Here is a 70,555-nt window from a genome sequence, read left to right on the forward strand (position 1 = left end):
TACACATATCCCCCACCAAAAGGTGGGTTTGCAGCACAGCTGTTGCACTGTTCCACTTTTGTTTTCAGACATTGGTGTTCCAGTGGAGGGAGGTGTTATTGAGGGTGTACAATAACACAAGGAACCTAGAGTGGAACAGTTTAGCTTTAGTGTTAAAAACATATTTGACACTGCAGCAGAACTGGCTTTCATTCCAAAATCCCTCTTCCCCCTCCCTTTGGGGAACATTTAAAACACATTTAAAAGACAAAGGTTCTGCTGCAAGGACCTCACCTCCCCCTTTCCCTCCCTCTTTAACAAAAGACTTCTCAAGTAAGAGACTGCCTCAAGGCTAAATTGACTCTCTTCCTCTGATCAAAAAAGCCTGGCTGATCAACACAACAAACATCAAAGGTAACCAGTAGAGGCAAGGAGACAGGCAGGTGGGAAAGGTGTGAAATACAGCTACTAAAAACAAAGGACACCTGCTGGCTGCCCCAGACAAATCTTATCACAGAAATCCAAGCAGGGAAAACCCTGCACTACAATAAACCATCTGTCAGTAAAATCCAGACAGCAAGTCTTGTGATGTCATAAGACATGAGACCAAGATACCACAATGCTTTGCAAATGCCCAAGGGTCGTGTGCAAACCAGGAAACCAGGACAGAGATACACATGGCAGCTTGCAAGAGTATAAAAGATAGAAGCTGTTCCAGACAAGCAGATGCTTCCCTTCAACTGCAACACAGATTCTTCTCTTCCTGGGACCTGTAGCCCACCTGCCTGCTATGAGGACCTCTTCTGCAAACATGTGCTTACCTTATGCTGTTCATACTATGTAACAAGGACTTGTAAGTAACATAACTTTTGATCTAGACCTGCTACTTTACTTTACTTAAGCACAGATTATCTGTAAAGATCTGTAAGACCTACCTCTCGTTTGGTTTACATGATTTGTATATTAAATCAACCTTTTTGAAGCTAAAAATACAGTCTCTTTGTGTTCTGAGTATATGGTATCTTTTATATATACTTAATTTATTTAATTTATTGCAATTATCACCTTTGGTGATTGGTGGAGAAATTAATATCCTAAAACTTATAAATACAGTGCCTGCTCTTAAATTATAAACAGTAGCGAGTGCTTTAGAGCTCTTTCCTCCAAGATAAATCATTTCTTGTAACAGTCCCTCTTCACAAAAGTGGTGATAGGGAAGAAGCTGGAAACTACAGGCCGGTAAGCCTCACTTCGCTTATTAGAAAAGTAATGGAAGCGCTGCTGAAGGAAAGGATAGTGAGTTTCCTGGAAGTCAATAAGTTGCAAAATCCGAGACAACATGGTTTTACCACAGGGAAATCGTGACAAACGAATCTCATTGAATTCTTTGACCGGGTGACCAGAAAATTGAATCAAGGACGTGCTGTAGACGTAATCTACTTAGATTTCAGCAAAGCTTTTGACACGGTTCTCCACAGGAGGCTCTCAGATAAACTGGACAGGCTGAAGATAGGACCTGACGTGTTGAACTGGATTAGGAACTGGTTGACGGACAGACGCCAGTGGTTAATGGAATTCGCTCGGATGAGGTAAAGGTGAGTAGTGGAGTGCCTCAGGGATCGGTGCTGGGGCCGATTCTGCTCAATATATTGTGAGTGACACTGCCGAAGGGTTAGAAGGTAAACTTTGCCTTTTTGCGGACGATACTAAGATTTGTAATACGGTGGACACCCGGGAGGGAGTGGAAAACGTGAAAAAGATTCTGCGGAAGCTAGAAGAATGGTCTAAGGTTTGGCAATTAAAATTCAATGAGAAGAAATGGGGTGATAGTATCTGAGGATCTGAAGGCGACTAAACAGTATGACAAGGCGGTGGCCGTAGCTAGAAGGTTGCTAAGCTGTATAGAGAGAGGTGTGACCGGCAGAAGAAAAGAGGTGTTGATACCCCTGTATAAGTCATTGGTGAGGCCCCACCTGGTGTATTGTGTTCAGTTTTGGAGGCCGTATCTTGCTAAGGATGTAAAAAGAATTGAAGCGGTGCAAAGAAAAGCTACGAGAATGGTATGGGATTTGCGTTACAAGATGTATGAAGAGAGACCTGCTGACCTGAACATGTCTACAAAGAAACAGGGGTGATATGATACAGACGTTCAAATACTTGAAAGCAGTGGCGTAGCCAGACTGCCAATTTTGGATGGGCCTGAACCTAAAGTGGTGGGCACAAAATTTTCTCTCTATTCCCCCTTCCCCAGCAAAATTTAGTCACACTAATCAGATGCATTTGTCACATAGGGGTTAAAGTGCTGCTTTTCAGTGCATCAGGTTTCAGAAAATTTATTTAAAAGCCTAACACCCTTTTCAATGAGCTTTCAGAGGCCAAAACCTCCTGCCTCAGGTCAGCATAACGCTGTTATGGTATCCTCTCCTGACCTAAGGAAGGAAGTATTGGTCTCTGAAACTTTATTAACACAGGTACCATATTACTTTATCCTAAATTAAAATAAAATTATTTTCTTTACCTTTGTTGTATGGCCATTTACTTTTTCTCATTGTGTTGCTCCCAGTCTCTAGATTCTGCTTTCCTTCGTCTTTCTCTTGCCAGGGTTTCCTGTCCATTCACCACCTATGGCTTTTCATCTTTTCCTCACCATTGTTCTCCACATGCCCCTTCCTCTTATTCTCCAGTCTTTCCCTACTCTGTCCTCTCCCTCTTTCCATCCAGCAGCTCCCCTCTTTCTTTTGCATCCAGCGTCTCCTTTTTCTCCCTACCCTTCCATCCAGTGTCTTCCCTCTTTCTCTCCTCATCCTTCCACCCATCTACCCTCTCTCCTGATCCTTCCATCTAGTGTCTCTATCTCTCTACCCTTTTCTGTTCAGTCACCCCTCTCTCTCTCTCCACATCCTTCCAGTCTCTCCCCTTTCTCTCTGCATCCTTCCATCCATCTCCCCTCTTTCTCTCCCTATCCTCCCATGTCCAGCGGCTCTCTCCCTTCCCTCCTGTCCCTTCTTCCTCTCCCTCCCATGTCCCAGCGGCTCTCTCCCTTCCCTCCAGTCCCTTCTTCCTCTCCCTCCCATGTCCCAGCGGCTCTCTCCCTTCCCTCCAGCCCCTTCCTCCTCTCCCTCCCATTTTTCCTCCAGGTCCGCCCACCCGCATCCTTCGCGCTGTCTCTATCCCTTTTGTCCCACGGAGGCAGCGCTTCCTTCCTGCCCTGTCTTCTCCCGAAGCTCCGCTGCATCGGTCCCTCCCTGCAAGTAGAATCCTCCTTCGCCGGTTGCGCTGCGCTGCCATGCATATGGAGCTTCGCTCCTCCCCCTGCTGCGTTCATCCGGCCCTAAACAGGAAGTGCATCACAGAGGGCCAGATAGACGCGGCAGGGGGAGGAGCGTAGCTGCGTGTTCAATTGCATGGCAGCGCAGCACGACCGGCGAAGGAGGATTCTACTTGCAGGGAGGGATCGATGCAGCGGAGCTTCGGGAGAAGACAGGGCAGGAAGGAAGCGCTGCCTCCGTGGGACAAAAGGGATAGAGACAACAATGCGGATGGGCGGACCTGGAGGGAAAATGCTTGAAAGTTATTAATCCGCAAGCGAACATTTTCCGTAGATGGGAAGGTGGTAGAATGAGAGGACATGAAATGAGATTGAAGGGGGGCAGACTGAAGAAAAATGTCAGGAAGTATTTTTCACGGAGAGAGTGGTGGATGCTTGGAATGCCCTCCCGCGGGAGGTGGTGGAGATGAAAACGGTAACGGAATTCAAAAATGCGTGGGATAAACATAAAGGAATCCTGTTCGGAAGGAACGGATCCTCAGAAGCTTAGCGGAGATTGGGTGGCAGAGCCGGTGGGGGAGGCGGGGCCAGTGCTGGGCAGACTTCTATGGTCTGTGCCCTGAAAATGGCAGATACAAATCAAGGTCAGGTATACACAAAAAGTAGCACATATGAGTTTATCTTGTTGGGCAGACTGGATGGACCGTACAGGTCTTTCTCTGCCTGTCATCTACTATGTTACTAGGTAATGTGGGCAAATCCTGGTATGTAGATTTGGCTCCTGGGATCAAATTACCTGCTTTTCAAATGTAAGTTTTCTGATCTGCTCCACATATGCCACATTTTTTAATCCCTTGATCAGTGTAATTAGGCAATTCTGCATCCAGTTTGAAATGTCATCACATGCTTATGTGAGAATCCAGGGAACGAATGTACATCTATGATGTATCGTTCAAGCTGGCATCACCTTTAAATAGCTGCTGTTTAATAGATGCAGTGAACACCGTGGTGAGGTTTGAAAAGCCCGCCCTGTGCATGGATTGGTCAGATAAATCTTTCCCGGTCAAGACCTTAAAACTGCTACTGGGAGAAAGAGAGGACCTTTCCAAAAGCTGTTTCTCTGTGTTATGGGCTTTTTATTTCACATTTTCTGTCAACACTGGTCGTTTCAGAACTCCCGGCATAACTCATTTTTTTTAAAACTCTATGTATTCTAAAATAATTGCTTCACATAAAGCGCTAAAATTCCAATTTCTTGCTGTACCAATAGGGCTGGCCCAAAAGTAGCAATACTTTTTACTTTATCTCAGGGAAGGGAGATCAAATCTTTTCATATTTCCCTCGTCATCACACAAACATTCTCTTTGGGGTTACCCATGACCCTCACCACATTCTCTTTTTGGGCTCTCAGAATTGGGGTTACCCATGAAAGCGTAGATACGCACGCACGCACTTCTTCAACACATACAACAGGCAAAAAGAAATCAAAGCTCTGTTACTGAAAGTGTGGGTGGCTCTGAAAAGAGCCTTTGGGTAGCCTGGATAGATAAAGCAAGGATCGGGTCCTTTAACCTCCGAAACCATACAGAGTACGGCCCTGCCGTTTTAAGGCATACACCACGTCCATAGCTGTTACCGTCTTTCTCTTGGCGTGCTCAGTGTAGGTGACAGCGTCTCGGATAACATTCTCCAAGAAAACCTTCAGCACCCCGCGAGTCTCTTCATAGATGAGACCGGATATACGCTTAACTCCGCCTCGGCGAGCCAGGCGCCGGATCGCAGGCTTTGTAATTCCCTGGATGTTATCGCGTAACACCTTCCTATGCCGCTTAGCGCCTCCTTTCCCCAAGCCCTTGCCGCCTTTACCACGTCCAGACATGTTTAACTTAGAAAGTGAAAAGCACTACACCAACAAAGATTGATTGACGAAGAAAGCTGTAGGCTGCCGCTGATATAGCAGTGAAGCGGACCTTATGGAGAACTGGTAGCTGTGCTAAAAGGCGGGACAGCTAAATCCTCCCCTCCCCCACACTTCTTGCCTCCGACTTCTTTCTCCAACTGCTCTACGATTTCATGTGAGAGGAAAAGAAAGGAACTTAACTGATCCTATGCTCTCTTTTACAATGTTGCTATATTCGAAACGTTGTGAAGGATGTTTACATGGAATATAAGGACGAGTAGGGACATAAAGTACCATCTAACCCACCTCCCCCCCCCCCACCCCCCGTCTCCACTGATTCCATACTAAAACTTCTTTTGTTGGTCTCTGCTTGTTTTTACCATTGCTGCTTTAAACGGATTTATTTTTACAGTATTCTCAATGCGGTATCAGCACTTCAGCAGACCATGATCTGCTTTCAGGAAAAATATGCAACAAAATATTGATAATACTACTACTACTACTATAATACCAATCAAATCAAATTTGCCGAACAAAGAAAGACACCCTAGAGAGCAGGGAGGCCAAGATTTAAGATTTCATGCCAAAAAGGGTAGGAGGACTGTGCAACTGGGAATGCAGTAATCCAAGAAAGTGAATCTCTAATGTCAGGTCCCGATTGAGTGCAATTGGTGAATTACGTGCAGTAGTGAGCATTTTAGTAACATACTATACAGGCCTTAATCCTCACCTATTTTCAAAACTGGATTAGGGTAATATTGCCTAGGCCGGTCCCCCAGATTATGCAACAAAACGGAGATATGATTGAGTGGTGTAGATCGAGTAGAGGTAAAATCGATTTTTTTTTTTTTTTTACTCTTTCATCCAGTACAAAGACTAGGGGACACTCAGTGAAATTACATGGAAATTCTTTTAAAATAAATAGAAGGAAATCTTTTCTCACTCCATGAATAGTTAAAGCTCTGGACCTCCTTGTTGGAGGATGTAGTAACAGCGGTTAGGGTATCTGGGTTAAAAAAAAAAAAAAAGGTTTGGACAGACATGGGGAAGCCCCTGCTTGCCCTGGGATTTATAGCTTGGAATGTTGCTACTATTTGGATCTCTGCCAGATACTCCTGACCTGGATTGCCTACTGCTTTAAAATAGGATAGTGGGCTAGATGGACCATGGGCCTCATCCAGAATGGCTGACTATTCTGATCTGTGAGAGTTACAAGAGCTGACAAGGGTGTCCATATAGGCTGGGGCCTCACCATAGAGAATTTTATGCACCAGTGCGCAAATTTTAAATGTTATTCGGTCCTTGACAGGGAACCAATGCAGTTTCTCACACAGCGGTCTTGAGCTTTCAAACCTTGATTTACCATAAATAAGCCTATCAGCTGTGTTCTGGGCAGTTTGTAATTTTTTCAGAAGCATGTCCTTGCACCCTCCATATAACCTATTACAGTAATCAAGGCGGCTAAGGATGAAAGACTGAATTAAACTTAAAAATATTTCCCTAGGGAAATATGGCTTTATGCGTTTTAGTTTTCCAAAGAGAGAAGAACATTTGTCTGGTAGTAGAGTTCGTTTGCTGCTCCAGAGTGAAGTGCCTGTCAACAATTACACCTAATATTTTTAGAGACTCAGAGATCTGTAAGACAAGCTCAGGCTATGTGGAGGTCATAAACTTGTTATAGGGAGTGGAGAGGTTGAGGCAATGTGTTTTCTCAGCATTGAATTTGAATTTAAAAGTGTTGGCCCAATCCAGTATTGTGCGCAACCCAAGCTGTATTTCACCGGCTATTTCGGTCAAGTCTGTTTTAAAAGGAATAGAGATAGTGATGTAATCCACATAAATAAATGGGTTGAGACTTAGTTTGGAAAGGGCTGTGGCCAGAGGAACCAACATTAGGTCGACCATCGTCGGCAAGGCTTGCTACTCCACAGCAGAGTGTGTTTAATTTCCTGGCACCGCTATTCTGGAACCTGCTCCTTAAGCCTCTACCTGAAGACAAACCCTTTATCACATTTAAGTCTTTCTTTAAAAACTCGCCTTTTTTCTTTTGGCTTATGTGAATTTGGAGTCACGATCCTGATAGTAGTTACAAGTACCTGATGCTCTTTTTATCTCATCTCTTTCTGGTGTGACTGTGACTCTTTCCTTTCAAATATTCTAGTTCATTTCTTACCTTTTTTAAAATTTAGCATAGTCAAGAAGGAGACTTTGATAAAATGAGAAGAACGGTGAAAAAAAAAACGTAGAGGAGCAGCTGTGAAGGTCAAAAATGTACATCAGGCGTGGATGCTGTTTAAAACTACCACCCTGGAAGCCCAGGCCAAATATATTCCGTGTATTAGAAAATGAGGAAGGAAGACCAAACGGCAGCCGGCATGGTTAAAGAGTGAGGTGAAGGAAGCTATTAAAGCTAAAACAAAATCTTTCAGAAAATAGAAGAAGGATCCGACTGATTATAATAAGAAACAGCATAAGGAATGTCAAATCAAATGAAAAGCGCTGATAAGGAAGGCTTTGAGACTTTGAGAAAAAGATCGCGCTGGAGGCAAAATCACATAATAATTTTTTTTCTTCGGAATATTAAAAGCAAGAAGCCGGCAAAATAATCAGTTGGGCCGCTAGATGACCGAGGGGTAAAAGCGGCACTCAGTGAAGACAAAGCTATAGCGGAGAGAATAAATGAATCCTTTGCTTCTGTCTTCACCGAGGAAGATTTGGGAGAGATACCGCTGCCAGAAATAGTATTCAAAGCTGACGAGTCAGAGAAACTGAGTGAAATCTCTATAAATCTAGAGGATGTAATGGCACAACTTGACAAATTGAAGAGCAGCAAATCGCCTGGACCAGATGATATTCATTCAGGAGTACTGACAGAATTGAAAAATAAACTTGCAGAACTGTTGTTAGTAATATGTAATTTATCTTTAAAATCAAACGCGGTACCCGTGAAATTACAGACCGGTGAGCCTGACGTCGGTGCCAGGCAAAATGGTAGAAACTATGATAAAGAACAAAATTACAGAACAGAGCATATTCAAAAGCATGGATTAATGAGACAAAGCCAACACGGATTTAGTGAAGGGAAATCTTGCCTCGCCAATCTATCACATTCCTTCGAAGGGGTGAACAAACATGTGGCTAAGGGTGAGTCGGTCAGTATTGTGTATCTGGATTTTCAAAAGGCATTTGACAAAGTACCTCATGAAAGACTCCAGAGGAAATTGGAGAGTCATGGGATAGGAGGGAGTGTTCTATTGTGGATTATAAATTGGTTAAAGATAGAAAACAGAGTAGAGTTAAATGGGCAGAATTCTCAATGGAGAAGGGTAGATAGCGGGGTTCCCCAGGGGTCTGTGCTGGGACTTCAGAGCATAGGCCTAACATTGACCACCTGGTGAATGTTAAGGCCTCCTTTGAAGGTGCTCCTATCTTAAAACTGACAACACTAGCCAGCTCCCTTTTCCAGGGTGGGCAGGCAATCAGGATGCCTCCAAGGAGCAAGAATGATCCACCTCTGAAGAGGCTGCCCTCCTTTTATGCCCTCTGTTCTGGTCCCACTCCCATTTATGAAATCTTCCTGCCACACGGTCGTTTTAAAAAAAATCTTCCGATCAGATGCATTTTCTTCCCGCTGTTAGTGCAGCATCCCCCCGCCCCCTCCACACACACACACATACATACACACTCACTCCTCTTCCAGCGTTCCAGTTGTTAAATCGCAAGGGGATTGTGAAAAATTACAAGAGTACCTTACGAGACTGGGCATCTAAATGGCAGATGCCGTTTAACATGTCCAAGTGCAAAGTGATACATGTGGGAAAGAAGAATCCAAATTCTAGCTACGTGATGCAAGGTTCCACGTTAGGATTCACCGACCAGGAAAGGGATCTAGACGTCATCGTCAATGATACGTTAAAACCCTCTGCTCAGCGTGCGGCGGTGGCTTAGAAAGCAAATAGAATGTTTATTTATTTATTTCTGGCATTTATATCCCGCTCTTTCCCGCTCGATAGCAGGTTCAGTGCGGCTTACAATGTATGGGTGCAAGTATCACATAGATAACACAATGTATGGTACAAAGTATCATAAAGGTAATACAATGTATGGGTAAACAGTATCACAAAGATAATGCAGTTGTATAAGGAAGGACAAGAGGAAGAGATGTTGGGAGGAGGCATGTTTAATGTTAATGCTGTGGATTAGGGTCGCAAATTAAGTTGGGTCGTTTGGATAGACTTGTTTGAAGAGGTATGTTTTCAGCAGCTTTCGGAAGCATAGATGTTCGTTTGTTGTTCGGATGAATCTTGAAATGGCATTCCAAAGTTAGCTGCCTATAACGGAGAAGTTGGATGCATAGTAGTGAGGCAGTGGGCAAAGAAAGTGTTAACTCTGAGAAATGATATTAAAAGCTTGAAGTTAGAATTCTAACTTTTTACTTTGCAACTAAAGTGAAGGTATGCCAGATGGTTCATATTATCTCAATGTCTGGCTTGGCTGAGCCAAAGGTTAAAAAGGTCAGAGAAAGGAATTTCTTTCACCCTTGTGAATAATGAATGCTAGCTCAACATTTGTATACTGTTAGACATATTGTAGTTTAAGAATAGGCTGAAATACTATTTAGAAGTGCTTAATATGTAGATATTCCTGATATTTAGAATATGTCTTATAAGAAATACTGATTCTGTGTATTCTGTGTAGTTAATAGGTAGGAAACCTTTTTAAATTCTGTATCAATTCTTTGTCTGATGTTTCTAAGCAAAGACTGTAGTGAAGAGGCCAACATGTGGTTTGACTTAGCCATAGTTCTGGCTGGTTCAATGTATAAGCTGATAGGTGAAAAAGGTCAGGAAAAGTCTTGATTAATTATAGCTAAGTGTAGGACTGGCCTCCTGAAAGTAATAACAGACCATAGCCGTATGCTATTAAGTAAGACTGACTTTTGACCTCTTTAATGAATGCCAGAGTTTAGTTAGCAGTTAGTATGAACCAGACTAGGAATATGAGAATAACCAATCTCACTAGGGCCTCTTGGTCTCTAAGGGAACCCAGTTTAAGCTATAGATGAGACATTAATCATAAGGAAAATATAAGAGTTCTGGAGACCAAATGTCTGGCTTAAGGGGCCCCAGGTTAGAGGTCAGTTTGAGGAATACCAAACCTATGTAACTGATATTTCAAAAGTAATGATTGGTTGAGGCAAAGTGACCAATCTATTCCTTAACCAATTGGAGAGTAAGGGGGCTGGGCTAGGCTAGGCTGGATAGAACAGTATTTAAGTAGGAGCAGAAGCAGTTTACGTCAGAAGGAGCTCAGAAGAAAGAGAAGGACAGAAGGAACAGACAGAAGAAGGAGAAGACAGCATAAGAAGAGAAGCAGCTGAGACAAAGACACAGAGAGCTGAGAGAAAGACACAAAGAGAAGAAGAGACTTAATGCTGATGTCCTGCTTTGTTTGCTGGCAAATAAAGAAGATTACTTTCTCATTCTGGTGTGTGCTGTCTGACTCCTGAAGTATCACAAATTCATGCATCCATTCCTGCAACAATTCTTGGTGGCAGCGGTGGGATGAATCCTGCATTAATCCCAGCACCCAACTGACTGGAGAACATTCGCCGGGTATGTATTTTGTATTCTGTATTGTAATTCTAGCTAGAAAATTGTAAATCAGCCCCTCAAACAAATTGAGGAAGGAGAGCCTGATCAACTCTCAGCGAAGGCCCTAGTACCTTCTAGTCGCGGGGACTAGAAGCGAAAACGCTTGAGCTTATCTGTATTTGAGAAATCTGAAATTGTTGGGTGGGATTTTCTGTATGGAATGTGTGATGCGTGAATGATTATTGAGTGCGGACTTCTTATAGCTGCATTTCCAATTAACGCGAGTTCAATTGGTCAGCAACGGAAGGAAGCGATTGCTGTCTGTCTACCTAGTGTCTCGAGAGTGCAGACCCCTTACTGCACTTTCAAAAAAAAAATTCCCTCCCTTTTTGTGTGTTGTAACTGTAAGCATTATGGGTGGGACATCATCTAGACAAATTGATACCCCCCTAGATTGTATGCTTAAGAACTTCAAGAAAGGATTTTTAATTAATGACTATGGACAGACTTTAAGCTCAAGTACTCTAAGAACCTTGTGTGAAGTTGAGTGGCCATCTATGGGAGTGGGGTGGCCCCCTAGTGGCAGCTTAGATATTGAAGTAATCCGGAAGTTCTACAGCATAGTTGTAGGAGAACCAGAATATTCTGAACAACTCCCTTATATAGATTCCTGGGACAGCCTTGTGACTGACCCTCCCTCGTGGTTGAAAACTTATATGGGATCCCCAGTAAAATTCATGTTAGGCCGTGTTCAAAGAAAGATTAGAAAATCTAAACTAGAAGAGGGAAAGAGCCCTAGGAAGCCTACCACCCAATCGGTGGCTTCCGCCCCTACCCTGTCTGAGAAACCCATACTCTCTGATGACCCCTCAGACCTTGAGCCACCATCTTATGGCCCATTGTTGGGGTTCCGTGCTACCCCCAGAGATCCACGCCGTCCAGCCCAAGCTTCTCCAGCACAGGCTTCTCCGGATAGTTCTTCCCCTCCTGTGCCAAACCTGCCACACCCTAGGTTGGACTTTTCACCCAGTCTCTACCCTTCTGTGCCACATCCTCTCCTGTTAACCTCTGAAGACCCGTTTTGGGTTCCACTCCCTGACTCCTCAACTCCTGACAGCCCAGCCTCTCCCTCTAATACCCCTACCCACTCATCAGGGGCCCGGCATCCCTTTCAATGGACTGACTCACCTGTGACCACCTCTCAGTCTATGAGTACCCCTCCCCATCCCTCAGGGGTTCAACACACCTCCACTGAATGGGTTAGACCCGCTGCAATCACCTTTGAGCATGATAGGAGGGTAGCTCCTAGCTCTACCTCAGGTTCTATTCCCACCTCCTCGAGAGTTCTGCCCCTCCGCCAGGTAACTACCACTCGACCGGATCCTAATAATCAGGGTCAGGTTATACAGGCACAGGCCTACCAGTATGTACCCTTCACAACCCTACATGCTCATGGAGCTTTGTATAAGGAAAAGGGACTCATAAATGCTGCAGGCCAACCTGTTAAGTATGGACCTGAAATACTTCAGCTGCTAGAGGCTGTGTGGGCCCCTAAGAAGGTAGCTGTCATTCATTGCAGGGGACACCAAAGGGTAGATACTCCAGTGGCCCGAGGGAACCGCCATGCTGATCGGGTGGCCAAGGAAGCTGCTCGAGGACCCCCAGCAAGTACTGTGACTCCCCTGTTCCAAATCCGATTGCAAGAATGGACGCCTATGTATACCCAAATGGAAGAGAAATGGGCTCAAGAGGAAGGTGCAGTAAGGAGACCTGATGGCTGGTTACATCTCCCTGATACCAGAGTTCTGGTGCCACGCCACCTAGCTTGGCCTGTAGTGTCTCAAGCTCATGACCTATCACACTTAGGGAAAACAGCACTAGCCCGTCTACTCAATCGAGTAGTGGTGCTGGAAGGATTGGATAGTCTGGTTGCCACTGCCTCTGCCCGATGTACTCTCTGTGCCCAGAATAATGCTCGTCAGGGACCCCGTATTCCACCAGGAGTTCAGTCTAGAGGACTAACACCCTTTGAGTCTTTAGTTATAGACTTCACAGAAATGCCCAGGAGCGGTAGGCTCCGATACCTCTTGGTCATGGTCTGTACCTTTTCTGGGTGGGTGGAAGCATATCCTACAGTCACTGAGAAAGCCACAGAAGTAGCTCGAGCCCTCCTTAGGGATGTCATCCCCAGGTATGGATTGCCCCTTGCCATAGGTTCAGATAATGGTCCCGCCTTTGTTGAAGCTACACTTCAGGCCCTGTCCCGCGCATTGCGCATTACCTGGAAATTGCATTGTGCCTATCGTCCCCAGAGTTCAGGGCAGGTTGAGCGGGCAAACAGAACCTTGAAAAATAGCCTAGCAAGATTTGTCAGGAAACCCAATTGAAATGGCCACAGGCATTGCCACTAGCCCTCTTTCGCCTCCGATGCACCCCAACTAAAGGAACAGCCCTCTCTCCCTTTGAAATTGTGTATGGGAAGCCCCCAGCCATTTTACAGGGAATTAAGGGAGACATAGGGATTTTAGGGTCTGCCCAGGTGCAGGAGCAGGTAGCCCTCTTGGGAAAGATAATTTCTGAGCTTCAGTCTTATGTGAGAGAAATAAACCCTGTCCCCTTCCAGGCTCAGGTACATTCCTTCCTGCCAGGGGATAGAGTTTGGGTGAAAGACTGGAAGCTCCAGCCTTTGGGGCCCCGGTGGAAAGGACCTTTTACTGTTTTGCTTTCTACCCCTGCAGCTGTGAAGGTCGCAGGGATTACTCCATGGGTCCATTGGTCTCGAATTAAGTCTGCTGACCAGACTGAGCCCAGCACGGATCAGACGGAGCCTAGACAGTGGAGAGCAGAAAGTGATCCAGCGGAGCCATTGAAGTTGCGCTTGACCCGAACCAAAGAATCTACTAGCTGAAAAGAAGGGTCAACTGCATGCTGCAGGAGCTGCTGAACTTCGGCTTCATACTGAGACTCTTTCTGTCCAGATTCTGGCTTTCTTGGAATTTGAGAGTTTGATCCTTATCAGTTGAGGGTCTATCCCAACTGGTATAAGAACTCAAAGACTGAGAACACTATATGAGAGTAATCTGTGATTAGCACAGACTGTTGAAATATTATTGCTTAATTAGTTTGCTGTATTTGTTTTAGATTAAGAAGAAAGAAAATGTTAGTAGTTTGGATGCTTTTGTTGTTTTCTACTCCTTGCCTCCTTGTTCCTAATACCCCAACTCGCTCCAACCTTTGGTTACACTCAGTCCAGGAATTAATTAGCCAGGCAAAGATTACTTCCCCTTGTATTGTGTGTTCCCGATTTTCTCCTTATACTACAGATGTCCCAGCTGTACCTGTCCCTGTGCAACTCCCAGCTCTTATACCTCCCTACTTTTCGAGTTCAGGTCCTTGGAGCCAGGATTATACTTGGTGGTCCTTTTATAATGCTACTTCCCCCTCTGACTCTTCTCTAAGGCCAGTTTTTACGTCTCCCTATCCAGCCTCTGGAGTGTTTTGTTTAACAAGAAGCATCTCAACTGTTCTTCCCATTCCCTGTAACTATACTAATGTTCTCCCAGAAAAAGGAGAATCTGTGTGGGTAGTTTCTCCAGGTACTCCTATGTGCCCTGCTACCATACCTGTAGATTATGACCCAGGTGATTATCTGGCTCCTAAGCGTACCACTGAGAAGACTATAGTGTCCAAGCTTATTTTCTACTTTCATAAGTCCCCGGGGTATGAAGAGTTACTAACAAATGAGCAGCCTGTCACAATTGGGGATTGGCGCCTATGGTGTGCAAAGTCTCCATTTCGTCTTCGTTCCCCCTGGGATAGGGGCTCGCATTATGGGCACCCTAAGTACCCTGTCCAGCCTGAGCCAACATTTATTGGGAACTTTCCTCACCCTCTTCTTGGTCATTACTGGCTCTGTGATAATGTCCTCCACATGATTCTTCCCTCCACATATGATTTTTGTGTATTGGTAACCTTGAATTATTTTCCTAAAGTTATTCCTCTCAAGCCACTATCCCCGCACCGCTCTAAGCGAGAGGCTTTGTCCTTACCCTCCTCCGTTGCCACAGAGGATGAGGCGATTGAATTAGCCCTCCAGTATATTAATTCTACTTATCCTCTGACTAAAAAGAGACTTGTAGCCCTTTCTGCCACGGCCTGGATTCCAATTGGAGGCCCGGTAGCGGGTATTACTGAACTAGGTATGGCTACCCGGAGACTTCAATCCCTACTCCATGTTTTAGTTCATGAGCTGAACGTGGTAGTCAATGCATTGCAGGATCAAATTAATGAATTAAGTATAGTTTCTCGGTATAATCGTATGGGCCTTGACTATCTCTTTGCTGCCCAGGGTGGTCTCTGCACAGTGCTAAATTCTTCAGAGTGCTGTACTATTGTCATAAATAGGACGCATGTGGTTAGGCATGCCATGGATAAAGTCCTACAGTTGGCCAGCCTTAATGTGGAGGATTACCGAGGAGGATTAGACCTTACCTCCTGGTGGTGGTCATTGACCTCCTGGATACGTCCCTTGTTCATTTCCCTAATAGTCTTAGTTTTAGCAGGGTTGTTGTTTTGTTTCCTGGCCTCATGTGCTTCGGCAGTATGCCGTCGGACCTTAACAAGTAGGGTAATGGTGGTTCATAAGTCTATTCCCAGTTAGGATCACTATAATCTCCAGAGTTTGAGTTGTGAGACTTATCTCTGCATAAGCTGATTTTAGTCTCAAAGGGGGGAATGAGGCAGTGGGCAAAGAAAGTGTTAACTCTGAGAAATGATATTAAAAGCTTGAAGTTAGAATTCTAACTTTTTACTTTGCAACTAAAGTGAAGGTATGCCAGATGGTTCATATTATCTCAATGTCTGGCTTGGCTGAGCCAAAGGTTAAAAAGGTCAGAGAAAGGAATTTCTTTCACCCTTGTGAATAATGAATGCTAGCTCAACATTTGTATACTGTTAGACATATTGTAGTTTAAGAATAGGCTGAAATACTATTTAGAAGTGCTTAATATGTAGATATTCCTGATATTTAGAATATGTCTTATAAGAAATACTGATTCTGTGTATTCTGTGTAGTTAATAGGTAGGAAACCTTTTTAAATTCTGTATCAATTCTTTGTCTGATGTTTCTAAGCAAAGACTGTAGTGAAGAGGCCAACATGTGGTTTGACTTAGCCATAGTTCTGGCTGGTTCAATGTATAAGCTGATAGGTGAAAAAGGTCAGGAAAAGTCTTGATTAATTATAGCTAAGTGTAGGACTGGCCTCCTGAAAGTAATAACAGACCATAGCCGTATGCTATTAAGTAAGACTGACTTTTGACCTCTTTAATGAATGCCAGAGTTTAGTTAGCAGTTAGTATGAACCAGACTAGGAATATGAGAATAACCAATCTCACTAGGGCCTCTTGGTCTGGCCTCCTGAAAGTAATAACAGACCATAGCCGTATGCTATTAAGTAAGACTGACTTTTGACCTCTTTAATGAATGCCAGAGTTTAGTTAGCAGTTAGTATGAACCAGACTAGGAATATGAGAATAACCAATCTCACTAGGGCCTCTTGGTCTCTAAGGGAACCCAGTTTAAGCTATAGATGAGACATTAATCATAAGGAAAATATAAGAGTTCTGGAGACCAAATGTCTGGCTTAAGGGGCCCCAGGTTAGAGGTCAGTTTGAGGAATACCAAACCTATGTAACTGATATTTCAAAAGTAATGATTGGTTGAGGCAAAGTGACCAATCTATTCCTTAACCAATTGGAGAGTAAGGGGGCTGGGCTAGGCTAGGCTGGATAGAACAGTATTTAAGTAGGAGCAGAAGCAGTTTACGTCAGAAGGAACTCAGAAGAAAGAGAAGGACAGAAGGAACAGACAGAAGAAGGAGAAGACAGCATAAGAAGAGAAGCAGCTGAGACAAAGACACAGAGAGCTGAGAGAAAGACACAAAGAGAAGAAGAGACTTAATGCTGATGTCCTGCTTTGTTTGCTGGCAAATAAAGAAGATTACTTTCTCATTCTGGTGTGTGCTGTCTGACTCCTGAAGTATCACAAATTCATGCATCCATTCCTGCAACAGTAGGTTTTGTATTTGAAACCTTTGCAATTAGGCAGGTGAAGGTTGAGATATGTTCGAGAAGATTTGGACCTGTTCCTGGCTGAAAGGTCGGTTAGACTGGTCATGTAGCTTGGAGATTCTCCGTGGAGGATCTTGTGGATCAGTGTGTGGACTTTGAAGTTTATTCGTTCCTTGATGGGTAGCCAGTGGAGTTTTTTCCGGAGAGGTGTTGCACTTTCGAACCGTAATTTACCAAAAATTAGTCTGGCTGCCGTGTTTTGGGCGGTATGGAGTTCTTTTAGGATTTGGGCTTTGCAACCAATGAACATACTGTTGCAGTAATCAGCGTGGGTGAGTACTGTGGATTGAACCAGATTGCGGAATGATTTTTGGGGGAGGAATGGTTTTACTCTTTTCAATACCCACATCATGTTGAACATCTTCTTCATCATGGCTTTTGCGTGAGTTTCTAGAGTTAGATGGTTGTCTAATGTTACTCCTAGGATTTTTAAGTTGTCAGATATTGGAATTGTAATGTTGGGGGTGATTAGGGTGGTTGGGTGGTTGGGAGTAGAGTGGACTGTCTTGAAGAGAGGATTAAGCATTGAGTTTTTTCTTTTTTCAGTTTCATTTTGAAGGCGTTGGCCCAGGAGGCTAGGATGTTCACGCCAGTGATTACTTTTTCAGAGATTTCTGCAAGGTTGGATTGAAAAGGGATGAATATGGTGACGTAGTCAGCATAGATGAAGGGGTTTAGACCAGCTTTGGATAGGGACTTTAGCCAAAGGAATCATCATATGGTTGAAGAGGATTGGGGATAGAGGCAATCCTTGGGGGACTCCGCATTGTGAGGACCACGCAGATGATACCGATGAGGTTGATTTGACTTGCTAGGTACTATTAAGAGGAAAGGCTGAAGCGGCTAGGGATCTTCAGCTTGGAGAAAAGATGGTTGAGGGGAGATATAATAGAGGTCTATAAAATAATGAGTGGAGTGGAACGGGTAGACGTGAATCGTTTGTTTACTCCTTCCAAAAATACTAGGACTAGGGGGCATACGATGAAGCTACAAAGTAGTACATTTAAAACGAATCAGAGAAAATGTTTCTTCACTCAACGTGTAATTAAACTCTAGAAGGTTTGGACGGCTTTCTAAAAGAGAAGTCCATAGACCAATGTTAAAATGACTTGGGGAAAATCCACTGCTTATTTCTGGGATAAGCAGCATAAAATGTATTGAACCTTTATGGGACCTTGCCAAGTATTTGTGACCTGGATTGGCCACTGTTGGAAACAGGACGCTGGGCTTGATGGACCTTTGGTCTGTCCCGGTGTGGCAATGCTTATAAAAATGAGAACGTTATAATGCCTTTGTATCGCTCCATGGTGCGAACGCACCTCGAATATTGTGCGCTAGTGATTCCGGTGCGGAAATGTGACGAAGCCCATTCAATTCCTATGGGATTCTTCGCCTTTGCCACACCAGAATCGCTAGCATGGCTTTGTGTAAAGGAGTCTTAATTTGCAGGTTTGGGATAAGCTCCTTTGGATTTAACTTCTCTGTGGAGTTATGATATAGGCTCTTACTTTGAATGGAATGCAAACGCAGCTACTATCCAGCAGAAAGCCCATTTGTGTGAATCTTTTGCTTGTAGAGCCTGCCCAGTCTGTCTTAGAGCTGAGCCCAGAAAAGAGGGGTATCTCAGGGGAAGACAAGGCAGGCTGGCTTCTGCTGGTCCAGAGGCTAGAGATGCTTTAGTCTTCGCCGAAAGCTAAACGGGGCCAGTGCAAATAAGTAGGATGAATGCCAAGTGCACTTGGTGAAAACACAGTTTTGCAGATTTAAATGGACAGTTCCCTCTTTTAACACTGTTATAGCAAATATGATCGTTCTTTGTTTTTACTGTTTACGTCCAGATGCAGGCATCTTCCCCCCCCCCCCCCCCCCCCCCAAATCCCTCCCATATCTCTGGCCTTAAATGGGTCCACACCCTACGGAACAAAACATGTTTAGTATAGCAGTAATAGCAGCCTGTACATCAAAATCCCAAGACAATTGAGAATTTGTTGGAGCCCGCGCTTTAAGTTTGCTGCCGTTAACTGGAAGAATATCTTTCCAATCACTGCAGAGGGCGGGAATTTCAAACCTAGGTTTCAGTTTACTAATAGTTTACGAGATTGCAAAAGGGCTAATTTATCCTAAGAAAGCGGAGAATACGAAACAAACAAACATTCAAATAAATAAAGAGCTAGGTAACACACAATTTATACCAGACTGACTAAGAACCAAAATTATGCAAACGTTAACCCTGTCTGAGCTGCGTACGCCGATACTCGAGCTGCCCAGCAGGCTAGCCTTCTGATGCGCGCGAGCAAGACATGCATTTCTGACCAATCCGGCCACGGCCTCACCACCAGAGCGAGCTTTTTTTTTCATGCCTTCTTTAACGGTTCTGAGAGCCTATCAGCTGACTAGGAGCAGCCTATAAAAGAGCAGTGTGCCGAGACGACGTGCTTTTATTCCATCAGTATCTTTTGAAAGCACGAAGGAAGTGAGAAGTGTGTGTCCAGCATGGCCCGTACTAAGCAGACTGCCCGTAAGTCTACTGGAGGAAAAGCTCCTCGAAAGCAGCTGGCGACTAAGGCAGCTCGCAAAAGCGCCCCGGCCACAGGCGGTGTGAAGAAGCCTCATCGTTATCGACCGGGCACTGTAGCGTTGAGGGAAATCCGCCGCTATCAGAAGTCTACCGAGCTGCTTATTCGTAAGCTGCCTTTCCAACGCCTGGTGCGAGAGATCGCGCAAGACTTTAAGACCGACTTGCGCTTCCAGAGCTCGGCTGTCATGGCCCTGCAAGAGGCTAGCGAGGCTTACCTGGTGGGACTCTTCGAGGATACCAATCTTTGCGCCATCCACGCCAAGAGAGTCACCATCATGCCCAAAGATATCCAGTTGGCTCGCCGTATTCGTGGTGAGAGGGCTTAGAAAGCCATTATGCTCCAGCTACACAACCAAAAGGCTCTTTTAAGAGCCACCCAATCCCTCTATTCAGAAGAGTTGACGAGTCAGTCTACCTTGCAGCCTTCCCCGAACCCTCTATGCTGAAACACATGCTCCCTTGGCCTTTTCTTTCCGAACACTTCCAGTATTTTAGCATTCATTTTTTTTTCGCATGGAGAAAAGGCCAAAAGGAGTCTGAGCATGTCTGCTTCTGTGGAATTAAACCAACTTGCTGGCAGCTTCGCCTGTGCCGAAGCTCCAGAGTTTATGTGCTAGCGCGCACACCCACATAATACACCTGTGCAGAAGCAGCCTTTTAAAGGCATTGAATAAGAACTAAAGTCATCTTGCTCTTTCTTTGATCTGTGTGGTGGTGGCTCTGAAAAGAGCCTTTGGGTTTATAAGAGAATCGAGCAAGGCGCACAGCTTCACTTTTTCTTAGGGGCCCCCTTTGCGGCCTTTTTGGCTTTGGGTTTGGCAGCCTTTGCTGGGCTTTTCTTCACCTTCGGTTTCACTGCTTTAGCTTTAGCCGGGCTCTTAGCTACTTTCTTGGCTTTAACCGCTTTGGGCTTTTTGGGGCTCTTGGCTACTTTCTTGGTAGCGGCTGCTGACGGTTTCTTGGCTCTCTTCGGACTCTTTTTCACTCCCGCCGATGCCGCCTTTTTCGGCTTCTTCACGGCCGGCTTCTTGCTTTTGGGAGCGCTCTTCTTGCCCTCCGGCTGCTTCTTGTTCAGTTTGAAGGAGCCCGAAGCTCCGCTGCCCTTGGTCTGCAACAAGCTGCCCTTGCTCACCAGGCTCTTGACGGCCAGCTTCAAGCGGCTGTTGTTCTTCTCCACGTCGTAGCCAGATGCCGCTAGAGCCTTCTTCAGGGCAGCCAGAGACATGCCGCTGCGCTCCTTTGAGGCTGACACGGCCTTCACGATCAGCTCGGATACGCTGGGGCCCGATGACTTACGCGCTTTCGCCGCTCCAGTCGGCTTCTTGGCCTTTTTCTTGGCCGCGCCTGGAGCCGGAGGAGGTGCAGCGGCTGATGCTGCTGCTGGAGCGGTTTCTGCCATTCTCGTAAGTAAGTAAGCCTAACAAACAGAAGGGAAAAAAAATTTACAAAACTCCTTTTCCCCTCTCGGTTAGGTACAAACTTGCATCGCCGCAGCCAGCGCTCTTCCTCTTATTTATAGTAGCAGCCGCCTTCTGATTGGCTGCACACTCAATGCCTGCATGCTACAGACCCCTGGCCTACGGCTCTGCTAGCCTTACGGTTTCTTCAGCACCCGAAATGATCTTTTTTTTTTTTTTTTTTATAACAAAGTGGCTTTTAGTTCCACAAACATTTTTTTTTTTTGTTACATTTGTACCCCGCACTTTCCCAGTCATGGCAGGCTCTATTCGGCGGGCAATGGAGGGTTAAGTGACTTGCCCAGAGTCACAAGGAGCTGCCTGTGCCGGGAATCAACTCAGTTCCTCAGGACCAAGGTCCACCACCCTAACCACTAGGCCAGTCCTCCACTCATTCTCATTCAGATCTCTAAAAAAAGTTTTTAGAGTGTGCAGAAACGGTGCTCTACATGTGGGATTAATAAAGTTTAAAAGAACCCACCAACTGCTTCCTTCAGTCTTCTTCAGCTCCCAAAGCTATAAAACAATCATTTTTATTTGTGAAAATTAAAACAATCTCTGGCTCTGCATTCTTATAAATTCAATGGGACAATTAAGGTGTAAAACCACACTGGTCCTCATCAGCTTCTTCTATGGAAAATGATCTTAAAAAAAAAAAAAGAACCTGACCTAACTGAAGACAACTAGCACATACCATTCTGCATTGTCCTAGTATTGAATCTATTAAAAGTTTGTCTTAATCATCAAACCTTTGTTTAGGTGTTAAAAAAGTGATTAACTTTTTATTATAACCACTCAAGTGATGCCTGGGGTGCATTCTTTTTTTTTTTATTAATTTGTTGAAAACATTTAAGCAACACACAAAACAAAAAGAGAAAAAAAATAATCTCCACAAGAAAAGCATACATCACATCCTTTCAGAGCACAAAAAGGAAGGGAGAGTAACAAACAGACAACCAAATGTAAAAGTAACTAAAATGGCACAAGGCCTTAGCATGAATTTAAACCCTCAATCTAATTGCTTGAGTCCTAATTAGATATCTCCTGTTGTGATCTTCTTTAAGTCCAGGAAAGTTATTAATTGCTCTGGCAGAAACTATGTATGTTTTACTATCAGGTATTTTAACATATATTTACAAGCATATGCCGGCAAAAAGGACCCCACCACCACCACCAAAAGACAGGTGATGTGAGACATCTCCTATACCTGAAAATGATTAAACAATTGTAGCAGACCAGACAACTTCCTTAAGTTTAACAAATATGTATTGGTATAAAACAAAAGGCTGCAGCTTCATTGTATAGGTGGTTACAATATGTCATTCGAGCAATGAAATATTAAACAAGGATTATCCAAAAATAATGTGACCCACCACACCAGCAAGAAAAAAAACAAAGAATTTACCCAAACTAAACCAAAATGCCTTGCCCCAGCACAATAGCTAGAGCAAAAAAAAAAAAGAAGACCTGGACCTCCAGGTCTCTACTTCACAGCATAAGCCTAACATTGACCACCTGGTGAATGCTAAGGCCTTCTTTAAAGGGCCTCATTTGAAGGCGCTCCTATCTTGGGTATCACTCCCACCCAACAAAAAACTGGCAACAATAGCCAGCTCCCTTCTCTAGGGTGGGCAGTCAATCAGGATGCCATCCAAGAGGCAGCCCTCCTTTTATGCCCTCTGTTCTGGTCCCACCCCCATTTGTGAAATCTTCCCACACACGGTCGTTTTTAAAAAGTCTTCCAATCAAATGCATTCTTCTTCCGCTGCTAGTGCAGCATCCCCCCCCCCCCCCCCACACACACACACAAACACTCACTCCTCTTCCAGCGGCCGGGGCAAGCGAGGACTTTAGCTGGATGCCTCCACAGCAGCCCTGCAGACATTGGAGATAAGGAGCTGCTCACCGACCCCCCCCCCCCACCCCACACCCATTAATTGCAAGCTCCGGTTTAGCCAATCACCCTTATCAGTTTCTCCGCTCTTGTGTTTGTTTATCTACATCAGGAAATATCCAAACTTATTTCCCACAAAATAAAGATTGAAAAGTAGAGCCATTTCTCGACATAGTAACATAGTAGATGACGGCAGAAAAAGACCTGCATGGTCCATCCAGTCTGCCCAACAAGACTGGATGGACCATGACATATCGCCTACATCAGCCTTACTGCCCCACTTAAGGCACTTCTTGGTATTTCATCTAAAGTGTATTACAAAGGTCGACCTCTGAAGCAGCCGAAACATGGTTGGTGTCCTGTCCTTCAATAGAGATTTGATGCCTTCGTGCCCCATTTAGGGCACTTCTTGGTATTTCATCTAAAAGTGTATTGCTAAGGCTGAGCCCCTGAAGCAGGTGTTAGCCGAAACATGGCCCGTGTCGGGTCCTTCAGTAGAGATTTCATACTTGCCTGTTCTTATAGACCTTTGGTGCTTTTTTAAAAACATTTTTTTATTCATTTCTACGTTATACAACTAAAAAAAGATTAAGAAATTTAGAAAATAACGTAACTCATTTATCCATATTATCAATTAAGTGGAAATTAAAATTTTATTTCGACCCTTATTCTTAAGCAATTTTGATCCAAAAGAAGAGAAAATTCAAAAAATTAGTAAATAGTTACTACTACCCATCATGCCTCCTGAAGCCTATCATACAGTGTGCTATCTGTTAGTTAACAGTTACATTAACATCCTCTTTTGCTAACAAACATTCCTCTGACTGTTTAGGATGAAAGAGTTGAAATTGCTTAGATTGAAACAATATTCGACAGATGCAAGGAAATTTTAGTACAAAATTAGCCCCGAGGGCTAAAGTCCTCGGTGCATGGCCAAAAAAGCCCTGTGCCTTTTCTGAGTTTCTATAGAGAGATGAGGGTAAGTTCTTATTTTAGATCCTAAAACATGAAGTTCAAATGCCTAAAGGAAAGTTTTAGGACAGCATCTCGGTCCATCTCCAAGGCAAAAGAGACCACTACAGTAGTTCTCTGAGTGGTAACTTGCAATGAGGATTGAAGTTAGATTCATACCGTCTCCTATTTGTGGTTGAAAAGTTGCACCATCCAATTTTGTATTGCTTTGTAAATATTGTGCCTGAACTATAGGAGGCAGTAAGTCACTTGAAATCCCTAAGATTTCAACCAAATATTTCTTTACCATGTCAATTGGTGATATTAGGGGAGATCTGGGAAAATTATGATTTTCTTTCTTTCTAAGGCTGCTGTAGGTGAAGTCTAAATTACAATATACTTTCATAAGTGTCTATATTCTTAGATTGGATGGCCTCAGAGCAGAGCCGTAGCGAGGGGAGCTGACACCCGGGGCGGGTCGCCGCTGCGCACCCCCCCCCCCCCCGGGTGCAGCACGGCACACCCTCCTCCCGCTGGAGCGCACCACCGCCCCTGGAGCGCATACCTCCCCCCCGGAGCGCATACCTGCGGCGAGGGACGGGCGGGAGGGCCGATCCGCCCTGACCGCACGTTGCTGGGGTGTGTCGGCTCCACGCTGGTTCACTGCTCTCTCTGTCCCGGAACAGGAAGTAACCTGTTCCGGGGCAGAGAGGGCAGTGCACCAGCGCGGAGCCGACACCCCCCAGTGGCGTGCATCTGGAGCGGACCGCCCCCCCCTCTCCCCCCTTCCTACGCCACTGCCTCAGAGGATCACTTATCCATTTAATGGATACAGAATTCTTTTGCTCTACTACAGCACTGTGATGTTCCTGAAAATAGAACTGAGGCGCAAGGAAGAAAAAAAGCAATGAAGGTGGAACAAAAAGATACGAAGGTACCCAAAAAGAAAAGACACCCCCAAATCAGTACATTTGAAACACATACTAGGAAATGTAGATGGAAAGCTATGACCACAAATGCTCACAGTCTAAGCAATAAAGTTCATGACCTTCAAGCCCTGATGTTGGAGGCAGACTTAGACGTTGTTGCAATCACGGAGACGTGGCTCAATGGTTCCCATGAATGGGATGCAAACGTACCAGGCTATAATCTATTTAGGAAGGATAGAGATGGTCGTAAAGGTGGAGGAGTAGCTCTGTATGTGAGAAATGATATCCCAGCGACTGAAATGACATGGAACTGGGGAAAGGAAGAAGCGATATGGATCACCTTAAAAAGAGATGATAGAACCTCTCTCCATGTGGGTGTTGTCTACAGACCCCCCCGACACAATTGAAGGAACTAGATAAAGATCTGATCTCAGATATTCAAAAGTTGGGAAAGAAGAGAGAGGTGCTGTTGCTGGGAGATTTCAATCTGCTGGATGTAGATTGGAAGGTTCCATCTGCACAATTGGAAAGAAGTAGAGTGATCGTGGATGCTTTTCAAAGTGCTCTGCTCAGACAAATGGTGACGGAACCCACGAGGGAGGGAGTGACGCTGGATCTGGGCTCACAAATGGGGATAGTGTGTCAAATGTCCGAGTGGGTGCCCACCTGGGCAGCAGTGACCATCAAACGGTTTGGTTTGATATGACAGCTAAAGTGGAGGGCAGCCACTCAAAACTCAAAGTCCTGGATTTCAAGCAGGATATTGAGGGAGCTCAGAGAGGTTCTGGCGGGTCCTCTTAAAGATTTGTTTAATAAATCCTTGGAGACGGGAGAGGCTCCGTTGGATTGGAGAACGGCAGAGGTGGTCCCTCTTCACAAAAGTGGTGATAGGGAAGAAAATGGAAACTACAGGCCGGTAAGCCTCACTTCGGTTATTGGAAAAGTAATGGAAGTGATGCTGAAGGAAAGGATAGTGAATTTCCTGGAAGTCAATAAGTTGCAAAATCCGAGACAACATGGTTTTACCAGGTGACCGGAGAATTGAATCAAGGACGTGCTGTAGACGTAATCTACTTAGATTTCAGCAAAGCTTTTGACACGGTTCTCCACAGGAGGCTCTCAGATAAACTGGACAGGCTGAAGATAGGACCTGACGTGGTGAACTGGATTAGGAACTGGTTGACGGACAGACGCCAGTGGTTAATGGAATTCGCTCGGATGAGGTAAAGGTGAGTAGTGGAGTGCCTCAGGGATCGGTGCTGGGGCCAGTTCTGCTCAATATATTTGTGAGTGACACTGCCGAAGGGTTAGAAGGTAAACTTTGCCTTTTTGCGGACGATACTAAGATTTGTAATACGGTGGACACCCGGGAGGGAGTGGAAAACGTGAAAAAGGATCTGCGGAAGCTAGAAGAATGGTCTAAGGTTTGGCAATTAAAATTTAATGCGAAGAAATGGGGTGATAGTATCTGAGGATCTGAAGGCGACTAAACAGTATGACAAGGCGGTGGCCGTAGCTAGAAGGTTGCTAAGCTGTATAGAGAGAGGTGTGACCGGCAGAAGAAAAGAGGTTTTGATGCCCCTGTATAAGTCGTTGGTGAGGCCCCACCTGGTGTATTGTGTTCAGTTTTGGAGGCCCTATCTTGCTAAGGATGTAAAAAGAATTGAAGCGGTGCAAAGAAAAGCTACGAGAATGGTATGGGATTTGCGTTACAAGATGTATGACGAGAGACCTGCTGACCTGAACATGTCTACAAAGAAACAGGGGTGATATGATACAGACGTTCAAATACTTGAAAGTTATTAATCCGCAAGCGAAACTTTTCCGTAGATGGGAAGGTGGTAGAACGAGAGGATATGAAATGAGATTGAAGGGGGGCAGACTGAAGAAAAATGTCAGGAAGTATTTTTCACGGAGAGAGTGGTGGATGCTTGGAATGCCCTCCCGCGGGAGGTGATGGAGATGAAAACGGTAACGGAATTCAAAAATGCGTGGGATAAACATAAAAGAATCCTGTTCGGAAGGAATGGATCCTAAGGAGCTTAGCGGAGATTGGGTGGCAGAGCCGGTGAGGGAGGCGGGGCTAGTGCTGGGCAGACTTCTATGGTCTGTGCCCTGAAAATGGTAGATACAAATCAAGGTCAGGTATACACAAAAAGTAGCACATATGAGTTTATCTTGTTGGGCAGACTGGATGGACCGAACAGGTCTTTCTCTGCCGTCATCTACTATGTTACTAGGTAATGTGGGCAAATTCTGGTATGTAGATTTGGCTCCTGGGATCAAATTACCTGCTTTTCAAATGTAAGTTTTCTGATCTGCTCCACATATGCTACATCTTTTAATCCCTTGATCAGTGTAATTAGGCAATTCTGCATCCAGTTTGAAATGTCATCACTTGCTTATGTGAGAATCCAGGGAACGAATGCACATCTATGATGTATCGTTCAAGCTGGCATCACCTTTAAAAAGCGGCTGTTTAATAGATGCAGTGAACACCGTGGTTAGGTTTGAAAAGCCCGCCCAGTGCATGGATTGATCAGATAAATCTTTCCCGGTCAAGACCTTAAAACTGCTACTGGGAGAAAGAGAGGACCTTTCCAAAAGCTGTTTCTCTGTGTTATGGGCTTTTTATTTCAAATTTTCTGTCAACACTGGTTGTTTCAGAACTCCTGGCATAACTCTTTTTAAAAACTCTGTATTCTAAAATCATTGATTCCCCCCTCCCCCCCGCAATTACTCTGGCTATTAATGTCATTTCCCTCCGCTTCCGCCTATTCGGTTTAGCTGTCCTAGTAAGATTGTATCATAGAAACTGGCCAGTCAGGTATTCTGGGCTATTACCATGGAGTGCTCTCGCCATCCTTCAGCAGCCTCTAAAGGGAAATATCTAACTTGGGAAAACTTTTTTTTTTTTTTAAGATGATACTCATGCAGCAAACTGGCTCTTTACAAGACAACGTGGGTGGCTCTGAAAAGAGCCTTTGGGTTTCTGGTTTCCGACCTCTCCGCGCGACAAAGCTTTACTTGCCCTTGGCCGCCTTGTGACTCTCGGTCTTCTTAGGCAGTAGTACCGCCTGGATGTTAGGCAGCACGCCGCCCTGCGCGATGGTGACTCTCCCCAGCAGTTTGTTCAGCTCTTCGTCGTTGCGGATGGCCAGCTGCAAGTGCCTGGGGATGATGCGGGTCTTCTTGTTATCGCGCGCGGCATTGCCAGCCAGCTCCAGGATCTCGGCGGTCAGATACTCCAGCACCGCTGCCAGATAGACTGGGGCGCCGGCACCTACCCTCTCAGCGTAGTTGCCCTTCCGCAGCAACCTGTGTACGCGCCCCACGGGAAACTGCAGCCCCGCCCGGGACGAGCGAGTCTTAGCCTTAGCCCGAGCTTTACCCCCTTGCTTGCCACGTCCAGACATTTCGAAGAGCTTCAATAAGAAATAGCTGAAAGAACTGGAAAGTGGAAACATCCGCCACCCGGCCATTTTTTATACTCCTTAAGTGCTTCTGACACTCCTTGGCGATTGGTTAAGGACCTCAATCCGGCCTGTCTCAACTATTATCATAATAGGCTGACAAATAGGCCAATCCGAGGGCTGCCAGGCTGTCTGATGACGTGTCACTAGCCTAGACCAAATAGCAGGAGAGAGGCTGAGGGCTAGTAATTTGCATGTGTAAAGCCTATAAATAGCAATCGAAGGCTTTTGTGTGTTTGAAATTTTCGTTCAGCTTGTTACCTCGCCATGCCTGAACCAGCCAAATCCGCTCCCGCGCCCAAGAAGGGCTCCAAGAAAGCTGTGAGCAAGACTCAGAAGAAGGATGGCAAAAAGCGCAAGAGAAGCAGGAAGGAGAGCTACGCCATCTACGTGTATAAAGTGCTGAAGCAGGTTCATCCGGACACTGGCATTTCCTCCAAAGCCATGAACATCATGAATTCCTTCGTGAATGACATCTTTGAGCGCATCGCTGGAGAAGCCTCCCGGCTCGCTCACTATAACAAGCGCTCCACCATCACTTCCAGGGAAATCCAGACCGCAGTTCGTCTGCTGCTGCCGGGTGAGCTGGCCAAGCACGCGGTGTCCGAGGGCACCAAGGCTGTCACCAAGTACACCAGCTCCAAGTAATGGCGGCCTCAGCCTACAGCTTCGGCACACAGAAAGAACCCAAAGGCTCTTTTCAGAGCCACCCACTTGCTTCACATAAAGCGCTTTTAACTTCTTGCTAAACTTCTTTTTTAACTTCTTGCTGTACCAGTAGGGCTGGCCCAAAAGTAGCAATACTTTTTACTTTATCTCAGGGAAGGGAAATCAAGTCTTTTCATGGTTCCCTCATCACACAAACATTCTCTGTTTCCCTCATCACACAAATTCTTCCTCCGGGCTTTCTATTTTCCCACCTATTTGCAGGCTCAATGTGGCTTACAGAGTATGGGCTCCGAGACTTGGGGTTACCCATGTTTCCCTCATCACACCAACATTCTCTTTGGGGTTACCCATGACCCTCACCATGCATTCTTTTTGGGTTCTCACAATTGGGGCTACCCATGAAAGCGTAAATAGGCACTTCTAACATTCTTCAACACATACAACAGGCAAAAAGAAATCAAAGCTCTGTTACTGACAGTGTGGGTGGCTCTGAAAAGAGCCTTTGGGTTGCTTGGATAGATACAAGCAAGGATCAGGTCCTTTAGCCTCCGAAACCATACAGAGTACGGCCCTGGCGTTTTAGAGCATACACCACGTCCATAGCTGTTACCGTCTTTCTCTTGGCGTGCTCAGTGTAGGTGACAGCGTCTCGGATAACGTTCTCCAAGAAAACCTTCAGCACCCCGCGAGTCTCTTCATAGATGAGACCGGAGATACGCTTGACTCCGCCTCGGCGAGCCAGGCGCCGGATCGCAGGCTTTGTAATTCCCTGGATGTTATCGCGTAACACCTTCCTATGCCGCTTAGCGCCTCCTTTCCCCAAGCCCTTGCCGCCTTTACCACGTCCAGACATGTTTGACTTACAAAGTAAAACGCACTACACCAACAAGGATTGATATTGTTGATTGACGAAGAAAGCTGAAGGCTGCCGCTGATATAGCAGTGAGGAGGACCTTATGGAGAACTGGACTCTGTGCTAAAAGGCGGGACAACTAAATCCTTCCCTCTCCCCACACTTCATGCCTGGAGACCATTTTTTCTCTAACTGCTCTACGTTTTCATGTGAGAGGAAAAGAAAGGAACTTAACTGATCCTATGCTCTCTTTTACAATGTTGCTATATTCGAAGCGTTGTGAAGGATGTTTACATGGAATATGAGGACGAGTAGGGACATAAAGTACCATCTAACCCCCCCCCCCCACCCCCTCTCAGTCTCCACTCATTCCATACTAAAACTTCTTTTGCTGGTCTCTGCTTCTTTTTACCATTGCTGCTTTAAACGGATTTATTCTTCCAGTATTCTCAATATGGTATCAGCACTTCAGCAGACCATGATCTGCTTTCAGGAAAAATAAAATTGATAATACCAATCAAATCAAATTTGCCTCACAAAGGACACCCTAGAGAGCAGGGAGGCCAAGATTTAAGATTTCATGCCAAAAAGGGTAGGACTGTGCAAGGGAATGCAGTAATCCAAGAAATCTCTTATGTCAGGTCCCGATTGAGTGCAATTGGTGAACTGCGTGCAGTAGTGAGCATTTAGTAACATACTATACAGGCCTTAATCCTCATCTATTTTCAAAACTGGATTAGGGTAATATTGCCTAGGCCTGTCCCCCAGATTATCCAATAAAAGGGAGATATGATTGAGTGGTGTAGATCGAGTAGAGGTAAAATCGATTTTTTACTCTTTCATACAGTACAAAGACTACGGGACACTCAATGAACTTACATGGAAATCCTTTTAAAACAAATAGAAGGACCTCTTTTCTCACTCCATGAATAGTTAAACTCTGGACCTCTTTGTTGGAGGATGTAGTAACAGCGGTTAGAGTATCTGGGTTTAAAAAAAAAGGTTTGGACAGACATGGGGAAGCCCCTGCTTGTCCTGGGATTGATAGCTTGGAATGTTGCTACTATTTGGGTCTCTGCCAGATACTCATGACCTGGATTGCCTACTGCTTTAAAATAAGATACTGGACTAGATGGACCGTGGGCCTCACCCGGTATGACTGAATATTCTTATGTTTCTTACGACATGCCTGTAAATTTGAGTACATCTCTACCCTGTTCGTTGGTCAGCATTGGTTACCCGTTGCTTTTCGATTTCAGTACAAGCTGCTGCTTCTGAATTTCAGGGCTTTTCATGATCACTCCCCCAGTTATTAAGCTTGCTTAGTATATTCTCTCTCCAGCATTGCGCTCTCTTTATTTATATATAGCGTTTATATCCCACATATTCCCACCCAAGGGCAGGCCCAATGTGGCTTACAGGAATTTACAGAAAGCATACATCAAGTCTACAACAAACAGTCAATGGCATTGTAGTGAAAGAGGCTAATAAGTAATAGCAGAGGTGGGGGAATGTGGAAAGAGAAATGGAATTCAATAGACAGCGGTGCAGGGTCGGTCAGGAGCGTAAGCTTTCCCGAATAAGAAGGTCTTAAGGTATTTTTTAAAGGTCGGATGATCAGGGGTGATTTTCACAAATTTAGGTAGACCATTCCACAGTTGTGCGCTAATGTAGGAAAAGGTGGAAGCGTAGATGGTTTTATACTTGAGGCTTCTGTGGATTGGGTAATGCAGATTTAGGTACAAGCGAGCTGATCTGTGAGAGTTACGAGGTGGTAAGCTGACAAGGGTGTCCATATAGGCTGGGGCCTCACCATAGAGAATTTTATGCACCAGTGCGCAAATTTTAAATGTTATTCGGTCCTTGACAGGGAGCCAGTGCAGTTTCTCACACAGCGGTCTTGAGCTTTCAAACCTGGATTTACCATAAATAAGCCTAGCAGCTGTGTTCTGAGCAGTTTGTAATTTTTTCAGAAGCATGTCCTTGCACCCTGCATATATCCCATTACAGTAATCAAGGTGGCTAAGGACGAAAGACTGAATTAAACTTAAAAAATACTTCCCTAGGGAAATATGGCTTTATGCGTTTTAGTTTTCCAAAGAGAGAAGAACATTTGTCTGGTAGTAGAGTTCGTTTGCTGCTCCAGAGTGAAGTGCCTGTCAACAATTACACCTAATATTTTTAGAGACTCAGAGATCTGTAAGACAAGCTCAGGCGTGACTAATGTGGAGGTCATAAACTTGTTATAGGGAGTGGAGAGGTTGAGGCAATGTGTTTTCTCAGCATTGAATTTGAATTTAAAAGTGTTGGCCCAATCCAGCATTGTGCGCAACCCAAGCTGTATTTCACTGGCTATTTCGGTCAAGTCTCTTTTAAAAGGAATAGAGGAGTGTGGTAGCCGTGTTAGTCCACTCTTAAGGTTATCAATAGAAATCAAACAAAATAAAACATGGAAAAGAAAATAAGATGATACCTTTTTTATTGGACATAACTTAATACATTAATACAAAAGGAATAGAGATAGCGATATCATCCGAATAAATAAATGGGTTGAGACCTAGTTTGGAAAGGGCTGTGACCAGAGGAACCAACATTAGGTCGACCATCGTCGGCACAGCTTGCTACTCCACAGCAGAGTGTGTTTAATTTCCTGGCACCGCTATTCTGGAACCTGCTCCTTAAGCCTCTACCTGAAGACAAACCCTTTATCACATTTAAGTCTTTCTTTAAAAACTCGCCTTTTTTCTTTTGGCTTATGTGAATTTGGAGTCACGATCCTGATAGTAGTTACAAGTACCTGATGCTCTTTTTATCTCATCTCTTCCTGGTGTGACTGTGACTCTTTCCTTTCAAATATTCTAGTTCATTTCTTACCTTTTTTAAAATTTAGCATAGTCAAAAAGGAGACTATGATAAAATGAGAAGAACAGTGAAAAAAAAAAACGTAGAGGAGCAGCTGTGAAGGTCAAAAATGTACATCAGGCGTGGATGCTGTTTAAAACTACCACCCTGGAAGCCCAGGCCAAATATATTCCGTGTATTAGAAAATGAGGAAGGAAGACCAAACAGCAGCCGGCATGGTTAAAGAGTGAGGTGAAGGAAGCTATTAAAGCTAAAACAAAATCTTTCAGAAAATGGAAGAAGGATCCGACTGATTATAATAAGAAACAGCATAAGGAATGGCAAATCAAATGCAAAGCGCTGATAAGGAAGGCTAAGAGAGACTTTGAGAAAAAGATCGCGCTGGAGGCTAAATCACATAATAATTTTTTTTCTTCGGTATATTAAAAGCAAGAAGCCGGCAAAAGAATCAGTTGGACCGCTAGATGACCGAGGGGTAAAAGGGGCACTCAGTGAAGACAAAGCTATAGCGGAGAGAATAAATGAATCCTTTGCTTCTGTCTTCACCAAGGAAGATTTGGGAGAGATACCGGTGCCAGAAATAGTATTCAAAGCTGACGAGTCAGAGAAACTGAGTGAAATCTCTATAAATCTAGAGAATGTAATGGCACAACTTGACAAATTGAAGAGCAGCAAATCGCCTGGACCAGATGGTATTCATTCAGGAGTACTGACAGAATTGAAAAATAAACTTGCAGAACTGTTGTTAGTAATATGTAATTTATCTTTAAAATCAAACGCGGTACCCGTAAAATTACAGATCGGTGAGCCTGACGTCGGTGCCAGGCAAAATGGTAGAAACTATGATAAAGAACAAAATTACAGAACAGAGCATATTCAAAAGCATGGATTAACGAGACAAAGCCAGCACGGATTTAGTGAAGGGAAATCTTGCCTCGCCAATCTATCACATTCCTTCGAAGGGGTGAACAAACATGTGGCTAAGGGTGAGTCGGTCAGTATTGTGTATCTGGATTTTCAAAAGGCATTTGACAAAGTACCTCATGAAAGACTCCAGAGGAAATTGGAGAGTCATGGGATAGGAGGGAGTGTTCTATTGTGGATTATAAATTGGTTAAAGATAGAAAACAGAGAGTAGAGTTAAATGGGCAAAATTCTCAATGGAGAAGGGTAGATAGCGGGGTTCCCCAGGGGTCTGTGCTGGGACTTCAGAGCATAGGCCTAACATTGACCACCTGGTGAATGTTAAGGCCTCCTTTGAAGGTGCTCCTATCTTAAAACTGACAACACTAGCCAGCTCCCTTTTCCAGGATGGGCAGGCAATCAGGATGCCTCCAAGGAGCAAGAATGATCCACCTCTGAAGAGGCTGCCCTCCTTTTATGCCCTCTGTTCTGGTCCCACTCCCATTTATGAAATCTTCCCGCCACACGGTCGTTTTAAAAAAATCTTCCGATCAGATGCATTTTTCTTCCCGCTGTTAGTGCAGCATCCCCCCGCCCCCTCCACACACACACACATACATACACACTCACTCCTCTTCCAGCGTTCCAGTTGTTAAATCGCAGGGGGATTGTGAAAAATTACAAGAGTACCTTACGAGACCGGGCATCTAAATGGCAGATGCCGTTTAACATGTCCAAGTGCAAAGTGATACATGTGGGAAAGAAGAATCCAAATTCTAGCTACGTGATGCAAGGTTCCACGTTAGGATTCACCGACCAGGAAAGGGATCTAGACGTCATCGTCAATGATACGTTAAAACCCTCTGCTCAGCGTGCGGTGGTGGCTTAGAAAGCAAATAGAATGTTTATTTATTTATTTCTGGCATTTATATCCCGCTCTTTCCCGCTCGATAGCAGGTTCAGTGCGGCTTACAATGTATGGGTGCAAGTATCACATAGATAACACAATGTATGGTACAAAGTATCATAAAGGTAATACAATGTATGGGTAAACAGTATCACAAAGATAATGCAGTTGTATAAGGAAGGACAAGAGGAAGAGATGTTGGGGGGAGGGTTGAGGCATGTTTAATGTTAGTGCTGTGGATTAGGGTCGCAAATTAAGTTGGGTCGTTTGGATAGACTTGTTTGAAGAGGTATGTTTTCAGCAGCTTTCGGAAGCATAGATGTTCGTTTGTTGTTCGGATGAATCTTGAAATGGCATTCCAAAGTTAGCTGCCTATAACGGAGAAGTTGGATGCATAGTAGGTTTTGTATTTGAAACCTTTGCAATTAGGCAGGTGAAGGTTGAGATATGTTCGAGAAGATTTGGACCTGTTCCTGGCTGAAAGGTCGGTTAGACTGGTCATGTAGCTTGGAGATTCTCCGTGGAGGATCTTGTGGATCAGTGTGTGGACTTTGAAGTTTATTCGTTCCTTGATGGGTAGCCAGTGGAGTTTTTTCCGGAGAGGTGTTGCACTTTCGAACCGTGATTTACCAAAAATTAGTCTGGCTGCCGTGTTTTGGGCGGTATGGAGTTTTTTTAGGATTTGGGCTTTGCAACCAATGAAGATACTGTTGCAGTAATCAGCGTGGGTGAGTACTGTGGATTGTACCAGATTGCGGAATGATTTTTGGGGGAGGAATGGTTTTACTCTTTTCAATACCCACATCATGTTGAACATCTTCTTCGTCATGGCTTTTGCGTGAGTTTCTAGAGTTAGATGGTTGTCTAATGTTACTCCTAGGATTTTTAAGTTGTCAGATATTGGAATTGTAATGTTGGAGGTGATTAGGGTGGTTGGGAGTAGAGTGGAGTGTCTTGAAGAGAGGATTAAGCATTGAGTTTTTTCTTTTTTCAGTTTCATTTTGAAGGCGTTGGCCCAGGAGGCTAGGATGTTCACGCCAGTGATTACTTTTTCAGAGATTTCTGCAAGGTTGGATTGAAAAGGGATGAATATGGTGACGTAGTCAGCATAGATGATGCGGTTTAGACCAGCTTTGGATAGGGACTTTAGCCAAAGGAATCATCATATGGTTGAAGAGGATTGGGGATAGAGGCAATCCTTGGGGGACTCCGCATTGTGAGGACCACGCAGATGATACCGATGAGGTTGATTTGACTTGCTAGGTACTATTAAGAGGAAAGGCTGAAGCGGCTAGGGATCTTCAGCTTGGAGAAAAGATGGTTGAGGGGAGATATAATAGAGGTCTATAAAATAATGAGTGGAGTGGAACGGGTAGACGTGAATCGTTTGTTTACTCCTTCCAAAAATACTAGGACTAGGGGCCATACGATGAAGCTACAAAGTAGTACATTTAAAACGAATCAGAGAAAATGTTTCTTCACTCAACGTGTAATTAAACTCTAGAAGGTTTGGACGGCTTCCTAAAAGAGAAGTCCATAGACCATTGTTAAAATGACTTGGGGAAAATCCACTGCTTATTTCTGGGATAAGCAGCATAAAATGTATTGAACCTTTATGGGATCTTGCCAAGTATTTGTGACCTGGATTGGCCACTGTTGGAAACAGGATGCTGAGCTTGATGGACCTTTGGTCTGTCCCGGTGTGGCAATGCTTATAAAAATGAGAACGTTATAATGCCTTTGTATCGCTCCATGGTGCGACCGCACCTCGAATATTATGCGCTAGTGATTCCGGTGCGGAAATGTGACGAAGCCCATTCAATTCCTATGGGATTCTTCGCCTTTTCCACACTGGAATCGCTAGCATGGCTTTGTGTAAAGGAGTCTTAATTTGCAGGTTTGGGATAAGCTCCTTTGGATTTAGCTTCTCTGTGGAGTTATGATATAGGCTCTTACTTGAATGGAATGCAAACGCAGCTACTATCCAGCAGAAAGCCCATTTGTGTGAATCTTTTGCTTGTAGAGCCTGCCCTGTCTGTCTTAGAGCTGAGCCCAGAAAAGAGGGGTATCTCAGGGGAAGACAAGGCAGGCTGGCTTCTGCTGGTCCAGAGGCTAGAGATGCTTTAGTCTTCGCCGAAAGCTAAGCGGGGCCAGTGCAAATAAGTAGGATGAATGCCAAGTGCACTTAGTGAAAACACACTTTTGCAGATTTTAATGGACAGTTCCCTCTTTTAACACTTTTATAGAAAATATGTTCTTTTTTTGTTTACTGTTTACGTCCAGATGCAGGCATTTTCCCTCCCCCCCCCCCCCCCCCGAATCCCTCCCATATCTCTGGCCTTAAATGGGTCCACACCCTACGGAACAAAACATGTTTAGTATAGCAGTAATAGCAGCCTGTACATCAAAATCCCAAGACAATTGAGAATTTGTTGGAGCCCGCGCTTTAAATTTCCTGCCGTTAACTGGAAGAGTATCTTTCCAATCACTGCAGAGGGCGGGAATTTCAAACCTAGGTTTCAGTTTACTAATGGTTTACAAGATTGCAAAAGGGCTAATTTATCCTATGAAAGCGGAGAATACGAAACAAACAAACATTCAAATAAATAAAAAGAGATGTTGGGGGGAGGGTTGAGGCATGTTTAATGTTAGTGCTGTGGATTAGGGTCGCAAATTAAGTTGGGTCGTTTGGATAGACTTGTTTGAAGAGGTATGTTTTCAGCAGCTTTCGGAAGCATAGATGTTCGTTTGTTGTTCGGATGAATCTTGAAATGGCATTCCAAAGTTAGCTGCCTATAACGGAGAAGTTGGATGCATAGTAGGTTTTGTATTTGAAACCTTTGCAATTAGGCAGGTGAAGGTTGAGATATGTTCGAGAAGATTTGGACCTGTTCCTGGCTGAAAGGTCGGTTAGACTGGTCATGTAGCTTGGAGTTTCTCCGTGGAGGATCTTGTGGATCAGTGTGTGGACTTTGAAGTTTATTCGTTCCTTGATGGGTAGCCAGTGGAGTTTTTTCTGGAGAGGTGTTGCACTGGAGCCGGAGGAGGTGCAGCGGCTGGTGCTGCTGCTGGAGCGGTTTCTGCCATTCTCGTAAGTAAGTAGTAAGCCTAACAAACAGAAGGAAAATTTTTTTTACAAAACTCCTTTTCCCCTCTCGGGTAGGTACAAAGTACTTGCATCGCCCAGCGCGCTTCCTCTTATTTATAGTAGCAGCCGCCTTCTGATTGGCTGCACACTCAATGCCTGCATGCTAAAGAGCCCTGGCCTACGGCTCTGCTAGCCTTACGGTTTTTTCAGCACCCGAAATGATCTTTTTTTATAACAAAGTGGCATTCATTTACACAAACATTCTCATTCGGATCTCTAAAAAAAGATTTTAGAGTGTGCAGAAACCGTGGTGTGTGCTCTACATGTGGGATTAATAAAGTTTAAAAGGCCCCACCAACTGCTTCCTTCAGTCTTCTTCAACTCCCAAAGCTATAAAACAATCATTTTTATTTGTGAAAATTAAAACAAACTCTGCATTCATATAAACTCAATGGGACAATTTTTTTTTTTTTAAAGGTGTAAAACCACACTGGTCCTCATCAGCTTCTTTTCTCGAAAATTCTGTAAAAAAAAAAAAAAACCTGACCTAACTGAAGACAACTAGCATATACCATTCTGCATTGTCCTAGTATTGAATCTATTAAAAGTTTGTCTTAATCATCAAAACCCTAGTTTAGGTGTTAACAGAGTGATTAACTTTTTATTATAACCACTCAAGTGATGCCTGAGGTTCATTTATTTTTATTAATTTGTTGAAAATAATGTACCAGTTAACATTTAAGCAACACACAAAACAAAAAGAGAAAAAAGTAGTCTCCACAAGAAAATAATACATCACATCCTTTCAGAGCACAAAAAGGAAGGGAGAGTAACAAACAGACAACCAAATGTAAAAGTAACTAAAATGGCACAAGGCCTTAGCATCAATTTAAACCCTCAATCTAATTGCTTGAGCCCTAATTAAATATCTCCTATTGTGATCTTCTTTAAGTCCTGGAAGGTTATTAATTGATCTGGCAGAAACTACCTATGTTTTACTATCAGGTATTTTAACATACATTTACAAGCAAATGCCGGCAAAAAGGACCCCACCACCACCAAAAGACAGGTGATGTGAGATCTCCTATACCTGAAAATGATTCAACAATTGTAGCAGACCAGACAACTTCCTTAAGTTTAACAAATATGTATTGGTATAAAACAAAAGGCTGCAGCTTCATTGTATAGGTGGTTACAATATGTCATTCGAGCAATGAAATATTAGACAAGGATTATCCAAAAATAATGTGACCAACCACACCAGCAAGAAAAAAAACAAAGAATTTACTCAAACTAACCAAAATGCCTTGCCCAAGCACAATAGTTAGAGCAAAAAAAAAAAAAAAGGAGACCTGGACCTCCAGGTCTCTACTTCAGAGCCTAGGCCTATCATTGACCACCTGGTGAATGTTAAGGCCTACTTTAAAGGGCCTCATTTGAAGGCGCTCCTATCTTGGGAATCACTCCCACCCAACAAATAACTGGCAACAATAGCCAGCTCCCTTCTCCAGGGTGGGCACTCAATCAGGATGCCATCCAAGAGGCAGCCCTCCTTTTATGCCCTCTGTTCTGGTCCCACTCCCATTTGTGAAATCTTCCCGCACACAGTCATTTTTAAAAAGTCTTCCGATCAGATGCATTTTCTTCCCGCTGCTAGTGCAGCATTCCCCCTCCCTACACCCCCCCCCCCCCCCCCCCACACACACACACTCACTCCTCTTCCAGCAGCCTGGGCAAGCGAGGAATTTAGCCAGATGCCTCCACAACAGCCCTGCAGATATCGGAGGTAAGGAGCTGCTCACCGACCCCCCACCCCACCCCACACCCATTAATTGCGAGCTCCGGTTTAGCCAATCACCCTTATCAGTTTCTCAGGTCTTGTGTTTATTTATCTACATCAGGAAATATCCAAACTTATTTCCCACAAAATAAAGATAGAAAAGTAGAACCATTTCTCGACATATCGCCTACATCAGTCTTACTGCCCCACTTAAGTCACTTCATGGTATTTCATCTAAAGTGTATTACTAAGGTCGACCTCTGAAGCAGCCGAAACATGGTTGGTGTCCTGTCCTTCAATAGAGATTTGATGCCTTAGTGCCCCATTTAGGGCACTTCTTGGTATTTCATCTAAAAGTGTATTGCTAAGGCTGAGCCCCTGAAGCAGGCATTAGCCGAAACATGGCCCGTGTCCGGTCCTTCAATAGAGATTTCATACTTGCCTGTTCTTATAGATCCTTGGTGCTTTTTAAAAAATTTTTTTTATTCATTTCTACATTATACAACTAAAAAAGATTGTAATTCATTTATCTATATTATCAATTAAGAGAAAATGAAATTTTTCTTTCGACCCTTATTCTTAAGCAATTTTGATCCAAAAGAAGAGAAAATTCAAATAGTAATTTAAAGAAATTAGTAAATAGATACTACTACCCATCATGCCTCCTCAAGCCTATCATACAGTGTGTGCTATCTGTTAGTTAACAGATACATTAACATCCTATTTTGCTAACAAACATTTCTCTGACTGTGTAGGATGAAAGAGTTGAAATTGCTTAGATTGAAACAATATTCGACAGATGCAAGGAAATTTTAGCAGTGGCGTTCCTGGACTCGATGGCTCACGGGGCGGAGCGCCGATGCGCCCCCCCCCCCCCCTGTTAGATGACACCTGCCCCTCTCTGGCGAAATGACACCCCCCCCCCGGGTGCATGCCGCTGGGGGGGTGACACGGCGCGCGCCTGCTCCTCCGAGTTCGCTAAACTTCATTTGTTCGCTGCAGCTCCCTCTGCCCCGGAACAGGAAGTAACCTGTTCCGGGGCACAGGGAGCTGCAGCAAACGAACGAAGTTTAGCGAACTCGAAGGAGCAGGTGCACGCCGCAGCACCCCCCAGCGGCGTGCACCCGGGGCGGACCGCCCCCACCTCCCCCCCTTGGTATGCCACTGAATTTTAGTACAAAATTAGCCCCAAGGGCTAAAGTCCTCGGCGCATGGCCAAAAAAGCCCTGTGCATTTTCTGAGTTTCTCTAGAGAGATGAGGGTAAGTTCTTATTTTAGATCCTAAAAACATGGAGTCCAAATGTCTAAAGGAAAGTTTTAGGACAGCATCTTGGTCCATCTCCAAGGCAAAAGAGACCACCACAGTAGTTCTCTGAGTGGTAACTTCCAATGAGGACTGACGTTAGATTCATACCGTCTCCTATTTGTGATTGAAAAGTTGCACTATACAACTTTGCATTGCTTTGTAAATATTGTGCCCGAACTGTAGGAGCCAGTGAGTCACTTGACATCCCTAAGATTTCAACTAAATATTTCTTTACCGTGTCAATTGGTGATATTTGGGGAGATCTGGGAAAATTATGATTTTCTTTCTTTCTTTCTTTCTTTCTATGGCTGCTGTACGGTGAAGTCTAACTTACAATATACTTTCATAAGTGTCTATATTCTTAGATTAGGTGGCCTCAGAGGATCACTTATCCATTTAATGGATACAGAATTCTTTTGCTCTATTACAGCACTGTGATGTTTCTGAAAATAGAACTGAGGCGCAAGGAACAAAAAAAAAAACAATGAAGGTGGAACAAAAAGATATGAAGGTACCCAAAAAGAAAAGACACCCCCAAATCACTACATTTGAAACACATACTAGGAAATGTAGATGGAAAGCTATGACCACAAATGCTCACAGTCTAAGCAATAAAGTTCATGACCTTTAAACCCTGATGTTGGAGGCAGACATAGACGTTGTTGCAATCACGGAGACGTGGCTCAATGGTTCCCATGAATGGGATGCAAACGTACCAGGCTATAATCTATTTAGGAAGGATAAAGATGGTAGTAAAGGTGAAGGAGTAGCTCTGTGTGTGAGAAATGATATCCCAGCGACTGAAATGACATGGAACTGGGGAAAGGAAGAAGCGATATGGATCACCTTAAAAAGAGATGATAGAACCTCTGTCCACATGGGTGTTGTCTACAGACCCCCGACACAATTGGAGGAACTAGATAAAGATCTGATCACAGGGGGATCCAAGATGGCTGCCACACCGGATCGTTGCTGAAACGCTCTTACCGACCTGAGCCAAAAATCTCTTTTTATTCTTTCTGAAATGCCTCACACCAAACGTAAGGGAGTGTTGAGGACAGTGCCTCCACCTAACTCAGCATCCTCGCCAGCTCAGACCTTGATAGAACGTTTCTTCTCCGGAGCTACCAGGCCTTTACAGGGAGCGGATCCCATTGCGGGGAAGTCCAGGGTTAAAAGTATAAATATATAATAATTAAAAAAAAAAAAAGATCTGATCGCAGATATTCAAAAGTTGGGAAAGAAGAGAGAGGTGCTGTTGCTGGGAGATTTCAATCTGCCGGATGTAGATTGGAAGGTTCCATCTGCGCAATCGGAATGAAGTAGAGTGATCGTGGATGCTTTTCAAAGTGCTCTGCTCAGACAAATGGTGACGGAACCCACGAGGGAGGGAGCGACGCTGGATCTGGTGCTCACAAATGGGGATAGTGTGTCAAATGTCCGAGTGGGTGCCCACCTGGGCAGCAGTGACCATCAAACGGTTTGGTTTGATATGACAGCTAAAGTGGAGGGCAGCCACTCAAAACTCAAAGTCCTGGATTTCAAGCATGCTGACTTTAGTAAAATGGGGGAATACCTGAGGAAGGAGCTGTTGGGCTGGGAGGACATACCAGAAGTGGAAGGGGCAGTGCAGGGGCGTAGCCACGGGTGGGCCTGGGCCCACCCATTTTCATCCCAGGCCCACCCAGCAGAAAACCAGCCAGGCAGCCACTATCCCTCCTCCGTTGGTTGTTGCAGCTTCAGCAGCGAACGAAGCAGCTCAGCAGAGAATGAAGTTGCAGCATCGGAAGATCCATGGCAGAGGAAATCAGCTGGGGATTCATTCTACTGCAGCGCGGGACCTGCCTCATACCCGCTAACAGCTTTGCAGCGTCCCGACTCCAAGTCCTGCCCCTTAAGACACAAACGGCCTGTTTCCGATACAGAAACAGGAAGTTTGTGTCTTAAGGGGCGAGACTTGGAGTCGGGACGCTGCAAAGCTGTTAGCGGGTACGAGGCTGGTCCCGCGCTGCAGTAGAATGAATCCCCAGCTGATTTCCTCTGCCATGGATCTTCCGATGCTGCAACTTCTGCTGAGCTGCTTCGTTCGCTGCTGAAGCTGTATGAGGGAAGGAATGGATGAGATCCTTGCCATGGGGAGGGATAGGTCATAGAGAGGGGGTACTGAGCATGAGGGAAGGAATGGGGGAGATCCTGGCCACACTGGATCACGGGAGAGGGGGCAAGAGGAAAGAGAGAAGTGACAGGAAGATGCTGGGAGGGGGTGAAGGGTGGGGAGAAGAGAGGGAGCAGATGCTGGGCTAGAAGGGTGGAGGGAAAGAGACACTGGGAAAGGTGGAACCATGTGGGGGAGGCCAAGGGGGTGGCAAGGAAATGAACGTGAGGAGGATGGTGATTACAGGGGAAAGAAATACAAATGTTAATAATAATAATGGGGAATAGATTGAAGATGGAAGGGAATGGATGGCTGGGGAAGTAGAGAGATGGGGACTAGGAGAACTAGTGGGTGAAAAGGAAATGGAAATATTACAGGTATCTGCAAAGTAAAACAAGGGGAAAGGGGTTAGGATAAAATTTGGGTGGACAGAGAGCAGAAAAGAAAAAAAGAAAAAAAAAGAGAGGAAAGAGCTAAAATGGAAAGGTCAATATGTCAGAGGCAAGTGAAGTGAGGGAAAGGAACAAGAGAGGAGAAAAAGACAAATGGACAGAAGCTGCTTGAAGGAGAAATAGCAGAAAGATAGGAAAGTTCAAAGGAGAAACTGGATCAACATGATGGAAAAAGGAAATGAAAAGACAACAAAGGTAGAAAAGGCATTTTATTTTGAATCTTAACTGAAATATGATAGCTTGAGAAATGTGCATAGTGGATGTCACTTTATTGTGTTCAGTAGAAAAAGACATATTACTACTACAACTACTATTTAGCATTTCTATAGCGCTACAAGGCGTACGCAGCGCTGCACAAACATAGAGCTTACGATCTAATAGACAAAAATAAATAAATAAATAAAGTAATCAAATCAATTAATGTGAACGGGAAGGAAGAGAGGAGGGTAGGTGGAGGCGAGTGGTTACAAGTGGTTATGAGTCAAAAGCAATGTTAAAGAGGTGGGCTTTCAGTCTAGATTTAAAGGTGGCCAAGGATGGGGCAAGACGTAGGGGCTCAGGAAGTTTATTCCAGGCGTAGGGTGCAGCGAGACAGAAGGCGTGAAGTCTGGAGTTGGCAGTAGTGGAGAAGGGAACAGATAAGAAGGATTTATCCATGGAGCGGAGTGCACGGGAAGGGGTGTAGGGAAGGACGAGTGTGGAGAGATACTGGGGAGCAGCAGAGTGAGTACATTTATAGGTTAGTAGAAGAAGTTTGAACAGGATGCGAAAACGGATAGGGAGCCAGTGAAGGGTCTTGAGGAGAGGGGTAGTATGAGTAAAGCGACCCTGGCGGAAGACGAGACGGGCAGCAGAGTTTTTAACTGACTGGAGAGGGGAGAGGTGACTAAGTGGGAGGCCAGCAAGAAGCAGATTGCAGTAGTCTAAACGAGAGGTGACAAGGGTGTGGATGAAGGTTTTGGTAGAGTGCTCGGAAAGAAAGGGGCGGATTTTACGGATGTTGTAAAGAAAGAAACGACAGGTCTTGGCAATCTGCTGGATATGAGCAGAGAAGGAGAGAGGAGTCAAAGATGACCCCAAGGTTTCGAGCTGAGGAGACAGGGAGAATGAGAGAGCCATCAACAGAAATAGAAAACGGGGGGAGCGGGGAGGTGGGTTTGGGGGGGAAAATAAGAAGCTCGGTTTTGGTCATATTTAATTTCAGGTGGCGTTGAGACATCCAGATAGCAATGTCAGAGAAACTTTGGTTTGGATGCAAGGTGAGATATCAGGGGTAGAAAGGTAGATTTGGGAGTCATCAGCATAGAGATGGTAGGAAAAGCCATGGGATGAGATTAATGAACCAAGGGAAGAAGTGTAGATAGAAAAGAGGAGGGGACCAAGAACAGAACCCTGAGGTACGCCGACAGGCAGAGGGATAGAAGTAGAAGAGGATCCACCAGAGTGAACACTAAAGGTGCGGAGGGAGAGATAGGAAGAGAACCAGGAAAGGACAAGGCCCTGGAATCCAAGTGAGGACAGGGTATCGAGAAGTATGCTGTGATCGACAGTGTCAAAAGCAGCGGAAAGATCAAGAAGAATGAGGATGGAATATTGACCTCTGGATTTAGCCAGTAATAGGTCGTTGGAGACTTTAGTAAGCGCAGTTTCGATTGAGTGGAGAGGGCGAAAACCAGATTGTAGTGGGTCAAGAATAGCATGAGAGGAGAGAAACTCAAGGCAGCGGCGGTGAACAGCACGCTCAAGTAATTTGGAGAGAAAAGGAAGGAGGGAGATGGGTCGGTAATTAGAGGGACAAGTAGGGTCGAGTGAAGGCTTCTTAAGGAGAGGTGTGACCACAGCATGTTTAAAGGCAGCAGGGACAGTCGCAGTGGAAAGTGAGAGGTTGAGAATGTGACAGATAAAAGGAATAAGAGCTGGAGAGATGGCATTAAGAAGGTGGGTGGGAATGGGATCTGAGAAACAGGTGGTACATTTTGAGGAAGAAAGGAGAAGTGTAGTTTCCTCAATAGTAACTTCAGGAAAGGAGGAAAGGGAATGAGGGGAAGGAGAGAGAGGGGAATGGACTAGTGGAGGGAGAGGTGGTGAGGTAGAGAAAGCAAGGTTTATCTTTTGAACCTTGTTGTGAAAGAATTCAGCAAGGGTCTGAGGAGATAATGAAGGGGGAGTTGGGGGAGGGGGAACTTGAGGAGAGAGTTCAATGTGGTGAAGAGAAGTCGAGGATTAGAGCCAAGAGAGTTAGTCAGTTGGTTATAATAATCCTGTTTGGCACGTAAAAGAGCAGATTGGAAGGAGGTCAGCATGAACTTAAAGTGTAAGAAATCAGCAAGGGCCCGAGAATTCCACCAGAGGCGTTCGGCGGAGGGAGTACAGGAACGTAGGTAGCGGATATTAGAAGTCAGCCAAGGTTGGGGTTTTGTACGCCTTACAGGGCGGGTCATCAAAGGTGCAAGAGTGTCTAAGGCAGATGATAGAATATTGTTGTAAGAAGAAACAGCCTCGTTGACAGACGTGGATGGTGCCACAGTAGAGAGGAGATTTGAAACATGGGAGGATAGAGATGAAGGGTCAATATCGTGAAGATTCCTAGATAAATTAGATAAGATAGGACGGGACTGGGAGGGAAGAGATTTAAGTGTGAAAGTTATAAGATGGTGATCAGAGGAGGGAAGATCAGAGGCAAGGAAACTAGAGGGTGAACAGTTGGAGGAGAAGATGAGATCAAGACAGTGACCATTTTGATGAGTGGGGGAGGTGGAGCATAGTTGGAGATTAAAGGAGGACGTTAAAGCGAGTAACTTGGAAATATAAGAGTTGGAAGGATCATTAGCAGGAATATTAAAGTCACCAAGGATGAGAGAGGGGGAGGAAGGATCATGGAAGAAGGCAAGCCAGGCGTCAAAGTCACTGAGAAAGGATGAAAGGGACTTATGAGGGGGACGATAAATGACCGCTATTCGAAGAGGCAGAGGAGAGAAAAGGCGGATAGAGTGGACTTCAAAGGAGGAAAAACAGTGAGATTGAGGTGGAAGAAGGGGTTGAAATCTGGAGGAGGGAGAGAGAAGTAGTCCAACACCGCCCCCACGGCCAGCAGGGCAAGGAGTATGTGAAAATAGATAACCGCCATGGCACAGGGCTGTAACATATATTTCTATTTTTATTTCTCCACTGTTGCAGTATGGTATCCGGCTAGTTGCCAGCCACCAATTCCTGCTTGGACAGTTCCCTCCTAGGACGTTTCCCCAAGGTGGAAAATTCCCTCCTAGGTCTGTTCCCTCCTGGCTAGTTATTACTGACATGTAGTTTTGTCTTTTTGTGTTGATATTTTGCTGGGGGGGTTTCTTATGCATCGTATTTTTTTTATGAGGAGTGTCATTGCGTGTCATGGATGTGTTGGAAATATTTTGTGTAAGTTTTTATATATAACTAGTAAAAATGGCCCGTTTCTGGCGCCGATGAAACGGGCGCTAGCGGGCACGGGACTCCCTTCCCCTCCCCTTCCGTTGGCCCAGGAAAGAAAGAGCCCCCTCTTTCCTCCCGTAGCGGTGGCTTCCTTGCTGCATGGTGTGGGAGTCGGGCTCTCGGCGTTTCAAAATGGCCGCCGAGAGTTGAAGTCTCGCGAGGCAGCTTGAACTCTCGGTGGCCATTTTGAAACCCCGAGAGCCGGACTCCCACACCATGCAGCAAGGAAGCCACTGCTACGGGAGGAAAGAGGGGGCTCTTTCTTTCCTGGGCCGATGGAACAGGTACCTCTAGACCACGAGGGAGACACGCGTAAGGGGAGGGGAGGTGACAGGAAGGGAGGGAGGTTGGTGAGGTTAAGCGTGTGCTACCGTGGGCGGGGCTATGTGGCGAAAGGGGCGGGGTTCATGTGCACGTCAGTGGCGGCTGGGATTTCTTGGAAGGGGAGGAGTAGGGAAACACGCTCCGCGTGTTTCCCTACTGCTCCCCATGCGTTAATTTGTTTTCGTGTTCCGCCCTCGACGTCATCACGTGTGACGCGAGGGTGGGGCATGAAGATGGTGTGGTGGCTTCACCACCATGAAACCACGAACCGGTGTGTGAGTGACACCAGTGTCCTCAGAACGTTGAGGCTGCGTTTTATTATAGTAGATATTTTATGCTCTGTATTAATTTGGATTTTGGCTTATTTTAATTTTTTTGGTGTGGTGTGGCATGTTAAAGGTAATATTTGAGTGTGTGTGGAGCAGTGGCGTAGCTACGTGGGGCCTGAGGGGGCCCGGGACCCCGCAGATTCGCCCCTGGCCCCCTGCCGACGACCCCCCTCCCGCCACCAACCCTCCCCCACCATCGCCGCCAGCCCCGCTACCGCATGATTTACCTTGATTGCTGGCGGGGATGCCCAAACCCCGCCAGCCAAGAGTGTTCTTCAGCGCTGGAGTTAGTAAACTCCGGCGCCTTCATTCAAGAAAGTTAGTCTGAAGGATCAGCTGGTTTTGACGCCTTACGTCCTGCACCGTGCATGTAGCCCCGTGCAGGACGTAAATGCGTCAAAACCAGCTGATCCTTCAGACGAACTTCCTTGAATGAAGGCGCCGGAGTTTACTAACTCCAGCGCTGAAGAACACTCTTGGCTGGCGGGGTTTGGGCATCCCAGCCAGCAATCAAGGTAAATCATGCGGTAGCGGGGCTGGCAGCGATGGTGGGGGAGGGTTGGTGGCGGGAGGGGGGGGGAGTTTAAGAGTGTCGGCGCGATCGAGCGGGGGAAGGGGGGTTGCTGGAGGGGGGGGAGGTGGCTTAACAGTGCCCCCCCATCTCGGGCTCTGGCCCCCCCCTCCTGGCAAGGTCTGGCTACGCCCCTGGTGTGGAGGTGGGGAGGGCATACCCCCCAAAAAAAAAAAACACTATCTGGAAGAGGAGAGGGAAAGAGATAAATTTAAGACTGTGATGTTTCATGATTGTTAAGGATGGGAATTGTACTCCCTGGAGCAGTGGGAATTGTTTAGGTAGTAATTGTCCTAGGTGTGAACTGACCTAGAACTTGCAGTATATGCCAAGGTTCCCAGTTCAATTTTTGTCTACATATTTTTATTTCTAATTTGTGATCACTTGTTCTGTATTTGGTGAGGGTCTGTTGGTGTGATTGCAATGGCAGGTGGGGAGATTGGAGGGGAGAAAGGGAGAAGAGAGAATTGGGGGGGGGGGGACCTTGTTTATTTTCTGCCCTGGGCCCTAGCATGTCAAACACCAGTCCTGACCTTTGCTGTGGCTGGAGGGGATCCCTAATTCCCATAAGCTGAGGTGCTCCTCTGACGGCAGCCAAAACTTCCTTCTACTAAGGTTAGCAGGCGGCGGTAACTACTACTACTATAAATCATTTCTATAGCGCTACCAGTTGTACGCAGCGCTTCACATCCTCGAGTCACCAATAACTAAGCATGCCTTGGGTGCCAACATCAGTAGCTCAAGCAGCCTGCCAAGCTTGGTAAAATGGAGTTCTTCAGAGGAAATCAGCTGATAGTGCTTGGGGATCCTCATGAGCTAAAGTGTTTCTGTTTCTATTTTGAGTTGGGAGGTGCTGGGGGAGAGGTGGAGAATAGGGGGAGGAAGGAGGCGGGACAGAGAGAAAATTTTGTGCCCACCCACTTTGGGCTCAGGCCCACCCAAAATTGGCTGTCTGGCTACGCCACTGGGGCAGTGGTCCAGGCTGAAAGAAAGTATAAATAGGGCCACAAACCTTTATATAAGGAGAGCAAATAAAAGCAAGAGAAAAAAGAAACCGATATGGTTCTCCAAGCAAGTGGCTGAGAAAATAAAGGCTAAAGAGTTGGCATTCCAGAAATACAGAAAAACACAAGAAGAGGAATAAGGAGAGGAGTACCGGATGAAAATGAAAGAAGCCAAGAGAGAAATATGTCTGGCGAAAGCGGAAGAACAAATGGCTAGAAAGGTAAGGAGGGGTGACAAAATTTTCTTCAGGTATATTAGTGAAAGGAAAATGACTAAAAAGGGAATTGTGAGACTGAAAGATGCTGCAAACCGCTATGTAGATAATGATGAAGAAAAAGCAAATTTGCTATACTTTTGTTCTGTTTTCACAGAAGAAAATCCTGGAGAAGGACTGCGTTTGACAGTTCATATGAGAATGGATGGAGTGGATATAGCACTCCATAGAATGGAGTGGATATAGCACCGTTCACGGAAGAGAGTGTGTATGAACAACTAGGAAACCTATAGGTGGACAAAGCCATGGGACCGGACGAGATCCACCCCAGGATATTGAGGGAGCTCAGAGAGGTTCTGGCGGGTCCTCTTAAAGATTTGTTTAATAAATCCTTGGAGACAGGAGAGGCTCCGTGGGATTGGAGAACGGCGGAGGTGGTCCCTCTTCACAAAAGTGGTGATAGGGAAGAAGCTGGAAACTACAGGCCGGTAAGCCTCACTTCAGTTATTGGAAAAGTAATGGAAGCGATGATGAAGGAAAGGATAGTGAATTTGATGGAAGCCAATAAGTTGCAAGATCCGAGACAACATGGTTTTACCAAAGGGAAATCGTGTCAAACGAATCTCATTGAATTCTTTGACTGGGTGACCGGAGAAATGAATCAAGGACGTGCTATAGACGTAATCTACTTAGATTTCAGCAAAGCTTTTGACACGGTTCTCCACAGGAGGCTCTTAAATAAACTGGACAGGCTGAAGATAGGACCTGACGTGGTGAACTGGATTAGGAACTGGTTGACGGACAGAGGCCAGAGGGTGGTGGTTAATGGAATTCGCTCGGATGAGGGAAAGGTGAGTAGTGGAGTGCCTCAGGGATCGGTGTTGGGGCTGATTCTGTTCAATATATTTGTGAGTGACATTGTCGAAGGGTTAGAAGGTAAAGTTTGCCTTTTTGCGGACAATACTAAGATTTGTAACACAGTGGACACCCAGGAGGGAGTGGAAAACGTGAAAAAGGATTTGTGGAAGCTAGAAGAATGGTCTAAGGTTTGGCAATTAAAATTCAATGCGAAGAAATGCAAAGTGATGCATTTAGAGAGTAGAAATCCACGAGAGACGTATGTGTTAGGCGTGGAGAGTCTAATATGTACGGACGGGGAGAGGGATCTTGGGGTGATAGTATCTGAGGATCTGAAGGCAATGAATCAGTGTGACAAGGCGGTGGCCGTAGCTAGAAGGTTGCTAGGCTGTATAGAGTGAGGTGTGACCAGCAGAAGAAAGGAGGTGTTGATGCCCCTGTATAAGTCGTTGGTGAGGCCCCACCTGGAGTATTGTGTTCAGTTTTGGAGGCCGTATCTTGCTAAGGATGTAAAAAGAATTGAAGCGGTGCAAAGAAAAGCTACGAGAATGGTATGGGATTTGCGTTACAAGACGTATGAGGAGAGTCCTGCTGACCTGAACATGCATACGCTGGAGGAAAGGAGAAACAGGGGTGATATGATACCGACGTTCAAATATTTGAAAGGTATTAATCCGCAAACGAACCTTTTCCGTAGATGGGAAGGCGGTAGAAGGAGAGGACATGAAATAAGATTGAAGGGGGGCAGACTCAAGAAAAATGTCAGGAAGTATTTTTTCACAGAGAGAGTGGTGGATGCTTGGAATGCCCTCCCGCGGGAGGTGGTGGAGATGAAAATGGTAACTGAATTCAAAAATGCGTGGAATAAACATAAAGGAATCCTGTTCGGAAGGAATAGATCCTCAGAAGCTTAGCGGAGATTGGGTGGCAGAGCCGGTGGGGGAGGCGGGGCTAGTGCTGGGCAGACTTCTATGGTCTGTGCCCTGAAAATGGCAGATATAAATCAAGGTCAGGTATACCCAAAAATTAGCACATATGAGTTTATCTTGTTGGGCAGACTGGATGGACTGGGCAGGTCTTTCTCTGCCGTCATCTACTATGTTATTATGTAATGTGGGCAAATTCTGGTAGGTCGATTTGGCTTCTGGGATCAAATTACCTGATTTTCAAATGTAAGTTTTCTGATCTGCTCCACATAGGCCACATCTTTTAATCCCTTGATCAGTATAATTAGGTAATTCTGCATTCAGTTTGAAATGTCATCACTTGTGTATGTGAGAATCCAGGGAACGAATGTACATCTATGTTCAAGCTGGCTGGCATCACCCTTAAATAGCGGCTGTTTAATAGATGCAGTGAACACTGTGGTGAGGTTTGAAAAGCCCGCCCTGTGCATGGATTGGTCAGATAAACTGGAAGCACACACCACACCCGACCATTTTTTATACTCCTCAATTGCTTCTGAGACTCCTTAGCGATTGGTTAAGGACCTCAATCTGGCCTGTCTCAACTATTATCATAATAGGCTGACAAATAGGCCAATCCGAGGGCTGCCAGGCTGTCTGATGACGTGTCACTAACCTAGACCAAACAGCGAGGAGAGAGGCTGAGGGCTAGTAATTTGCATGTGTAAAGCCTATAAATAGCCATCGGAAAGGGAAGCAGGAGCAGTGTTGCCAGGTGGGCGGTTTTACCGCCCAATTGGGCGGTTTTCCGCGACCCGCCGCGGGAAATTTTTGCCTGCGGCGGGTTGCGGTTTTTTGGGCTTCTTTTTTGTGTTTTGGGCGGTTTTTTAGCGGTTTTTTCGGCTGCGGGGGCGGGGTTAGTGACGTTTTGGGCAGGGTTAGTGACGTTCTGGGCGGGGCCGATGACGGGGGAGGCGGGGCCGATGACGGCGGGGGCGGGGTTGATGACGCGGGGGTGGGGGTGTCAGGTGCGGGGTTTGAGTTTGGGCGGGTTTTGGGCTGTATTTAGGCTGGTTTGGGTGGGAAAAAAATTTTCCACCTGGCAACCTTGAGCAGGAGGACAGTTGTTTGCTTTTGTCTGTTTGAAATTTTCGTTCAGCTTGTTGCCTCGCCATGCCTGAACCAGCCAAATCCGCTCCTGCGCCCAAGAAGGGCTCTAAGAAAGCTGTGAGCAAGACCCAGAAGAAGGATGGCAAAAAGCGCAAGAGAAGCAGGAAGGAGAGCTACGCCATCTACGTGTATAAAGTGCTGAAGCAGGTTCATCCCGACACTGGCATTTCCTCCAAAGCCATGAACATCATGAATTCCTTCGTGAATGACATCTTTGAGCGCATCGCTGGAGAAGCCTCCCGGCTCGCTCACTATAACAAGCGCTCCACCATCACTTCCAGGGAAATCCAGACCGCAGTTCGTCTGCTGCTGCCCGGTGAGCTGGCCAAGCACGTGGTGTCCGAGGGCACCAAGGCTGTCACCAAGTACACCAGCTCCAAGTAATGGCGGCTACAGCTTCAGCACACATAACACCCACTTGCTTCACATAAAGCGCTAAAATTCCAACTTCTTGCTGGACTGGCCCAAAATTAGCACTACTTTTACTTTATCTCAGGGAAGGGAGATCAAGTCTTTTCATGTTTCCCTCATCACACAAACATTCTCTCTCCAGGCTTTCAGAATTGTGGGTTGCCCATGACCCGACCCTCACCACACAAACACTCTTTTTGGGCTCTCAGAATTGGGGTTACCCATGAAATCGTAAATACGCACTTCTAACATTCAACACATACAACAGGCAAAAAGAAATCAAAGCTCTGTTACCGAAACTGTGGGTGGCTCTGAAAAGAGCCTTTGGGTTGCTTGGATGATACAAGAAAGGTCTGTTAACCTCCGAAACCATACAAGGTACGGCCCTGGCGTTTCAGGGCATACACCACGTCCATAGCTGTTACCGTCTTTCTCTTGGCGTGCTCAGTGTAGGTGACAGCGTCTCGGATAACATTCTCTAAGAAAACCTTCAGCACCCCACGAGTCTCTTCATAGATGAGACCGGAGATACGCTTGATTCCACCTCGGCGAGCCAGGCACCGGATTCGCAGGCTTTGTAATTCCCTGGATATTATTGCGTAACACCTGCCTGTGCCGCTTAGCGCCTCCTTTCCCCAAGCCCTTACCGCCTTTACCACGTCCAGACATGTTTGGCTTACAAAGTAAAAACCACTACACCAACAAGGATTGACGAAGAAAATCTCTAGGCTGCCGCTGATATAGCAGTGAAACGGACCTTATGGAGAACTGGACTCTGTGCTAAAAGGCGGGACAACTAAATCCTTCCCTCCCCCCACACTTCATGCCTCCGACTCGGAGACCATTCTTTCTCCAACTGCTCTACGATTTCATGTGAGAGGAAAAGAAAGGAATTTAACTGATCCTATGCTCTCTTTTACAATGTTGCTATATTCGAAGCTTTGTGATGGATGTTTACATGGAATATGAGGGCGAGTAGGGACATAAAGTACCATCTAACTCCCCCCCCCCCCCCTCAGGCTCCACTCATTCCATATTAAAACTTCTTTTGTTAGTCTCTGCTTGTTTTTACCATTGCTGCTATAAACGGATTTATTTTTCCAGTATTCTCAATGTGGTATCATCACTTCAGCAGACCATGATCTGCTTTCAGGAAAAATATGCAACAAAAAATTGATAATTAATACCAATCAAATCAAATTTGCCTCACAAAGGACACCCTAGAGAGCAGGGAGGCCAAGATTTAAGATTTCATGCCAAAAGGGTAGGAGGACTGTGCAACCCGGGATTCAGTAATCGAAGAAAGCGTATCTCTAATGTCAGGTCTCGATTGAGAGCAATTGGTGAATTGCGTGCAGTAGTGAGCATTTTAGTAACATACTATACAGGCCTAATTCCTCACCTATTTTCAAAACTGGATTAAGGTAATATTGGCTAGGCCGGTCCCCCAGATTATCAAATAAAACGGAGCAGGGCCGTGCCGTTGCGGTAAGCGGGGTAAGCACCGCAGGGGGGCGACCACCTCTGGAGGGCGCCGCCGCGGTGCTTACCCTCGCCCCGCCGAGGCCTTTAAATCTTTTACCTCGGTCGCAGCAGCCAGCAGCGTCAGTTAAAGCGCTGCCAACCAGTGGCGTAGCAAGGGCGGGGCGGTGGGGGCGGTCCGCCCCGGGTGTCACCAGAAAGGGGGGTGCCGCCACTCCCGCTGCTCTTCTTCCTGGCACCCCCCCCCCCCCCGTACCAGGCCTTTAAAAATAAATTGCCGACGCGATAGCGAGCGCAGCACCTCGTGTGCAAGTAAAGGAAGCGGATCCGATCATCTCATTGGGCCTTCCCTCACTGTCCCGCCCTCCTCTGCCGCAATTTCCTATTTCCTCTAGGGCGGGACAGTGAAGGAAGGCCCAATGAGATGATCGGATCCGCTTCTTGCTCACGAGGTGCTGCGCTCGCTATCGCATCGGCAATTTCTTTTTAAAGACCGGGTGGCAGGGAGAAGATGAGGCAGGGTGAGGGTGGGGGACAGATGGGGTGAAGGTGGGGGGGACTCGGATAGCAGAAGGGACTGGGTGGGAGACAGATGGGGTGAGGGGGACTCGGATGGGCAGAAGGGACTGGGTGGGAGACAGATGGGAGAAGGGGCATGGAGCTGGAACTGGGGTCTGAAAAGTGAGCAGGAGGGAGAATGGGGTCATGCCTGGGGTAGGGGTGGATGGGAGAATCAATGGATCTGGAACTAGGGGCAGCCGCAGGTGGGAACTGGGAGCCAAATAGAGGGGGCAGCAGGGGCGTAGCCAGACACCCAATTTTGGGTGGGCCTGGGCCCAGGATGGGTGGGCAGAATAACTTTGCCCAGTCCCACAAGTGATTTGGTCTCTCCCTCTCTCGCCTGCATGCCATTTGGTCTCTCAAACATCCTCCCTCCCTGGCATGCAGCAACTAATACAAACTGCTCATATTGGCCCCACAGCCTTCCCTCTGATGCAACTTCCTGCTTCCGCATAGGTGGGAATACATCAGAGGGAAGTCTGTGGGGCTGGTGCAAATAGTATGTATCAGTCGCTGCAGGCGAAGATCTGCTATTTACAAGGTACTGTATGCAGGAGGGACAGTTGTAGGGAGTTTTTGGCTGATGAGGCTTAGGGATCCCTCCCTGCCTGCCTGGCACATCATAGGTGTGCTGCTACTGGGTTGGCCTGAGCCCAAAGTGGGTGGGCCTGGGCCCATCCAGGCCCACCCTTGACTACGCCACTGGGGGGCAGTGAGAGAGGGGGGATAGATCCTGGATGGAATGGGGAGTGAGAGGGAGGGCAGACCCTGAATGGATGGGAGGGGGAAAGAGAGAGGGCAAATGGTGAATCGAAGGAGCAGAGAGAAAGGGCAGACAGTGGATAGAAGGGAGTGAAAGAGCAGACAGTGGATGGAAGGGGGAAGAGTTAGAGGGCAAATGCTAGAGGGAAAGGAGAGAGAGAGAGGGCAGATGGTGGATGGAAGGGGGAGAGAGATGGCAGACTGGGGCAGATGGTGGATGGAAGGGGCAGAAATAGAGGGCAGATGTGGATGGAAGGGACATTAGAGAGGGCAGACACTGGATGGCAGAGAGAGAGCGAAGACAGATGCTGGATGGAAGGAAGACGGTGAAAAGAAGATGAGGAAAGCAGAAACCAAAGACAACAAACTGTAAATATATATTTTTATTATTTTGCTTTAGGATATAATATTTTAGCTGTGTTAATAAATGTTTATAAATAGAACATGTAAATAAGGTAATCTTTTTATTGGACTAATTTTAATACATTTTGACTTAACTTTCAGAGAACAAAACCCCCTTCCTCAGATCAGGATAGGATACTGTAACAGCACTATACTGTATTGACCTGAGGAAGGAGATTTTGGCCTCTGGAAGCTAAATGTATTAGTCCAATAAAATGGTATTATTTTATTTTCTGTATTTGTTTTATTTCTATTTGTTAATTTGTAAAGTGGTGATTGGTATTTGTTAGTTTTTTCAAATTTACATCTGCTGTCTTTATATTTTGCACAGTACTAGGAGACATTTTCTGTTTCTGTGGTGTTGCATTGTATGCAGAGTCTGGCATTGGAGGTTCAGTTTAATTTTTGTCTAAATAGAAAGTTTATGATTACTTATTCTATAGTGGATTAGGGTGTATCTGTGTTTTTGAAAAAGACATGGCTTTCAGTTGGCATTGACTTTGCAGGATGTACGATCTGTACTATTCTGTCTGGTTTCGTTTTACAATAGGTGAATTGATGTTCTAGTGCTCACTGTAGTGCTTAAGATGCTTTCCTTTTCCTTGTGTGACTCGTAGAAACGACTGCTTATGGTATGGTAGAATTGCTCTATAGGTTGTGAGTGTTTTGTATTCTCAGTATGCCTAGTACTGGATTTGGGGGAGGTGTTAAAAAATGACTGGCCCCGGGTGTCAACTACCCTAGCTATGCCACTGCTGCCGACATCTCCCTTCCCTTCGCGCTCTTAGTTCCCTCAGTGTCCCGCCTTCTTCTGACGTCAGAAGAAGGCGGACACTGAGGGAACCAAGAGCGCGAAGGGAAGGGAGACGTCGGCAGCGCTCCGCTTTCACTGACGCTGCTGCGACCGGAAGTAAAAGATTTAAAGGCCCCAGGGCGCGGAGGGAAGGGCAGAGAGGCATGGATGGGAGGGCAGAGAGGCATGGATGGGAGGGCAGGGCCCAGGGAGAGGACAAATTGCTGGAAGGGGAGGGGAGAGAGGATTGCTGGCTATGGATGGAGGAGGGAAGGGCAGAGAGGGACAAGGATGGACATGGGGGCCCAGGGAGAGGACAAATTGCTGGAAATGGAGGGGAGGGGAGAGAGGAGGATTGCTGGCTATAGATGGAGGAGGGAAGGGCAGAGAGGGACAAGAATAGACATGGATGGGACGGCAGGACCCAGGGAGAGAGGAGAAATTGCTGGAAATGGATATAGAGCAAGAAATGAAGAAGAAAGGAGAAAAGTAAAGAAATAAATGGAAAGGAAGCCCTGGAAATGGAGTTAAGAGGACAGATAGCAGCAGAATCAGATACTGGACCAGCATGATCGAAAAAAGAAAGTCACCAGACAACAAAGGTAGAAAAAAATCATTTTATTTTCATTTTAGCGTTTGGAATATGTCCACTTTGAGAATTTACATCTGCTATCTTATTTTGCAATGTATAGCAATTTGTTTCTAAGAATATTGCTGACAATTCCTTTCAATGTGGCAAGTGGTGAGCGATCATTTTCATGGGGGGGCGTGATCATTTTCACGGGGGGGGGGGGGGGAGCCAACTGATAGTCTGCAGGGGGGCGCCAGAGACCCTAGGCACGGCCCTGAAACGGAGATATGATTGAGTGGTGTAGACTGAGTAGAGGTAAAATCGATTTTTTTACTCTTTCATACAGTACAAAGACTAGGAGACACTCAATGAAGTTACATTGAAATCCTTTTAAAACAAATAGAAGGAAATCTTTTCTCACTCCATGAATAGTTAAACAAACTCTGGAACTTTTTGTTGGAGGATGTAGTAACAGCGGTTAGCGTATCTGGGTTTAAAAAAAAGGTTTGGACAGACATGGGGAAGCCCTTGCTTGCTCTGGGATTGATAGCTTGGAATGTTGCTACTATTTGGGTCTCTGCCAGATACTCCTGACCTGGATTGCCTACTGCTTTAAAATAGTATACTGGGCTACATGGACCGTGGGCCTCACCCAGTTTGGCTGACTATTCTTATGTTTCTTACGACATGCCTGTAAATATGAATACATCTCTACCCTGTTCATTGGTCAGCATTGGTTACCCGTTGCTTTTCGATTTCACTACAAGCTGCTGCTTCTGAATTTCAGGGCTTTTCGTGATCACTCCCTCAGTTATTAGGCTTGCTTAACTGTTCCGTATATTCCCTCTCCAGCACTGCGCTCTCTTAATTTATTTATAGCGTTTATATCCAACATATTCCCACCCAAGGGCATGCCCAATCTGGTTTACAGGAATTTACAGAAAGCATACATCAAGTCTAAACAAACAGTCAATGGCACTGTAGTGAAAGAGGCTAATAAGTATTAGCAGAGTTGGGAGAAATGTGGCAAAAGAAATGGAATTCAATAGACAGCAGTGGAGGGCGGGTCAGGAGCGTAAGCTTTCCCGAATAAGAAGGTCTTAAGGTATTTTTTAAAGGTCGGATGATCAGGGGTGATTTTCACTAATTTAGGTAGACCATTCCACAGTTGTGCGCTAATGTAGGAAAAGGTGGAAGCGTAGGTGGTTTTATGCTTGAAGCCTCTGTAGATTGGGTACTGCAGTTTTAGGTACAAGCGAGCTGATCTGTGAGAGTTACGAGGTAGTAAGCTGACAAGGTTGTCCATATACGCTGGGGCCTCACCATAGAGAATTTTATACACCAGTGCGCAAATTTTAAATGTTATTCGGTCCTTGACAGGGAGCCAATGCAATTTCTCACACAGCGGTCTTGAGCTTTCAAACCTCAATTTACCATAAATAAGCCTAGCAGCTGTGTTCTGGGCAGTTTGTAATTTTTTCAGAAGCATGTCCTTGCACCCTGCATATATCCCATTACAGTAATCAAGGCAGCTAAGGACAAAAGACTGAATTAAACTTCGAAATACTTCCCTAGGGAAATATGGCTTTATGCATTTTAGCTTCCAAAGAGAGAAGAACATTTGTCTGGTGGTAGAGTTCGTTTGCTGCTCCAGAGTGAAGTGCCTGTCAACAATTACACCTAATATTTTTAGAGACTCAGAGATCTGTAAGACAAGCTCAGGCTATGTGGAGGTCATAAACTTGTTATAGGGAGTGGAGAGGATGAGGCAATGTGTTTTCTCAGCATTGAATTTGAATTTAAAAGTGTTGGCCCAATCCAGTATTGTGTGCAACCCAAGCTGTATTTTTCACTGGCTATTTCGGTCAAGTCTATTTTAAAAGGAATAGAGATAGTGATATAATCCACATAAATAAATGGGTTGAGACTTAGTTTGGAAAGGGCTGTGGCCAGAGGAACCAACATTAGGTCGACCATCGTCGGCACGGCTTGCTACTCCACAGCAGAGTGTGTTTAATTTCCTGGCACCACTATTCTGGAACCTGCTCCTTAAGCCTCTACCTGAAGACGAACCCTTTATCACATTTAAGTCTTTCTTAAAAACTCGCCTTTTTTCATTTGGCTTGTGTGAATTTGGAGCCACGATCCTGATAGTAGTTACAAGTACCTGATGCTCTTTTTATCTCATCTCTTCCTGGTGTGACTGTGACTCTTTCTTTTCAAATATACTAGTTCATTTCTTACCTTTTTTAAAATTTAGCATAGTGAAAAAGGAGACTATGATAAAATAAGAAGAACGGTGAAAAAAAAAACTTAGAGGAGCAGCTGTGAAGGTCAAAAATTTACATCAGGCATGGATGCTGTTTAAAACTACCACCCTGGAAGCCCGGGCCAAATATATTCCGTGTATTAGAAAATGAGGAAGGAAGACCAAACGGCATCCAGCATGGTTAAAGAATGAGATGAAGGAAGCTATTAAAGCTAAAACAAAATCTTTCCTAAAATGGAAGAAGGATCCGACTGATTATAATAAGAAACAGCATAAGGAATGGCAAATCAAATGCAAAGCACTGATAAGGAAGGCTAAGAGAGACTTTGAGAAAAAGATTGCGCTGGAGGCAAAATCACATAATAATTTTTTTCGGTATATTAAAAGCAGGAAGCCGGCAAAATAATCAGTTGAACCGCTAGATGACCGAGGGGTAAAAGGGGCACTCAGTGTCACGGCCATTGAGGGCTTGTTACATGAGGACTCAATGCTGTGGAGTATAACCCTGGCACATCAAATCACCTGAAGTCTCTATTATTTTTATGAAGTCTCTTTTATTGAATAAATCACAGGTAATTTACTCACAGATAGATGTTCAGAAATGCTGCTTCAGGATACCGAGACTTCTTAATCTGGAGGCTGTAGGAGGTGGAGATCTGAGCAGAGGTAGTTGTATTGCAGGGGGGGGGGGGGGGAAGGTAGTTGAACAGGTAGAAATAGTCCAAAGCTGGTTGACTGGAATGTGTGATATCTCATTTGGAAGGAGATATTCTCAGGGTAAAAAAACAGGTTCTTTACAGGGAGTTTTCAGGAGGACAGAGCCATCTGGAGCAAGATGCTGTTTGCTCCATGTCCCTGGCAAGATGGTGTTGGAATGCCTTGTGGCAGAAAGGGCAAAGAGGTGTTGGGGCTTTACACAGGCTCAGGGAGGAGCAGATAGAGGCCAATGGGAACAGAGCCTGCCATCGGGTAGCAAGGGGTAGTCCTAGAGATAGGAGGGAAGGGTCATACCTGGCTGACCTCTCAGGACAGAGATAGTAAGACTGAACAGGAAGTGATAGCAGGAAGACAAGAGAGTCAGGCTTGACAGAGAGAGAAAGGAGGTCTGGGCAGCCTCACAACCAGTGGTAACAGTGCTTGCACAGCCAAGCAAGTGTGGCTGCACTGCCTGTGAACTACGTTACCCACAGTGCCTTGCTCATGTATCTTGCAATGAGAGACTGCAGCAGCGAAAGTCCTTAGAAATGAGAATAACAGTAAAAGCATTACACACATTTTAGGATCACATTATAAACTAGTGCGAGGCTGTCGGAGGACAGAACACTTCCCGCCTGGTATCGGTAGATGCCACTATCCTTATTATCACACTTTATCAAGTTAATCGCATGCAAGGTCCATTATTGACATTCAGGCTGTCCACCGGCTGTCACGATCCCAGGCTTCAGACAAACAGTCGCAAACTCTGGAACAATGTGAGTCCTTGGCCTATTGTCGTCGAACGGCAGCAGGAGGCAAACCTCCCAAGCAGGACTGGACTAACAAGCTTGGCTTGGCTGGAACCAGATGCTGGGACGGACTTGGCTTAGCAGGAACAGGATTCAGGATGCTGGAACCGGGTTCAGGATACTCGAACAAGCTGGATGGGAACAGGATTCAGGATGCTGGAACAAACTTGGCAGGAACGGGAGCTGAAAGCAAACAGAGCAGAGACGAGCAGGCAGGGGACTGGAGCTGAAGACAACCAGGACAGACACAAGCAGGATACAGAGCTAGCCCTCACAGACAAACAACAGGACTAAGGCTGAAGCTGAGATAGAGGGGACTAGAACAAGCAAGACAGATTAGGTAGGACACAAAGCTGACCCACACAGACAAACAAAGCTACGGCTGAAGGCTGAACCTAGCACACAAACAGACCAAGAGGAACAGAAGCAGAAGTGCCCACAGGCACACAGACTATGAACGAGGCAGAAGTGCTACACTTCCTTATAGACAGGACAGAGGCAGGAAATACACAGAACTCAAAGTGAGGCTTGACACACACGGGAGAGAAACAACACAGACAGTAGCCAGCACAGCAGCTGCCCTCGGGACAAAGGGTGAATCAGAGAGGGATCACGACCACAGTTGGGACACTGGCTGTAGGGTCATCTTCTTCATCACACAGGAGCTGAAACGAGAGACAGACAACAACAACACTAGACAACACAAAAGAGAGAGAGAGTCTTTGAGTCTTTGGTCTTCATGGGAGGATGGCGACTCTCTGTGCTTGTGCTTCTTCGGGTGGTCCAGGAAGCAAAATCTTGGTGGTGGATCATACGGGCCATTCACTGTAGATGGGATGCTTCGTTGGGTGTGCTGTTGCAGCTGGGTGGAGACCCAAAGGGTGAATTCCCAGCTTAGGCCAAGGCGGCGTTGAAACGAGGGTGTGTCCACACCCAAGTCTAGATCTTTCAGGTCTCTGGCATGGTCTACTGAAGGGAATGACTCATCTTTACTGAACTCTTTGTTCATCATACTCAGGAACTCTTTATCTTTTATGGAAAAGGCTGGTTCGTCTCCATCTTTGGTGTTCTGGAACACTGAGCTTCCCAGGTGTTCTCCTAGGTCTGCTGGAGAGACTGTTTTGTAGAGCGTTGGGACAATGCTCTATTCCTTCTGGGCGGGAGCTTCTTTGGTAGTTAAGTGGTTGGTACATGGCTCGAACAAGGAGGAGCACCCGCTGTCTAGGACATTGGTGTGAAGTACCTTGATATTTGACTTTCTTGTTCGCTTGAGGCAGGCATCGCCTGCTGTTGTCCCACCCAAATTGAGTGGGTGTGCATAGGGAGCACTGCATGGGCTCTTGCCTGATTCATGGATGTCCAGGGGTTCTGGTGCATCTCTGTCTGGCAAAAGCGAGATCTCAGCATCTGGATTCAAGTATGCAAGCTGGTTGGTTGTGGGCCTCAGGTAAGGGTGATTCCAGGCAGCCTGTAGCGTGGGAATCTCACCCTTGTCATCTGGTATCTGGTCAAGTTCAACCTTCATGAGTGACTGTGGCGTGGTGTCGCCATTCATAGCCTCTATCGCGTAACTGCTTGCTGCTTGCCTTGCCGTCTGTACGGCCTTTGCACAAGTTTTGATGCTGTCGGGCGTAGTTTTGGTGGATGTCGAACAGGTCATGGCGCTCTGATCTTGCAAAAGGCCTGTTGCTCTGCTCATCTATGATGACATACATTTTGGCTGCTTTGCCACGCCGTCCTTCAAGGCGCACTTCGGTCAAGCATGTCTTGGTGTGGCATCTCCCTTCGCGGTTTCCTTCACACACCTTCGTGCATCTCGGAGTGGCTTGGAATGTTGGTGCCTTCTCCTCCTCCGTCTCCCCGTCGTGATTCGACTCGGGGTTAGAGTTCAGTTTGGCATCATCTGGGTGTATGGCATAGACGCTCTGGTCGTTGCCATGTTCTGTCCCTTGCTAGGTACTTCGCCATCTTTGGCGGGATGATCTGAACTCAATTCTTCTACACGTGCGGCTGTTTCCTTTATCAGCCCGTGCAGCATCATGTACTTCTCTTGCTTAGGAGTAAGCTTCATACTCGCTATGACATCCTCGGAATCGGATTTCCCTGTCCTGTAGCGCTCAGGGCGGTCATTGGACTGGGTAAGCTCTGCGCTTCCCAGATCTTTGCTGGTCAGATACTCTGCTGGCTCATCTCTTGCTGTGGCTTCAAGTCAAGCAGCTGACGTCACTACCGGTTGGTTGGCTTGCGCCTTTCCAACGACTGATGCGGAGTGTGGCTGTCCAGCTCCGTCTGGTTTAGACCAAGGGAGTTCAGCCGATATCCTGCTTGAGAGTGACTGCTCCAGTCTCTTTTGCTTCCGCCTTGTGCGAGGGCTCAGAATCTGTGATGAGCGTTCTAGCTCGTATCTCTTTTGCCCCCAGTCTGTGTGAAGGCTCAAACTCTGCGATGAGTGTTCTAACTCGTTTCCCCTTTGCTTCCGCCCTGTACGAGGGCTCAGACTCTGCGGCGAGCGTTCTTGTTCGTGTCTCATTTGCCCCCAGTCTGCGTGAAGGCTCGGACTCTGCGGTGAGCGTTCTTGCTCGTTTCCCTTTTGCTTCCACCCTGTGCGAGGGCTCAGACTCTGTGATGAGTGTTCTTGCTTGTGTATCTCTTGCCCCCAGTCTGCTTCAAGGCTCGGACTCTGCGATGAGCTTTCTTGCTCATTTCTCTTTTGCTTCCGCCCTGTGCGAGGGCTCAGACTCTGCGGCGAGCATTCTTGCTCGTGTCTCTCTTGCCCCCAGTCTGCGTGAAGGCTCGGACTCTGCGGTGAGCGTTCTTGCTTGTTTCCCTTTTGCTTCCACCCCGTGCGAGGGCTCACACTCTGCGGCGAGCGTTCTTGTGTCTCTCCTGCCTCCAGTCTGCGTGAAGGCTCGGACTCTGCGGTGAACGTTCTTGCTCGTGCCTCTTTTGCATCCAGTCTGTGTGAGGGCTCGGACTCTGTTGCTGAGATGGAGCGCCTCCGTTAGCGCGTCTTTCTGGAGCGAGTGCTAGTGCATCTGTGTGCGTGCTTATGTGTGGGTCACTGTCGTATGGGCTTGCCTCCATAGTGTGCTCTGCCTTAGGTTCATTCATTTCGGGTACATTAAACTCTGACGAAAGTAGATCAGGTTCCTTGGTATATGAGGGTTCTTCTGACTTGAATTGCTTTAATGCGCTAGTAGGTGATGGGGTGTGTGCCATCGCATCAGTTTTGGTTCTAAGGGCAGGATCTTCAGAGACAAGGTGGCTAAGTCGTTTCTTTCTGTCATTCTGACCTACAGCAGCTTCGAGAGCCTTGGCCTTTGCCTCTAGTGAAGCTAGTTTTTTCTCTTGCTGGAGCACTTCTGTGATAATGTCCCACTCAGCTTTTTCACGCGCAGTCTCAGCCTCCATCTCCGCCCTTTTGCGCGCTTCTCCAACCTCCATCTCGGCCTTTCTGCGGGCTTCCTCAGCCTCCAGTGCAACCAGTTTTAGCTTCAGGGTGGCTTCTTATTCAATGTAAGGATGCTGAGCCTTGGCCACCTCTGCCATAACCTGCGCCTGAAGGGCCGCCGACCTGGCTGTCGATTGGCTGGAGCGGTTTGCTGCTCGTGACTTGGATGCTCTCGAGGGTTTGGATGTGTGTCTAGAAGAGTGGGAGTGCAGGGAACTGTGGGTCTACAGTTGTGTTCGCTGTTTTCTTTACAACCTTCGCTACTTCTGTGTTACGCTTTCGGTCTTCGGCTTCTTGGAACGCCTTTCTCAAAAGACTCTGATCTGTATTTGTCTCATCTAAGAACTGGCAATACTCTTCTGCCTTTCGCTGGTAGCATGCATAGCTGGTCTCTATTGATAACCGACAGGCATCCTTGTCTGCCCCTACCTTTGAAGCAATACGCATGTTTTCCTCCACCTCCTTCCAGCGCTTGATTAGTTTCTTGCTATACTTTTCCTGCTTTGCTTGATAAATTTCCAAGAATATCTGGGTTAACTGGTGAGTTCTTCTGCCCTTGAACCCTCTCTTGCCCTCTGGTTGTTCCTGCATGTCTGGTGCGGGGGACACTTCATCTGGTCTTGTCTGTGAGGGATTAAATTCTGCAATCCTGCACTGGTTTGCTTATCTGTCTTTATTAAATGAGAAGTCAGATCTTGTGTGCAGGGAGGCTGGGGATGTAAGGATTACTCAGTATGAAGCTGTGCTAAAAACGTGCTAGTGGCTTCTGTCCTTTGTGCTGGGTCAGGAGGCAGTCTGCTTCTCAGGCTGCTTAAATCAACTGGATCAGATTTCAGTGCTAGTCACTGAGTAGAGGGGGAAGGATAGAGAGAGAGTAGCTCTGATTCACGGTCCTCCTTCAATCAGTATCTTAGCAACTAATTGCTCCCCGCCCTCCTTGAAGACTCAGGTTACTGACTTTAGCTGGGCAGAGAAGAGGGGGGAGAGCTTCAAAGCATTTTCAAGGTAATTTAACATGGAGGTGTGACATGGGTAGGGTTACCATTTTATATCCTCTGAAAAAGAGGACACATGTCACGCCCCCTGCCCCGCCCCCATCACGCCCATACCCCACCCCACCCCTTTTAGGTCCTCATTCCACCCCCTAGTCCCCTCCCCCGTCACATAGTCCCCTCCCCCGCCCCTCCCCGTCACAAACCCTCCCTCACTTACTATCTAGCCCTGGTGGTCTAGTGACGTCTTCAGGGCAGGAAAGAGCCCCCTCTTTCCTGCCTGGAGCGCTGCCTGCCCTTGCCTGCATCCTCCTCGGTCTCGACTGGGGATTCCAAATGGCCGCCGAGAGTTGAAGTGGCCTCGTCAGACTTCAACTCTTGGCGGCCATTTTGAATCCCCAGCCGACCGAGAAGGATGATGGACAAGGGAGGCAGTGCTCCGGGCAGGAAAGAGGGGGCTCTTTGCTGCCCCGAAGACGTCACTAGACCACCAGGGAACATGGTAGGTAAGGGGAGGGGAGACCAGACCCACGGTACATCATGCGTTCAACACGGCTGTTGAAGCTCCCCCACCAAACGGTGGGTTTCCTGCACATCTGTTGCACTGTTCCACTTTTGTTTCCACACATTGGTGTTCCAGTGGAGGGAGTTGTGTTATTGAGGGGGTACAATAACAGAATGAACATAGAGTGGAACAGTTAAGCTTGCTTACTGTTGGGAAGATAGTTACATCATGGGTTCAACACAGCTACACATATCCCCCACCAAAAGGTGGGTTTGCAGCACAGCTGTTGCACTGTTCCACTTTTGTTTTCAGACATTGGTGTTCCAGTGGAGGGAGGTGTTATTGAGGGTGTACAATAACACAAGGAACCTAGAGTGGAACAGTTTAGCTTTAGTGTTAAAAATATATTTGACACTGCAGCAGAACTGGCTTTCATTCCAAAAGCCCTCTTCCCCCTCCCTTTGGGGAACATTTAAAACACATTTAAAAGACAAAGGTTCTGCTGCAAGGACCTCACCTCCCCCTTTCCCTCCCTCTTTAACAAAAGACTTCTCAAGTAAGAGACTGCCTCAAGGCTAAATTGACTCTCTTCCTCTGATCAAAAAAGCCTGGCTGATCAACACAACAAACATCAAAGGTAACCAGTAGAGGCAAGGAGACAGGCAGGTGGGAAAGGTGTGAAATACAGCTACTAAAAACAAAGGACACCTGCTGGCTGCCCCAGACAAATCTTATCACAGAAATCCAAGCAGGGAAAACCCTGCACTACAATAAACCATCTGTCAGTAAAATCCAGACAGCAAGTCTTGTGATGTCATAAGACATGAGACCAAGATACCACAATGCTTTGCAAATGCCCAAGGGTCGTGTGCAAACCAGGAAACCAGGACAGAGATACACATGGCATGTCTTCCTGCAGCTTGCAAGAGTATAAAAGATAGAAGCTGTTCCAGACAAGCAGATGCTTCCCTTCAACTGCAACACAGATTCTTCTCTTCCTGGGACCTGTAGCCCACCTGCCTGCTATGAGGACCTCTTCTGCAAACATGTGCTTACCTTATGCTGTTCATACTATGTAACAAGGACTTGTAAGTAACATAACTTTTGATCTAGACCTGCTACTTTACTTTACTTAAGCACAGATTATCTGTAAAGATCTGTAAGACCTACCTCTCGTTTGGTTTACATGATTTGTATATTAAATCAACCTTTTTGAAGCTAAAAATACGGTCTCTTTGTGTTCTGAGTATATGGTATCTTTTATATATACTTAATTTATTTAATTTATTGCAATTATCACCTTTGGTGATTGGTGGAGAAATTAATATCCTAAAACTTATAAATACAGCGCCTGCTCTTAAATTATAAACAGTAGCAAGTGCTTTAGAGCTCTTTCCTCCAAGATAAATCATTTCTTGTAACAGTCCCTCTTCACAAAAGTGGTGATAGGGAAGAAGCTGGAAACTACAGGCCGGTAAGCCTCACTTCGCTTATTAGAAAAGTAATGGAAGCGCTGCTGAAGGAAAGGATAGTGAGTTTCCTGGAAGTCAATAAGTTGCAAAATCCGAGACAACATGGTTTTACCACAGGGAAATCGTGACAAACGAATCTCATTGAATTCTTTGACCGGGTGACCAGAAAATTGAATCAAGGACGTGCTGTAGACGTAATCTACTTAGATTTCAGCAAAGCTTTTGACACGGTTCTCCATAGGAGGCTCTCAGATAAACTGGACAGGCTGAAGATAGGACCTGACGTGTTGAACTGGATTAGGAACTGGTTGACGGACAGACGCCAGTGGTTAATGGAATTCGCTCGGATGAGGTAAAGGTGAGTAGTGGAGTGCCTCAGGGATCGGTGCTGGGGCCGATTCTGCTCAATATATTTGTGAGTGACACTGCCGAAGGGTTAGAAGGTAAACTTTGCCTTTTTGCGGACGATACTAAGATTTGTAATACGGTGGACACCCGGGAGGGAGTGGAAAACGTGAAAAAGATTCTGCGGAAGCTAGAAGAATGGTCTAAGGTTTGGCAATTAAAATTCAATGAGAAGAAATGGGGTGATAGTATCTGAGGATCTGAAGGCGACTAAACAGTATGACAAGGCGGTGGCCGTAGCTAGAAGGTTGCTAAGCTGTATAGAGAGAGGTGTGACCGGCAGAAGAAAAGAGGTGTTGATACCCCTGTATAAGTCGTTGGTGAGGCCCCACCTGGTGTATTGTGTTCAGTTTTGGAGGCCGTATCTTGCTAAGGATGTAAAAAGAATTGAAGCGGTGCAAAGAAAAGCTACGAGAATGGTATGGGATTTGCGTTACAAGATGTATGAAGAGAGACCTGCTGACCTGAACATGTCTACAAAGAAACAGGGGTGATATGATACAGACGTTCAAATACTTGAAAGCAGTGGCGTAGCCAGACTGCCAATTTTGGATGGGCCTGAACCTAAAGTGGGTGGGCACAAAATTTTCTCTCTATTCCCCCTTCCCCAGCAAAATTTAGTCACACTAATCAGATGCATTTGTCACATAGGGGTAAAGTGCTGCTTTTCAGTGCATCAGGTTTCAGAAAATTTATTTAAAAGCCTAACACCCTTTTCAATGAGCTTTCAGAGGCCAAAACCTCCTGCCTCAGGTCAGCATAACGCTGTTATGGTATCCTCTCCTGACCTAAGGAAGGAAGTATTGGTCTCTGAAACTTTATTAACACAGGTACCATATTACTTTATCCTAAATTAAAATAAAATTATTTTCTTTACCTTTGTTGTATGGCCATTTACTTTTCTCATTGTGTTGCTCCCAGTCTCTAGATTCTGCTTTCCTTCGTCTTTCTCTTGCCAGGGTTTCCTGTCCATTCACCACCTATGGCTTTTCATCTTTTCCTCACCATTGTTCTCCACATGCCCCTTCCTCTTATTCTCCAGTCTTTCCCTACTCTGTCCTCTCCCTCTTTCCATCCAGCAGCTCCCCTCTTTCTTTTGCATCCAGCGTCTCCTTTTTCTCCCTACCCTTCCATCCAGTGTCTTCCCTCTTTCTCTCCTCATCCTTCCACCCATCTACCCTCTCTCCTGATCCTTCCATCTAGTGTCTCTATCTCTCTACCCTTTTCTGTTCAGTCACCCCTCTCTCTCTCTCCACATCCTTCCAGTCTCTCCCCTTTCTCTCTGCATCCTTCCATCCATCTCCCCTCTTTCTCTCCCTATCCTCCCATGTCCAGCGGCTCTCTCCCTTCCCTCCTGTCCCTTCTTCCTCTCCCTCCCATGTCCCAGCGGCTCTCTCCCTTCCCTCCAGTCCCTTCTTCCTCTCCCTCCCATGTCCCAGCAGCTCTCTCCCTTCCCTCCAGCCCCTTCCTCCTCTCCCTCCCATTTTTCCTCCAGGTCCGCCCACCCGCATCCTTCGCGCTGTCTCTATCCCTTTTGTCCCACGGAGGCAGTGCTTCCTTCCTGCCCTGTCTTCTCCCGAAGCTCCGCTGCATCGGTCCCTCCCTGCAAGTAGAATCCTCCTTCGCTGGTTGTGCTGCGCTGCCATGCACATGGAGCTTCGCTCCTCCCCCTGCCGCGTTCATCCGGCCCTAAACAGGAAGTGCATCACAGAGGGCCAGATAGACGCGGCAGGGGGAGGAGCGTAGCTGCGTGTGCAATTGCATGGCAGCGCAGCGCGACCGGCGAAGGAGGATTCTACTTGCAGGGAGGGATCGATGCAGCGGAGCTTCGGGAGAAGACAGGGCAGGAAGGAAGCGCTGCCTCCGTGGGACAAAAGGGATAGAGACAACAATGCGGATGGGCGGACCTGGAGGGAAAATGGGTGGGCCTGGGCCCGTCCAGGCCCACCCGTGGCTACGCCCCTGCTTGAAAGTTATTAATCCGCAAGCGAACATTTTCCATAGATGGGAAGGTGGTAGAACGAGAGGACATGAAATGAGATTGAAGGGGAGCAGACTGAAGAAAAATGTCAGGAAGTATTTTTCACGGAGAGAGTGGTGGATGCTTGGAATGCCCTCCCGCGGGAGGTGGTGGAGATGAAAACGGTAACGGAATTCAAAAATGCGTGGGATAAACATAAAGGAATCCTGTTCGGAAGGAACGGATCCTCAGAAGCTTAGCGGAGATTGGGTGGCAGAGCCAGTGGGGGAGGCGGGGCCAGTGCTGGGCAGACTTCTATGGTCTGTGCCTTGAAAATGGCAGATACAAATCAAGGTCAGGTATACACAAAAAGTAGCACATATGAGTTTATCTTGTTGGGCAGACTGGATGGACCGTACAGGTCTTTCTCTGCCTGTCATCTACTATGTTACTAGGTAATGTGGGCAAATCCTGGTATGTAGATTTGGCTCCTGGGATCAAATTACCTGCTTTTCAAATGTAAGTTTTCTGATCTGCTCCACATATGCCACATCTTTTAATCCCTTGATCAGTGTAATTAGGCAATTCTGCATCCAGTTTGAAATGTCATCACTTGCTTATGTGAGAATCCAGGGAACGAATGTACATCTATGATGTATCGTTCAAGCTGGCATCACCTTTAAATAGCTGCTGTTTAATAGATGCAGTGAACACCGTGGTGAGGTTTGAAAAGCCCGCCCTGTGCATGGATTGGTCAGATAAATCTTTCCCGGTCAAGACCTTAAAACTGCTACTGGGAGAAAGAGAGGACCTTTCCAAAAGCTGTTTTTCTGTGTTATGGGCTTTTTATTTCACATTTTCTGTCAACACTGGTCGTTTCAGAACTCCCGGCATAACTCATTTTTTTTAAAACTCCATGTATTCTAAAATAATTGCTTCACATAAAGCGCTAAAATTCCAATTTCTTGCTGTACCAATAGGGCTGGCCCAAAAGTAGCAATACTTTTTACTTTATCTCAGGGAAGGGAGATCAAATCTTTTCATATTTC

General features: G+C 45.9%; 5 protein-coding genes across 5 annotated transcripts; 2 read left to right on the forward strand and 3 right to left on the reverse strand.

The window, feature by feature from the left end:
- Positions 1 to 20,194: 20,194 nt before the first annotated feature.
- Positions 20,195 to 20,847, reverse strand: LOC115480092 (histone H1.11R-like). The gene has a single exon (XM_030218557.1). It carries the CDS (start codon positions 20,845 to 20,847, stop codon positions 20,218 to 20,220), a length of 630 nt encoding a protein of 209 aa, XP_030074417.1. The 3' UTR covers positions 20,195 to 20,217.
- A 6,822-nt stretch (positions 20,848 to 27,669) lies between these two features.
- LOC115480308 (histone H2A type 1-E) lies at positions 27,670 to 28,114 on the reverse strand. The gene has a single exon (XM_030218892.1). It carries the CDS (start codon positions 28,093 to 28,095, stop codon positions 27,703 to 27,705), a length of 393 nt encoding a protein of 130 aa, XP_030074752.1. The 5' UTR covers positions 28,096 to 28,114; the 3' UTR covers positions 27,670 to 27,702.
- Positions 28,115 to 28,419: 305 nt separating this feature from the next.
- Positions 28,420 to 28,869, forward strand: LOC115480973 (histone H2B type 2-E). Its single transcript, XM_030219957.1, has one exon. The coding sequence runs from the start codon at positions 28,420 to 28,422 to the stop codon at positions 28,798 to 28,800; it is 381 nt and encodes a 126-aa protein (XP_030075817.1). The 3' UTR covers positions 28,801 to 28,869.
- Positions 28,870 to 29,362: 493 nt separating this feature from the next.
- Positions 29,363 to 29,674, reverse strand: LOC115480974 (histone H4). Its single transcript, XM_030219958.1, has one exon. The coding sequence runs from the start codon at positions 29,672 to 29,674 to the stop codon at positions 29,363 to 29,365; it is 312 nt and encodes a 103-aa protein (XP_030075818.1).
- A 22,255-nt stretch (positions 29,675 to 51,929) lies between these two features.
- Positions 51,930 to 52,349, forward strand: LOC115479786 (histone H2B type 2-E-like). The gene has a single exon (XM_030217982.1). The coding sequence runs from the start codon at positions 51,969 to 51,971 to the stop codon at positions 52,347 to 52,349; it is 381 nt and encodes a 126-aa protein (XP_030073842.1). The 5' UTR covers positions 51,930 to 51,968.
- Positions 52,350 to 70,555: the final 18,206 nt, after the last annotated feature.

Source organism: Microcaecilia unicolor, chromosome 11 (genome assembly GCF_901765095.1).
Source record: "Microcaecilia unicolor chromosome 11, aMicUni1.1, whole genome shotgun sequence".
In the NCBI taxonomy this organism is placed as follows: Eukaryota; Metazoa; Chordata; class Amphibia; order Gymnophiona; family Siphonopidae; genus Microcaecilia; species Microcaecilia unicolor.

Bases quoted from the DNA above. Each gene is read 5' to 3' on its own strand.
- LOC115480092 (XM_030218557.1), bottom strand. From the start codon at position 20,847: ATGGCAGAAACCGCTCCAGCAGCAGCATCAGCCGCTGCACCTCCTCCG.
- LOC115480308 (XM_030218892.1), bottom strand. From the start codon at position 28,095: ATGTCTGGACGTGGCAAGCAAGGGGGTAAAGCTCGGGCTAAGGCTAAG.
- LOC115480974 (XM_030219958.1), bottom strand. From the start codon at position 29,674: ATGTCTGGACGTGGTAAAGGCGGCAAGGGCTTGGGGAAAGGAGGCGCT.
- LOC115479786 (XM_030217982.1), top strand. From the start codon at position 51,969: ATGCCTGAACCAGCCAAATCCGCTCCTGCGCCCAAGAAGGGCTCTAAG.
- LOC115480973 (XM_030219957.1), top strand. From the start codon at position 28,420: ATGCCTGAACCAGCCAAATCCGCTCCCGCGCCCAAGAAGGGCTCCAAG.